The sequence below is a fragment of the Zingiber officinale genome, chromosome 5B, assembly GCF_018446385.1.
Source record: "Zingiber officinale cultivar Zhangliang chromosome 5B, Zo_v1.1, whole genome shotgun sequence".
Lineage (NCBI taxonomy): Eukaryota > Viridiplantae > Streptophyta > Magnoliopsida > Zingiberales > Zingiberaceae > Zingiber > Zingiber officinale.
Genome location: NC_055995.1, coordinates 105567111 through 105639199, shown reverse-complemented (window position 1 = coordinate 105639199; position 72089 = coordinate 105567111). Strand labels below are relative to the sequence as shown.

General features: G+C 36.7%; 1 protein-coding gene and 1 long non-coding RNA gene across 4 annotated transcripts; both read right to left on the bottom strand.

Annotated features, from left to right (window-relative positions):
• Positions 1-14600: 14600 nt before the first annotated feature.
• On the bottom strand, positions 14601-24354 carry LOC121987712. Of its 3 annotated transcripts, none has more exons than XR_006113702.1 (6): positions 23645-24354; positions 23481-23561; positions 23151-23211; positions 15156-15222; positions 14994-15041; positions 14601-14738 (listed from the first exon to the last, which is right to left on the bottom strand). It is a non-coding gene; the product is annotated as an uncharacterized LOC121987712 (long non-coding RNA). The 3 variants fall into 3 exon arrangements; XR_006113701.1 differs by lacking the exon at positions 14601-14738 and adding an exon at positions 14745-14886; XR_006113700.1 differs by lacking the exon at positions 14601-14738 and having other exon boundaries at positions 14990-15041.
• Positions 24355-27481: 3127 nt separating this feature from the next.
• LOC121985272 (caffeoyl-CoA O-methyltransferase-like) lies at positions 27482-38179 on the bottom strand. The gene is made up of 5 exons (XM_042538615.1): positions 38000-38179; positions 37844-37923; positions 28275-28419; positions 28051-28182; positions 27482-27933 (listed from the first exon to the last, which is right to left on the bottom strand). Exons 1-5 carry the CDS (start codon positions 38075-38077, stop codon positions 27640-27642), a joined length of 729 nt encoding a protein of 242 aa, XP_042394549.1. The 5' UTR covers positions 38078-38179; the 3' UTR covers positions 27482-27639.
• Positions 38180-72089: the final 33910 nt, after the last annotated feature.

Sequence of the window (72089 nt, the reverse complement as noted above, 5' to 3'; positions counted from 1 at the left end):
GGTTCTTACCATATTAACAGAAAGTGTAGGCTTTAATATTGTGTAAGGGATTTGGTCTCATTTACATCATGCAAATATTTTATCTACATGATATTACACGCGTGGCATAAATGATGACATGACATGTCACACACATGGCATAAATGATAACATGACACATCGCACGCATGGTATAGCATGACACATCACACATATGGTAAGATCTAATCATATCACATGCATGGCAAAATCTAATCATGTCATAATTAATGCATCTACATGACATACAATATTGTATGGATATAGTATAAATTTACATATATTATAATTCTATTTTAGAAATAAAAATATGTTATAAATCTGATTTTAATAAATCAAGATTTATCAAATCAAATTAGGAAACTAATTTTTAAATTTAATTAACATATTTTTATCAAATCAACCAAGCCGACCCCACCTAGTGGAAAAAGGCTTGGTTATTGTTGTTGTATCTAAAATCTTTTTATCAATCAAGAATCTTTAATTATTTTAAAAATAAATTTCTAATTTAATTTCATAATAAGTTAGAAAATAAATAATTAATATTTCTTAATTTATTACAAAATAATTCAAATCTAGATTTTTTATGCTTTTTCAAATCTTTCCAAATTTGATATTTCTTAACAATTTAGGAAACTTTCTAAAAAAAAAAATATTTTAATAAATCTAAAAATTTCAGAAAAGATTAATTCTATAATTTAATTTAGAATATCTCAAATATAGATTTTTAATAAATTTTTAAATCTTTCCAAATTTGATATTTTCTAACAACTTAAGAAATTTCTAAAAATAGAATATTTTAATAAATTTAAAAATTTCAGAAAGGATTAATTCTATAATTTAATTTCAAATATCTCAGATTTGATTTTTTTTAAAATTTCAGAATCTTTCTATATTTGGTATTAGCTAATAAATTAGGAAATTTTCTAAAAATAGAATATTTCTTAAAATTTTAGAAAATTTCAAATATGATAATTTCTAAATTAATAGAATATTTCTTAATTTAATTTTCTAAAATTATATCAAAAACTTTTTAAAAAATAGAATTTCATAATAATTTAGGAAACTTCCAAAAATAAAAAAATCTTAATAATTCCAAAAAAAATTCTAAGATTAATTACAATACTAATTACAAATCATAAAATAATTTTACACGATTAGGCTCTGATACCACTGTTGGGATATGTCTGATGCAGGTGCATGGTAGAACACATTTTGTAAACATGTGTAGCAAAAATTAAAATAATAATAATTCCTAATTATTACATCACACACACAACACGCATACAAGGATATAACATGCCAAACATGATCGAATAATTAAAATTTTATGGAAAGTAAATTTACATTAGGTATACCTTAACGAGCGAAGAAGACCTGTAACGAGAAGGGCCGAGCTTCTCAAGATAATTTCTTGAGTACAAGTCTCTCATTTGGAAGTTACTGGCCATAAGCGAAGAAGAGGGATTAAGAGGAAGAAGAACAGAAGCACAAAAGGGAGAATATTTCTCCCTTGTGGTGGTCACGACAACAAGAGGGAGAGAGAGGAGAGGGAGAGGAGGATCGGGTTTCCAAAAGTCAATCAACCAAATAATAAAACTTGTATCTAATTCTCTCCCAATTATATCTATATATAATCCTTTTTAATGAGTTAGATTAGAAAGCTCAAATCCTTCCCATTATCTCTTAACCAAAAATTAGTCCATTAACCCCTTAGTTTGGTTCACAACTAAACAAAGTTGGTTCATGACTAATTCATGATTAAACCAAATATGGTTTAATTCTACCATAAGAGATGTAGCTCATCCGCGCTTCCAACATGACAAATATTTCTATATTTGTCTTATGTATGGTCCAACTAAACATTTATCTCTTGATCTAAGAATCCTATTCTTTAACTTGTTTACATCTTTTAAAGACTCGTTTGTGCATGTGACCCAATAGGTTCTCGATTTATCTTAGTCATCCATAAGTAACTGCTTAATTATAGAATAATTATGAGTGACACCTAGTAGTACATCATGATCTCCAATTAGCTAGAAAATCATAGTTGATCTCAGAACTAATTGTAAACCCTTCAGCAACTACAGTGAGTCGTGTCTTGTTCCTTTCACTCGTCTTATACCCACTTGATTCAAGACATGGTCTATGTGTCTGGCCCCACTAGACTGATTACATCACACCTAGCCCAAGTAAAACATTCTCATTCTACAAATTCAAATTACTCATATATGTGTACAAGAGTCTCGTACTCTTAACATGTGATGCTTTGGTCAAAGACTTTGAGTAATAATCCTAACGAGTGGCTATAGGGTATACGTCTCCTCGCAAAGAGCAGTGAATCCTCTATGAGCTATCCAAATATCTTCAAGTATTTTGACTTATATCTAATTATTCCGGGTCCACACCTCAATGAGGTGCTTACTTAAGATGTCAAAATATAAGTCTCCATGACCAAGATGACTTGTATACCTCAAGTCGAAGAAAACTTGCACTCGAACTATAGTGAAAGTTTCACAGACATATCCATATATATAGACAACCATATGAAGTCTTACAATGAGTCACTCCAATGAACTAGTTACCATAACTAGCATCCACGTTTAACTCTCAACATCTCAATGTCTCCAGCCAGTGAGAAAATAGCTACTTGGTGAACCAAGCAGTATAATCCATGCTAGTCATACAGATTTGATGATGTCTGAATGCATCAATTCGATGACTAGGGAAATTCTAATACATTCATAATTGCACATGTAGAGATAATCACTAGTTGTGATCCAATCATAATTTCTCTCATGATATGAATTATATTACGGAAATTCAGTAAATGAGTTTAAGATAATCAAACATATAATATGCACTTAAATAGTGAATCTATATTTAGTAAAAATCATAAGATGGTTGCCTTAGGACATCCCTCAAGATCTATTACATATGTCATGATTAGATGCATTAATTATACCATGTCATATTTATATTATGCCATGTAGATAGTTTTATTATATCCATAGAAAAAGGGGATGAAAACAAAAAACCCTAACAAAATAATTAAAGTCAACCTTCCATTAATATGGTAAGAACTAGAGTTTGATTTCTTGGTTGGATTATTGGACTCACTCCAAGCCCAACCTAAAATTAGATATGTTTGAACCATTAAGATATGATATCATGATTAATGAGTCTGCTCTAGCTTTAACTTGAAGCATTGATTTATTGGACTCACTCTATGGTCAACGTGGATAGAGTTGAAGTTGGATAATATACATATGATGTATACGTATTAATGTGTTAACAATCTGATATTTATGCAAATATTAATTAGTTGATAGCATAATGTGATAGTTATATATATGCGATATATAATTGGTATATATGATACCTACCATTAGAACTAAGAATGACTCATTAGGCCCTTAGAATATAGCCAAGGTGGTTATCACATGATAGGTTTGTAAAATTGAGCAAGTGTTAAATCCCAATAAAGACCGAGGAATTACCCTCTAAGAATGACTTGTTAGACTCACTCTAAAATTGTTCTTATCTATAGTGGATATCAATCAACTTGGAGAAAAACTATAATCTTCTAAATTCAAAGTAAAGGCCTTAATGTAACGCCCCTAGTTTTTTTGTTTACAAATCATATAAATGTAACTGTGGATGTTACTTGTTCATACTTCCATAATGAATTCTCAATTCAATGAAATTACCTAGATGGTTCTTAAAACATAACTTAATGTTGAAACTATTGGATCGATCGCACGTGAAAAGGGGGTGAATCACGTGGTTTTAAAAAACTCATTTTATCGATTTTAAAATTACGAGTACGCAGTGGAAAAGAATAAGAAAACAGACAAACACTAGAGAACACAAGCGGTTTTACTTAGTTTGGAGCCTTTGACGACTCATACTCCAAGCCCAGGTCTCGCAGACCTATCGATGGATAATCCACTAAAAATATCTTCCGATACCTTTGGATGAGGAAACCGATTCTAAGAAGATTAGAACAAGTGCAACATACTACACTTGTCCTTTTATAGTAAATAAGTACACAAATAGTGTCACGCCCTAGAGGAGACCCCGCCAGATGAAAATCCAGCAGTATCTCCCCTGTATCAACGATAATCTGAAGCATACATACATATCCATATAACCATATACATCAACACTCAACATAAGAAAATAATCATCAGCCCACACGGTTGGATTTACACACAACCATGCAGTTTATAAACAGCCCACACGGCTGGAAGTAAAACATAACCACACAGTTTATAAATAGCCCACACGGCTAGAAGTAAACTATTAGAGTATATACTAAAAGCCTAGCTTTTGTAAACATTTATTTTGAAATAAAGAATCACATTGGTCAAAAATGTCTACATTTATATGCTAAGTGTAGTTGTTCAATTAATTTATATTGTAGATAACATGGTGTGTGGTGTCACACACAGAAGATCATGTTATCGGTTCTTTATAAATTATAAACAGTAGCTCACGACTAAGTTAGATAGGAACAAACCATTGGAATAGTCATAGTGTAATTTGGTATTAGTTTATCTTAACTATAAAATTACACTAGTACACTCTGAGTGTATTGAGCAGGACCATTTAAGGTAAGTTCTTTTTATACTGACTTAATAAAAGAACAAGACCTTAGTTATTATAAAAGGGTGTGCTCTTAATCGTAATATAATAACAAGCACATATATTTAGTATTTATTTCTTTGACTTATCAAAGGGTGAGATTTAGCTCGATAAATCAATAGACCCGATAAGTTGGGAAATGATATTACTTATAGTGTGTGTTGTTGATTATAGAAGGAAACTATGTCCTAGTAATCTAGGTTGATAATGTCCCCAAGAGGAGCTCATAAGGATTGTCATGTTAAACCCTGCAGGTGGACTTAGTTCGACATGACGATAAGGTTGAGTGGTACTACTCTTGGACAGAGATATTAATTAAAATGAGTTGTCAGTAACTCAATTAATTAGTGGGCATCCGACATTTTAAACATAGGGAGATTAACACACTCATAATAAGAAGGAGCCCAAAATATAATTTTGGATTGGTGCGGTAGTTCAATAATAATTCTTTAGTGGTATGAATTATTATTGATGAAATTAAGTTGGGTGTTCGGGGCGAACACGGGAAGCTTAATTTCATCGGGAGATCAAAACCAATTGCTGCTCTTGGTCCCTATCGTAGCCTCTTATTTATAAAGTGTTATACCCACCTATACCCACCTTCTTACCCAACCTTAGGTGGCCGGCCAAGCCAAAAGGTTGAGCCAAGATAAGGTGGTTGGCCCTAGCTTGGAGCCCAAGCTTGTTGGGGCCGGCCATGAAAAATTAAAAGGATTTTATTTTTAAAATCTTTCCTTATGTGGAAGCCATGATTTAAAAGAGAGTTTAAAATTAAATATTTTCTTTTATAGCTTTCTACAAAAGATTAAGAGAAAGATTAGATATCTTTCCTTATTTGTAGTTAAAAGGAAGATTTTAATTTTGTAGAAAACTTTCCATTTTGGAAATCATCCACATGTTTTAATAGAGATATTTTAATTTATAAAATTTCCTTTTATAACTAACCATGAAGGAAAAATTATTAGAGAAATTTTTATTTTAAAAATTTCCGGAAACAAATAAGGAAGTTTTAATTTTGTGTTTAAAACTTGCCTTATTTGGAGCATGTGAAGGGGCCGGCCATAGCATGGGTTAAAAGGAATTTTTAATTAAAATTTCCTTATTAACCAAAGGCATGGAATATAAGGGAATTTTAATTATAATTAAATTTCCTTATTTGCCAAGACTTAGGAATATAAAAGAGGGGGTAGAGGTGCCTCACCTTACAACAACTCTCTTCTATTTTCCTCTCTTTTCTTTCTTGGTGGTGGCCGGCCCTATCATCTCTTCCTCTCTTCTTCTAGTGGTCGAACCTATCATCCTCTTGGAGCTTGTTTTGGTGGCCGGATTTGCTTGGTGAAGAAGGAGAGAAAGAAGGCTTTGTTTCCTAGTTTTCCTTGGAGCATGGTTGGTGGCCAAGACTTGCTATCTCTTGGAGAAGGTTGCTTGGTCGAAACTTGGAAGAAGGAAGAAAGAGGATTGGTGGATTCTCATCTCGGTAGATCGTTGCCCACACAACGTCTGAGATAAGAAGAGGAATACGATAGAAGATCAAGAGGTTGTTGCTTATAAAGAAAGGTATAACTAGTAATTATTTTCCGCATCATACTAGTTTTCTTTGTATGAATTCCAAACACAAGAGGCTAGAGATTCTAGGTTTCGAATTTACGTTTCGATTTGTGTTTCTTTTCTTTTTCAATCTTGTGATTTGATTGTTCTTTATGGTTAAACCTAAGGTTACTATAAGGAAATTAAATATCAAATTTTGTTAAGAGGCTGTATCGAGGCAGTGGTGGATGTTCCCATACCCAAGAAGGCCAAGTGTCTCGCCATATTTAACCTGGGAGCCTATTTTTGAAATAGATATTTAATTAAATTTGTAACGTAGGTGGATTTGGATCTATAATGTTAAGTATCGTTTGCGATCCAAGTCTAAACCACTAAGAACAGTTAAGTTAAACTTGGAATCAATAATGTTAAGTTCCGTTTGCGATTCCGAATTTAATTTCTAAAAAACACAATAGGTTGTTAGGAAAGGTTTAGGACTTGTACAAAATTTTTATACAGGGGAACATGTACGATATTCCGAGTAACAATCAACAATTGGTATCAGAGCTAGGGTTTGCCTCTGTGCATTTGGTTTTCAGTTTAATTATGCACATGTCATACATAATTTAGTCAGGATAATAGTAGGATATGCTAACTATGTTGTTGCAGGCTCCAACTATTATGGCTTATGGTTATTGTGTGTGATTAGACCCTTGGACATGTCAAGGGCATTTTATTGTGTGTGCATGATTGTATTTAACTAATACAGTAGGAGTTGTATTAGCCCTAGGATTTTAGATTTATATTCGATCTAGATTTGATGTACATTCCCTTGTGGAATATAGGATCGATGTATGTAAAATTTTATTTTTTCTGTCGCGGATCGTATCCTTGCGAAGCATGGTGCTATTGAAGGACCAGAGGCGCAGTGGAAGAGGAAGCTTGATGGACCTGATGGCATGAACCCTAGGGCTAGCAGCATGCGAAGGACAGTGATGGAAAAGCCATAATAGTTGGAAAAATAATTTTCATATTTATTTCTTTTATTTACTATGATGTGTGTGATGTGTGCTTGCTAGGTTAAAATTCCTCACCTTAAATAACTAAGTGGGAGAGAGATTTTTAAATAAATTCCACGGTCTCCATTATTGGTTTGTAAGTGATGCAAACAAGCTTGCGGGTTGGCTCTGAGTGCCTTCCTCCATATCGGATGAGTTTGTTTGCAGATCACTAGATCAAACTTCCATTTGGATGATTATAGGAAATTAATTAGGAGTGTGTGATCTTCCCCATCAGAAGGGGCACAATCTTATTTAATGGACTAAGTATCAAGTAATTGTATACACTTAGACACATTTAATAGTATCCTCCCCATCGGAGTCACTGCTATTATTTGTGTGACCAAAGGAAAACCAACAATTAATTTTATTTTTCATAAAGTTAGGTTGACAAGAATAAATTAATGGGTAAAACCTCCTCTTACAAATGTTTGATTTTGTATACGTCCACACTATCGTGGCATGCAAAATTCACGGTGATTTAAGGTGTTGGTAAATTTAAAATAGTATTGTTTAAGGAATCAATATTATTCTAAATTTAAAGTCTTGACCAAAGTTTATTTTGTGATTCTTAGGATGACTTTCAACCCACTGGCCATTATACTGAAAGACAACAAACTTACTGGTCCCAATTATATAGATTGGAAAAGAAACCTGGACATTGTCCTAATTGCAAAATGCTATAAGTTTGTATTGTCAGAGATTTACCCTGATGTGCCTAATAGTGATTCTAGTGAAGAGGAGATTGAGTATCATTAGAAATGGGTAAAGGCAGATGAGATGGCGCGGTGTTACATTTTGGCATCAATGTCAAATGTGCTACAACATCAGCATCAAGATTTATCAACTGCTTATGATATAATGAACAATCTCAAGCAACTCTTCGGACACCAGAGTCGGGCTGCTAGGCAAGAGGCATTGAGAAAATTAATGACAGTCACCATGTCAGAGGGGACACCCGTAAGGGATCATATCCTCAAGATGATGGCTTACTTAAATGAGATACAAAGTCCTTAGAGCTGAAATCGATGGGGAAACCCAGGTCCATATTATTCTCTAAACGCTGCCCAAAAGTTTTGAGCATTTTCGCCTGAACTACAATATGAATAAAAGGATGTATTCATTGGCGGAACTACTGACAGAACTTCAAACAGTAGAAGGGCTATTTCATCAAAATTTTCAAGTTCACTTTGCTGAAAATGGTTCTACTTCTAAGTCGAAAGGCAAGAAGAAGAAGAAGAAACAGGCTGTCTCAACAAAGAAGGTGAATAAACCTCTAGGTATAGGACCAAAAGCTGGAATGGAGAAGCCGAAAGGCAAGTGCTTTATCTACAAGTAGGATGGACATTGGAAGGCAGAATGTCCTCGTAGGAAAGAGAACAATAAAGGTATATCTCATTCTCTAGTAGTTGAAACATGTTTAGCGGTGTTATCTACCAGCACCTGGTGTGTAGATACGGGAGCCACTGATCATGTCTGCAACTCTTTGCAAGGGTTCTAGGAAACCCGTCGACTATGTGAAGGAGAGATAATTGTATACATGGACAATGCTACAAAAGTGGCAGCTGTTGTAGTGGGAGACATCTGCTTATCATTCGATAGGAATATAAATTTGATTTTAAGAAATTATCTTTATGTACCCAGTTTCAGAAAGAATTTAATTTCAGTTTCTAAACTGTATTTGGATGGATATTCTGTTTCTTTTAATAACAATGTGGTTATCAAGAGAAATAGGGTTATTATCTGTTCTGGTGCATTGGTTGGTAATTTTTATACTTTAAATCCAATTTCTCTCACAAAGCAACAAATGAAAATTAATAACACATCTTCTAATTCCAATAAGAGAAAGGAACCTTCGGAAATAAACTAAACATATCTTTGGCATCTAAGGCTTGGTCATATTAACTTAAGTAGAATTCAAAGGCTTATATCTGATGGACTCTTGGGTTCATTAGTGGTGGAAAACTTTCTAACCCGTGAATCTTGCTTGGAAGGTAAAATGACCAAGAGACCTTTTAAGGCCAAGGGGTATAAAGCCAAAGATGTGTTAGAACTGGTTCATTCTGATTTGTGTGGTCCTATGTCTATCCAGGCAATAGGTGACTTTGAATACTTTGACTCTTTCATAGATGATTATTCAAGATACGGATACATTTACTTGATGCGCCTCAAGTCTAAGTGATTTGATAAGTTCAAAGAGTACAAGGCTGATGTGGAGAAACGTCAAGGTAAAAGTATCAAGACACTACGGTCTGATCGTGGTGGCAAATACCTCTTAGGAGAGTTTAGGAATTACTTATCAGAGGCCAGGATTCAATCTCAATTGTCCGCACCTGGTACACCCCAATAGAATGGTGTGGCAGAACGAAGGAATAAGACTCTTATGGAAATGGTTAGATCGATGATGAGTTATTCAGAATTACCAAATTCATTTTAGGGATATGCTCTGGAAACGACAGCGCACATTCTGAACTTGGTACCTTCTAAATCAGTACCCTCTACTCCCACAAAATTGTGGAATGGGTGAAAGCCCAGTCTGAGACATATTCGGATTTGGGGTAGTCCAACACATGTGCTGAAAGAAGATGTTGATAAGTTGGAATCTCGTACAGAAGTTCACATGTTTGTGAGTTATCCTAGAGGAACGAAAGGTGGTTTATTTTATAATCCTAAAGATTAGAACGTCATTGTTAGCACCAATGCCCAGTTTTTATAAGAAGACTATATAATAGACCACAAGCCAGAAGTAAAGTTGTTCTAGAAGAAATTAGAGAGGGCACGTCTACTTTAGTACCAACAATACAAGATGAAGTACCACAAGAAACTGCAACACATGTCACAAATGATGCACAGTTACAGACAGTGCCTCGTCGTAGTGGGAGGATTGTTAAGCAACCTGGAAGATTCATGTTCTTAGGAGAGTCTTCAGACTTGATCCCCGTGAACATGAACCCGATCCCCATTATACGACTAAGCACTCCAAGACAAAGACGCAAAGATTGGCAAAGAGCGATGAATTCAAATAGAATATATGTATTCTAATAAGGTCCGGGAGCTCAGAGAATCACCAAATGGTGTAAAAGTCATTGGATGCAAGTGGATCTATAAAAGGAAAAGAGGGATGATGGGAAGGTAGAAACCTTCAAAGTAAGGCTTATCATAAAGGGTATACTCGAAAGAGAGAATCGATATGAGGAGACCTTTTCACCTAGCTATGCTTAAGTATATCCGGATACTCTTATCCATCGCTATATGGATTATGAGGTTTGGCAAATGGATGTCAAGACAGCTTTCCTTAACAGAAGTCTTGAAGAAAACATCCATATGAAGCAACCAGAGGGGTTCATTGAAAAAGGCAAAGAGCATCTAGTATGCAAGCTCAATCGGTCCATTTATGGAATGAAGCAAGCTTCAAGATCTTGGAACATCCGGTTTAATGAAGTAATCCAATCATATGGATTTATTCAGTGTCCGGATGAGTCTTGTGTATACAAGAAGTGTAACAGAAACGTGGTGGTATTTCTTGTACTATACGTAGATGACATTTTATTAATTGGCAACAATGTCAAAGTGTTATCGGGCGTAAGGGTATGGTTATCCAAATAATTCGATATGAAGGACTTAGGAGAATGCACACACATTCTTGGGATCAAAGTCATAAGGGATCGCAAGAAAAGGATATTGTGTATATAGATACAATCCTCGCTCGTTTTAGCATGCAGAACTCCAAGAAAGGTTTCTTACCTTTTCGACATGGAGTAGCTTTATCTAAAGAGATGTCTCCGATGACATCAAAGGAGATAGAGGACATGAAGGTAGTTCCTTATGCTTCAGCTGTGGGAAGTCTAATGTATGCAATGCTGTGTACGAGACCGGATATCTATTTTACCGTGGGCATGATTAGCAGATATCAAAGTAACCCTGGACAAGGACATTGGACTGCTGTAAAGCATATATTGAAGTACCTAAGAAGGACTAGAGATTATATGCTAGTTTACCAAGCAGATGATATGCTTTCTGTGGATTACACGGATTCAGACTTCCAATTAGATAGGGACAATAGTAAGTCTACATCAGGCTATGTGTTTATTTTAGGAGATAGAGCCATTGCATGGAGGAGTGTTAAGCAGAAATGCGTTTCAGACTCAACCATGAAAGCTGAGTATGTGACAGCCTCTGAGGTAGCCAAAGAAGCTGTATGGCTTAGGAACTTCCTAATGGACTTAGATGTGATTCCTGGTTTGCCCAAAATCATCACAATTTATTGTAATAATAGCGGTGCAGTTGCAAACTCGAAGGAACCACGAGCCCATAAGGCAAGTAAACATATAGAGCGCAAGTACCACCTAATACGAGACATCGTAAAACGAGGAGAAGTTGTCGTCGCCAAGATTACATCAGCAGATAACCTGCCAGATCCTTTCACTAAGGTTCTTCCGGCAAAAGCTTTTGATTGGTATGTGGAGGGGATGGGAATCAGATGTATGGTAGCAGATATGGCAGCTTAGTCTTTTAGTATAAGTGGGATATTGTTAGAGTGTATACTAAAAGCCTAGCTTTTGTAAACATTTATTTTGAAATAAAGAATCACATTGGTCAAAAATATCTATATTTATATGCTAAGTGTAGTTGTTCAATTAATTTATATTGTAGATAACATGGTGTGTGGTGTCACACACAGAAGATCATGTTATCGGTTTTTTATAAATTATAAACAGTAGCTCGCAACTAAGATGTATAGGAACAAACCATTGGAATAGTCGTAGTGTAATTTGGTATTACTTTATCTTAACTATAAAATTACACTAGTACACTCTGACTGTATTGAGCAGGACCATTTAAGGTAAGTTCTTTTTATACTGACTTAATAAAAGAACAAGACCTTAGTTATTATAGAAGTGTGTGCTCTTAATCCTAATATAATAACAAGCCCATATATTTAATATTTATTTCTTTGACTTATCAAAGGGTATGATTTAGCTCAATAAATCAATAGGCCTAATAAGTTAGGAAATAATATTACTTATAATGTGTGTTGTTGATTATAGAAGGAAACTATGTCCTAGTAATCTAGGTTGATAATGTCCCCAAGAGGAGCTCATAAGGATTGTCATGTTAAACCCTGCAGGTGGACTTAGTCCGACACGACAATAAGGTTGAGTAGTACTACTCTTGGACTAAGATATTAATTAAAGTGACTTGTCAGTAACTCAATTAATTAGTGGGCATCCGACATCTTAAACACAGGGAGATTAACACACTCATAATAAGAAGGAGCCCAAAATATAATTTGGGATTGGTACGGTAGTTTAATAATAATTCTTTAGTGGTATGAATTATTATTGATGAAATTAAGTTGGGTGTTCGGGGCGAACACGGGAAGCTTAATTTCATCGGGAGACCAAAACCAATTGCTGCTCTTGGTCCCTATCGTAGCCTCTTATTTATAAAGTGTTATACCCACCTATACTCACCTTCTTACCCAACCTTCGGTGGTCGGCCAAGCAAGCTTGGAGTCCAAGCTTGGGTCGGCCAAGCCAAAAGGTTGAGCCAAGATAAGGTGGCCGACCCTAGCTTGGAGCCCAAGCTTGTTGGGGCCGACCATAAAAAAGTAAAAGGATTTTATTTTTTAAACTTTTCCTTATGTGGAAGCCATGATTTAAAAGAGAGTTTAAAAATTAAATATTTCCTTTTATAGCTTTCTACAAAAGATTAAGAGAAAGATTAGATATCTTTCCTTATTTGTAGTTAAAAGGAAGATTTTAATTTTGTAGAAAACTTTCCATTTTGGAAATCATCCACATGTTTTAATAGAGAGATTTTAATTTATAAAATTTCCTTTTATAACCAACCATGAAGGAAAAATTATTAGAGAAATTTTTATTTTAAAAATTTCCGGAAACAAATAAGGAAGTTTTAATTTTGTATTTAAAACTTACCTTATTTGGAGCATGTGAAGGGGCCAGCCATAGCATGGATTAAAAGGAATTTTTAATTAAAATTTCCTTATTAACCAAAGGCAAGGAATATAAGGGAATTTTAATTATAATTAAATTTTCTTATTTGCCAAAACCAAGGATATATAAAAGAAGGGGTAGAGGTGCCTCACCTTATAACAACTCTCTTCTATTTTCCTCTCTTTTCTTCCTTGGTGGTGGTCGGCCCTATCATCTCTTCCTTTCTTCTTCTAGTGGCCGAACCTATCATCCTCTTGGAGCTTGTTTTGGTGGCCGGATTTGCTTGGTGAAGAAGGAGAGAAAGAAGGCTTTGTTTTTAGTTTTCCTTGGAGCTTGGTTGGTGGCCGAGACTTGTTATCTCTTGGAGAAGGTTGCTTGGCCGAAACTTGGAAGAAGGAAGAAAGAGGCTTGGTGGATTCTCATCTCGGTAGATCGTTGCCCACACAATGTCCGAGATAAGAAGAGGAATATGATAGAAGATCAAGAGGTTGTTGCTTACAAAGAAAGGTATAACTAGTAAATGTTTTCCACATCATACTATTTTTCTTTGTATGAATGTCAAACACAAGAGGCTAGAGATTTTAGGTTTCGAATTTACGTTTCGATTTGTGTTTCTTTTCTTTTTCGATCTTGTGATTCGATTGTTCTTTATGGTTAAACCTAAGGTTACTATAAGGAAATTAAATATTGAATTTTGTTAAGAGGCTTTGTCGAAGCAGTGGTGGATGTTCTCATACCCAAGAAGGCCAAGTACCTCGCCATGTTTGACCTGGGAGCTGATTTCCGAAATAGATATTTAATTAAATTTGTAACGTAGGTGGATTTGGATCTATAATATTAAGTATCGTTTGCGATCCAAGTCCAAACCACTAAGAACAGATAAGTTAAATTTGAAATCAATAATGTTAAGTTCCGTTTGCGATTCTGAATTTAATTTCTAAAGAACACAATAGGTTGTTAGAAAAGGTTCAGGACTTGTACAAAAATTTTGTACAGGGGAACCGGTACGATATTCTGAGTATGGTCGAGAGGCCGGATCAGTGACAAACTGTACAATACTCCAGCTACCACTCTCTTGAGTGGCCGAGTGGACAGTTGCATAGTAGCCAACTAGCTACATCTACGACGGGGGTCCCTGCTGCTCGCAACTCCAATTTCCTCTACTTATGAGTGAGCGAGTGGGGGCACGATAGGACAAGCGGCATCTGCTCCAGCTACCACTCTCTTGAGTAGCCGAGCATGCGGCCCTGGTCAACGACTCTCTCGACCGCAAGAGAGAATTTGTCGTTGACATACATGTAATGATATGATGTGCAAAATACAACAGTCATCATATACATATAAACAGGAATCATGTATGTTACATGAAGCCAACATACTCAATACGATATATATCTATACAACAATCAAAGCATACAAGGTCGGCATCCAATCAATCATTGTCTTCAAGTTTGTTTTTCCTTTATGATGTACATGCGCCACAACCAATCATTGTATTCAAGTGAATACTTGGCCAACATCATGTTCCATCCTGAAATAAAATCTTCCTCTTCATCATAATTGTCACGCCCTAGGGAAGTCTCTGCCAAAAGAAATTTCGGCAACATCTCCCATGTATGGGTGATAATTTGAAACTTATCTACATAGCCCTCACGGCTCACAATCATCAGCCAACACGGCTGGAATATATATCATACAAAATGAAACAATCCACGCAGTTATAATATATCAGCCTCCAGCTGTCATCATAATACGAAAAGAAATCGAAAACAACATCCAAACTTACCTCTTCTGTCGTTCAGCAGGCGCGTAGCAAAACATACCAAATAGAAACCTACCAAGCAAGCAAAAGACCAACCATTACAATGTCTTAAGAAAAACCATACAAATCCAGGGTGCAAAACTAATACAAGTCTGAAACACAGCTCTAAGAAAATAAACCAAATACCAAAAGACCAATACGTAAACTCTTGTGACAAGGGGACTGGCAACTGGAACCTCTTGACAGCTTCAACCTGAAATAGGAATAAATCAATGGTGTGAGTTCAACAACTCAGCGGATATTGGATATACATGCATAATAAGATATAACTAACAGTAATAAGCATGCGGTACAGTTTTCTGAACAAAAGTAGGAAATGTAGGCTAAAAAGGATGAAGAAATTGTACTCACCAGAACCTCTTATCCAGAAATAAGGGTTGTTAGACCAAATATAAAATGTCACCTATATGCATGTCAATCATATGCAACCACCAAAATGCAACATACATAATGCAACAAGCACAAACAATAAATGCAATCCATGCATATGATGCAAAAATGACATAGTCACCCCTGACGTCAGTCAGTCATCTCACACGCGATGGTGAGATCGAGTGGGTAGGGCTATGACAACTGTGCACTCTGCCATCACTGCTCCTGAGTGACCGAGTGGATAGGATGCTATTGGAGTACACCTATCCTCCTACCCCAAGCATAGTGGAGGAGCCTAAGCTCTCATCTCCCTGTATCATGGTCAAGAGGAGGGATCCTTGCCCGCTACATGTTGCAGTCATCGCTACCCATGAGCGGACCAGCGGAGCCCTGACAGAACAAACTGCACATACCCTGCCTAATGTACTACTAACTCATGAGTGGTTGTGTGTGCAGATCATATAACTGGAGATGTGCTCAACAATAATGGAGCCGACAATCGCTCAGCATAGAATCATGCAAGATGGTGAATGACACTACAGCATGTAAATCCTGACACCTCCATAATATATACCAGAAAGGCAAATAAATCCATACAATGATCTAGGTAATAATTGTTGGTGCAACATCCCTCAGGTCAAGGTTGACCTGGTTGACCAAGCTGAGTCTTGGTTTGAGTTTAGATGTTTGACAATAAGAAATTGATTGAAGAAGAGTCAAATAGGTTAAAGTTGACCGGATACTTGACTGGGAAGTCCTAACTGGGATGTTAGGTAGAATGGAAGTCCTGGTGAGTGAAGCCAGGCAGAAGGAAAGTCCTAGTGAGTGAAGCTAGGCAGATTGAAAACCCTAGTGAGTGAAGCTAGGTGAAAGTCCTGGTGAGTGAAGCCAGGCAAGGGAAAATCCAGATGGATCAAGGATGATCGGACATCTAGTGTTGGGAAGTCCAAGTAGATCAAAGGATTGATTGGATACTTGGCACAGAAGACTGAATGTCAGGATGACGTACGGAAGTCCAAATAGGTCGAGGAGTGACCGATATTGGCATGAATAGAAAAGTCCAAGTGGGTCAAAGGATCACCGGACACTTGATGAAACCTAGCAGTCAAAGGAGTGACCGGATGCTAGGCGTGATGTACCAACGGTCAAGGTTGACCGGATGTTGGTTTGAGAGGCTCGAACTTGGTTTTGGCAAAATAAGTGTGGATCGATCGCTGATCGATTCAGAGTCGGATCGATCGTGGATCGATCCGGGCCTTTCTAGCCAACAGAGCCTCGATCGATCCGGATCGATCAGATGTCCCAATCGATCGCTGAATCGATCGACGCCGCTTCACGCCGAGAAGCGTTGGATCGATCCGTGGATCGATCTGCATTTTTCCGAGCAGGAGGTGCTCGATCGATCCGTGGATCGATCCAAAGCCTCCCGATCGATCGGGAACATTCGAATCGACGGGATCCGACCGTCAAGCGTCGATAAAGGCCGCAGTACACGATTCCTTCTTGCCTCTTCACCGATTCACCCAGATCTCTCGCCACTCCTCCACAAGATTAAAGCTCGATCGCCAGTTCAAGGATCTGAAGTTCTCCAAGTCAAGAGGCGGATCAAAGCAAAGAAGAGAAGCTAGGGTTAGGGTTCAGACTCATCAGAAGTCAGAAGTCAGATTTCTTGTATCCTTTCCTCTTCGTGTTGAGTCTCAGGGCTTCTCCGCCTTTGTAGTTACCATAAAGGAGTGTTATTCATAGTGGAGGGTGTGTGTGTGTGGATCCTTGTAGTCACCTCTTGTGAGGTGGATACCAAGTAAACCAACCGTGTTAGCGTTGTGTGATTGTTTTTTGTATTTCACCGCACTTTGAAGGAACAAGCAACGCCACCACCGAGCGAACACGACGAGCTATTCACCCCCTCTAGCTACTTTTGTCCTAACAAGTGGTATAGACCGTAAGACTTCAATAATCATCCAAGGGTCAAGCATAACAAGAAAAGCTAGAGGGTGAAGAAGTTGAAGCAAATTCATCAAAAGTCAAAGATTTCAAGAAGCTCAACTTCAAGATGCAATTCCAAGATGGACTTGGATTTGACACAAGGGTGGCTCCACCGTACACTTCCACGAGCTTCGATTCTTGGAAATCAAGAATCGAAAACTTTCTTATGATGGAGATAGAGCAATGGTTTGCTCTAATGGAAGGATTTAAAGCTCCAACAAACTCCAAGGGCAAGCCTCTCAAGAAAAGCAAATGGAGCTCGGAGCAAATTCAAAGGTGCAAGGCAAATGACAAAGTGACGAAGCTTTTGGTCAATTTATTGCCAAGCACCATCCTTTGCAAAATTGGAGAATTTGAAGATGCAAAGGAATTATGGAGCAAATTGGCCAAGCTTCATGAAGAGATCCTCTCCACTGTACAAGAGCAAGAAGTATCCAGAGAGGGTGACTCTTTGGAGCAAGACCAAGAGGAGGACTCCGAGGTTGAGAGATGCTCAACCTCCGAAGAAGAGGAAATCCAAGAAGCTTCATCCTCAAGGGAATGCAACGAAGGAAACAAGGAGGGAGCATACTCCTTGTTTCATATTCAAGATGATGAAGCCTCCACTTCTAGGATTGAGGGAGAGCAATCCTTGGTGACACCGGATCAAGAAGAAGGAGAAGCTTCTACATCCGGGTCGAGAGAAGAAGAGGAGGAAGAAGCAACTACCTCCACAAGTCAAGAAAAATCTAATGGAGGAGAATCAAATTCATACCAAGAGGAAGCTTCTACCTCCGGATCAAAAGGAAAAGATGCCACCCCTACAAGCAAAGGTATAAATATTTCAATTAATAATAAAAATCATATTATATGCTTTGAATGTAGGGAACATGGGCACTACAAGAGCAAGTGCCCCAAATTGGCCAAGAAAAAGGGCCAAATGGCACAAAAAGGCAAGGAGAAGCTCAAGGAGACCATCCCCGGAACAAAGAAGAGCAAGGAGCACATTGTGTGCTTCTTGTGCAACCAAAAGGGGCATTACCGAAGTCAATACCCTAAGGGGAAGAAGGTGGTTAAGGCTCATGGAGGAAGCTCAATTCAAGGGGGAGCCTCCAAGGTAAAAAGAAAGGTAACTTTTATTGAGCCTACCCCTTTAAATTATGGTAAAAAGCATGATAGTTCTAACTTATATCATTTTAATGCTATTTACCATGAAAATAGGAAGCATGATAGCGTTAAGGAAAAACATATAGCTTTTCATGCTAAAACCACTACACCTAGGGCTAGGAATGTGGGTAAAAGTCTAGGCAAGAACTCTAAGGATTCTAGTTACAAGCCTAGAAACAAAAATGCTCATGGATCAAATGGAAAAACAAAAACTAAGGACTTAGTGATGGAAAATCAAGTCTTGAGGTCAAGACTTGACAAATTAGAAAAGACCCTAAAACAAATGGAAAATATCCTAAAAGGGCAAAACGAGCATAACCTAAGTTTAGGGGTACAAAAGTCATCCAATGGCCATAGAAGTTTGGGATACAAACCCAAAGCTAAAAAGGTTGTGCCTAGTTATCATAGGGTTCCATATAGCTATGGAACAAACCCTAAGTCTAGAAGTCAAGTCAAAGATACAAGGGAAGATATCCCTAGAAGTATCTTTGCAACCAAAGTGACTAAGACTTCTAAGAAGTGTAAGAAAGTCACTAACAAAGTCACAAGGGAGGCGATCCCTAGAGTTGACCTAGAAAATGTGACCAAGGCTTCTAAGAAGCCCAACAAGGTCACTAGGAAGGTATCTAGGAAAGTTATCCCTAGTGAGTACCTAGAGCATCCAAGGAGCACCAATAGGTGTTGGGTTCCTAGGAGCATTTTCTCTACCCCATAAATGGGTTAGAGAGTGTCAACTCCGATTAGAAGGGTAGTTAACCCAACTTTGAGGAAATTGACACTCAAGGAGCATTTTCAAGGTTTTGTTAACCTTTGAAAATGAAATGGAATTATTATTTACTCCTTGAAAGAGTAAAATGTGCCTAATGGTGGAAGAATTGATTTTAATCTTAAATGGCACATATTGGAAATTCATAAGAACTACCAAGTTGGGATTTTGGTATGTTCTTAGGAAATTTAAGGCGATCCGGGCCTTAATTTAAAGGTGCTACTCTTGTTGAAAAATGAAATATGCCAACATTTGAGGATATGCTTATTTTCAATTGGCATACATTAATCAAGGGAATTAGAAATGCCAATTTAGGCTTTGGCATTTTCTTGAAGCACTTTAGGGCAATCTAGGTTTAAGTTGTGAGTTTTAGCTAAGATTTTAAGGATACTTAGATAGTTAATCTAGGTATATTTTATTTATGCTAAATCTTGCCATGATTGTTTGCCCATCATATGCCATGACATCATGTCTATTTTTGCATTCATGTTTTATTATGAAAAATCCAAAAATACCATGTCATGACATTCATACATCATGTAGTTATAGGATATTTTCTTTTGAAAATTATTTCTTTTTGATGTATGTCATAACATTATCATGCATTAAGTTTAATTCCTTGTAATTAAGGACAAATGGCATTTAACAACACTTATTAACAAGTGACATCCTAGGTGGATGTCTAATATCTTTAAAATGCCTAGATAGATATGCATGATTCCTAGATTAGGGCAAAACCAAAATCTACATCTCACAAAGACTATAAGGTGACTTGTATGTGCTTTAGTGCACATTAGATACAAGTGAGATGTTAGGATGATGAACAAAGCTCAAGATGTTGATTTAGTGCATTCTTTTGAGTTTTTAGGTTCATCAAAACACATAGTTATGTGTTTTCCCATCATTGGGAAAGCTAATGTACAAGTCATGTGCATTATGCCCAAGGAACATGATGGGATATTGGTTTTGAAAATGTTTTTAAAATGCTTTTGGAAAACCATGGTGAAGGCTATCTTTTGATAGTAATCACCATTGAATAGTTAGACACAAACTTGAAGAAAACGCTAAAGTTTTAGCAAGTTTTCAAGCTTGTGTCAATCTTTGAAAATATGATGTATTTTCATAGAAAACTATTTTTCCATGATTAAGTATGCCCTAAATAATGTCTACACGAAATTTTATGATTTTTGGATTTTTGTAGAATTTTCTAGGGGTTTCTGAAGTTGACTGAAATGGAATTTCAGCAACTATCATAGCTTCGATCGATCCATGGATCGATTGGAGTGCCTGAATCGATTCGTGGATCGATTCGGAATGAGAGCATAGAAGTCATTGGATCGATCAGCCGATCGATCCAGGTAATCTGAATCGATTAGTGGATCGATTCAGAAAGGTTCAATCTATTGGAACCCAACTCCAATCGATCCAAGTTGCTGATTTTGGCTGGGAATGCCTGATTTCAGTATCTTTGAACCTATTTGAGTCTAGGTAACCATTCCAAACCCCCAAAATATATTTGTATACATACAAAGGGTGTTCTCATGTGAAAACAAGGATGGATTGGTTAAGGAAGGCTTCATTGAAGTTTAGGTTGAGGTTTGTTTCAAATTTTGAGTATTTGAACCTCAAAACTTCTAAATCTGGATTTTCTAAAGGTTTAGGGATTCCAAGTCATTGTTGGTGCAATGACAAAAGTTACCACAATGTCTTTAGGGGGAGGGACTCTTTAAAGACATGAAAATTTTATTTTTCATGAACCTTGGAAGGTGGTTAACCTTCTTTAAAGAAAATGCTCATGTATGAGCTTTTGAACTTGAAATGGAGAGTGGATATCCTCATTATTTCAAGTGGGAACTCAAGTGGTTAGAAAATGCTCAAGGTTGGGTATTTGTCTACATTTAGGGAGAAGTTAAGGATAAATGAAGGGTATGGGACCTTCATTATCGTGTTGATCACAACGAGCGATGTTGTGAACAACGTTGAGCAACTCTTCAGGGGGAGAATCGTCAACAAATGGATTTGTTGATGAGTACCCAAAATTGGGGCATGGGTTGATGTGTGCCCAAAGATGGGTTGATGTGTGCCAATAGGGGGAGAATGAAAGGACCTATGATTGGGTGTAAGTTAGGCTTTCATTCTTAGGGGGAGATTGAAGTTCTTAATTTATGCGTTCATTACCTAGTGGCATGAAGATTGAGGCTATAGGATTAGCCTAACTTACATGTGGTATTGTAAGTGTTATTGTGGTATTGTCAAACATCAAAAAGGGAGATTGTTGGCGACATCCCTCGGTCAAGGTTGACCTGGTTGACCAAGCTGAGTCTTGGTTTGAGTTTAGATGTTTGACAATAAGAAATTGATTGAAGAAGAGTCAAGTAGGTCAAGGTTGGCCGATGAAGTCCTAACGGGATGTTAGGTGAATGGAAGTCCTAGTGAGTGAAGCCGGAAGGAAAGTCCTAGTGAGTGAAGCTAGGCGGATTGAAAACCCAGTGAGTGAAGCTAGGTGAAAGTCCCGGTGAGTGAAGCGGGCAGGGAAAATCCGGATGGATCGAGGATGATCGGACATCCGGTGTTGGGAAGTCCAAGTAGGTCAAGGATTGGTTGGATACTTGGCACGAGAAAGATGAGTCGAAGTAGGACATCGATGGAAGTCCAAGTAGGTCGAGGAGACCATACTTGGCATGAATAGAAAGTCCAAGTGGGTCGGATTGACCGACACTGTGGGAAGTCCTAGCAGTCAAAGGAGTGACCGATGTTGGCGTGATGTACCAACAGTCGAGGTTGACCGGATGTTGGTTTGAGAGGCTTGGAACTTGGTTTGGGCAAAAACTGTTGGATCGATCGTGGATCGATTCAGAGCTGGATCGATCGGATCAATCCGGCCTTTTCTAACAGAGCCTCGATCGATCCGTGGATCGATCCGGATGTCCCAATCAATCGCGAATCGATTGACGATGCTGCTTCGCACGATAGCGCCGGATCGATCCGTGGATCGATCCATGCGTTCAGGGCACAGTGCTGATCGATCCGTGGATCGATCCAAAGCCTCCCCGATCGATTGGGAACATTCGAATCGATCGGGATCCCACCGTCAGGCCGATAAAGGCCGCAGCACACGATTCCTTCTGCACTCTTCACCGATTCTCCGGATCTCTCGCCTCCTCCACAAGATTACAAAGCTCGGATCGCCGGCTCAAGGATCTGGAAGTTCTCCAAGTCAAGAGGCGATCAAGCAAAGAAGAGAAGCTAGGGTTAGGGTTTGTACTCATTTAAGCTTGTATTTCTTGTATCCTTTCCCTCTCTTCTTGTGTTGAGTCTTGTAGGGCTTCTCCGCCTTTGGTAGTTACCATAAAGGAGTGTTATTCATAGTGGATGGTGTGTGTGTTGGTGTGGATCCTTAGATTAGTCACCTCTTGTGAGGTGGATACCAAGTAAACCAACCATGTTAGCGTTGTGTGATTGTTTCTTTGTATTTTCGCTGCACATCTTTGAAGGAACAAGCAACGCCGACCACCGAGCGAACGCGACGAGCTATTCCCCCCCCCCCCCCCCCCCCTCTAGCTACTTTTGGTCCTAACAATAATAAACTAGGTACATAAGTCAAACATGTCAAATAACTAGACTACTACATAGTAAGACAATGTATGTCACTATTTCTATAAACAGGAGTAAACATGGCAACAAACAAGAGAATATAAGTATGAATGCATAACAGATGGGAATATAAGCAAACTACAAGAACCAAGAAGTGACATACCAAAGTAGAAGTAAACACAATCATTACTACTAGCTATAAACTACTATCCATATCAAAAATGACCATATCAAGGAGATAAGTGAGAGGTACCCACCTCAAAAAGAAGATCGTATCCAACTAATCTGACGTTGAGATGCTCGTCTCGAATCAGAGTCCTGTAACAACAAGCATATAATTTTAGCTGATTCCAAATGCAACTAGCTAAACTAAATCCTAATTTCATTAGGAACCTCAATTTGGATTGTCCTAAACAATCTAACGAAATTAGCTAACCCAAGTTGAATCCATCACACCCATTTATCAATTCCTCCATATCAATATCCACTACATTGGATTTCGGTATCCCCAAGCCTCACAATAATATTACACCAATTGACGTCATCATATAGGCTAGATAAAACATGATCATGTTCCGAAAACTCACCCGAGTTGATATCCTAGCCTTTGCTTCACAGCTGTAGAAACTTGTCGCCAAAATTTGGTGGCCGAAGTTACAATGAAGTTGCTGTCGGGAATAGGACCAGAACAATTGTGATCAATTAACCCCCTTAGCACAAGAATTGGAAATCAAATCCTTACATGCCTTACCTCAATTCACTTCCTCTCCGACAGTAGGCAACATCAATCGGTTGGTGCCAGGGATTTGTGGCCGACGCCTCCCAAAAGCCACTGTTAGACCTTGTTGCTGGCAGTTTCCTCCCCAACGGAATCCAAGGCTAGCAACGATCAAAGTTGGAAAGGAAGAGAGGGTTGGACTGACAGCTAGGGCATAGAATAATGGACCTGGGGTGCTCGTCTTCTGGCGAGAGGAGAAGTGGGGGCTCAGACGATGAAGGAGATGTGGGAGGAAGAAGGGCTACGACTCCCAGCCAGCGGCGAATTGAGCTTCGATGAGTGGAGGATCGGGTAGAGAGGGGTGTGGCACAAGGGAGAGGAAGGGGACGGTGGTGGCTTCGGTTTTCGGTGAGTGCTTGGCGTTCACAATGAGAAGAGGAGGCGGCGCTACGGCTTCAAGGTTCCAAGGGTGTCGTCGGCTGAGGAGATGATGCAAGGGAGAGGCTATTGGTCGGATCCGCACCAGTGACGCAGAGGAGGGGAAGAGATCGGGCAGTGAGGAGGAAATCGGGGAAGGAGAGGGGTTCGGCGTCGAGTTGGGGAGGAGAGGAAGGAGATGGTGTCGATGTCGGGGAGAAGAGTCGACTAGGGCACGGTGAGGAGAGGTCGGCACGCACGAGGAGTCGGGAGGAGAAAAGAGGAGAAGGAAATAAAAAGAAATTAACTTAGGTTTTGCTTAATCAAACCCTAGGTACATTCCTCAATCAACTCCCACTTATTGGAATTCCAAACAGGCTTTCCCTAAGCCTATAAATTCGTCCCCTTAAACTCGTCATACGAGCTCTGAAAGATTTTCAGAAAATTCCTAAAAATTTCTAAAATTTTCCTTATGGTTATTCGCCTATTAAACCTTATTATTAAATCTTTATTTGGGGGTACCGTATTTTACAAAAAATAATATACACATGAGGTAAAATCTTTAGCAAAGTATCTAAACTGAGAAAAAACTCCACTCAAATGTATGGCGGCATTTTGATAAATTTGCCAAATGCATAAACAATGATGTATTTCATGCCATCTGGAAGCTAATACCTTTGTCATTGTTGCATCTTGATCTGTAAGAATAGTAGTTGATTTTTTCTCACCCATGGCTCTAGTTAATGTATCAAACAACCACTCAAAAGTTAAATTGGTTTCATTATAAAATAAAGTTGCACCAAAAAATATTGATTGTTTATGATGATTAACACCTACAAATAACACAATTGGTTGACCTTCATTGTTCTTTATGTAGGTTATGTTAAAGCAAATAACATCTCCAAAATTAGCATAATCAACTCTCATCTTAGCATCAAACCAAAAAATATTAGTAATTAAATCATCTTCATCAACTTGCATAGCATAAAAAAAAATTGGATCATCAAACTGTATTTTCTGCAATTACTCCAATACACCTCCTATATCCCCAACTCTCATATTTATTGTTCTTTTGAATCATAGGTAGTTTTTGTAATCCTCAAGAATAAATCCTAAATTCTCCCTCCCACCTACTTACCTCACCATAAGATCATGAGATGTGCTTTTGGAGGGATTCCCACATTACTTGCCATCTCAATCTATTTCACTACAGAAGAAGATATATTTCTATGACTTCTATAGATGTGTGTTTTGTTTGGACTTGAGAAATAATGATTATGCTCTTTAACAAATTGCACAACAGTAAGCTTACTTTTTTTTTATTACTAACCTTTATTTTAGCCTCACAACCAAATCTTGTTTCATCACGACTTGCTTTGACATAAAGATCTCGTCGTTTATCTTTTCCTTTTTTACCTTGGGCACAACAATAAAAAAAATCTATTAAGTAATTTACCATATTTATCATTGTGAATTTTACCTCTCCTTACGCCAAATCCAACCTTTTTAGCATATGCCAAATAAAATCGATATGCAACTTCTTCTATCTCAAATTCCAGCCTTATTTGTGGTATAATCAAATTTGTTTCAATGTTAAAGACTATAAAATCAAACAAACAAAGCAAAATGTCTAAAAAGGGAAATTTGATATACTAAAACTCAATACATTCACAATATGAATCTTATTACCTTCATCAATAGCATCAAAGTCACCTTCTCGACTAGCTTCATTTCCTTCAAAATTCAAATGATGACAACTCTTAGATTCACCTTTCATGATAATTACTTTGATCTTGTAGAAAAAAAATAACAAATTTAGAACTAAAAAATAGCGACCATATTAAGTATAAAATTCAGTACCAACCGCTTAGAATTAGCTACGAAGAAGGATCAACAGCACAAAAAAGATTAAATCAGGAACAGCGACTAGGAGGAGATAGAAACCAAGCGGTCGAATGAAAAGGGGAATCAAAATTGTAGCAATAACTGAGAAGTTTTTCAACCATAATTACCTAATTACACTAGCGAAATGGCAGAAGCAACAACCGAAAAGGTCCTCGCTTTCTTCCACATGGTGCCAAGGAGGGAGGCCGATGGAGGCTATGAGAGGGAGGCCACTGGAGGTCGCAAAGGTCACTTGAGGCCGCTGAAGGGAGGTCACAAGAGGGAGGTCGGGGCAGACACTGGAGCCCGCAGGAGGGAGGCGGCGATGCTGGAAGGAGGTCGCTAGAGGGAGTTCATGGGAGGGAGATGAATTTGGAGGGAGCCATAGGAGGTTGTTGGAGGGAGGTCGCGAGAGGGAGGTGACATTGGAGGGAGGCCGTAGGAGGTCGCTGGAGGCCGCGGGAGGGAGGCAATGCTGGAGGGGGGCCATAGGAGGTCGAGAGGTTAGGGTTTTGTGCGTTTGCACGTTTCTGTGCAAACATGCGTGCATGCGTTTTGTACATGAACAAGATTTTATATGAAATATGCGGTCCAGGGGGACCAGGAATAAGCGGTCCAGAAGATCCCTCCCCTTATCTATGGTGTGAAATCAAGGTTGGAGGATATGGTTATACTAAAGAGACTTATAAAAATATATTGGTCCAATTTTTAACTGATTTGAATGTGTAACGTTATTGGTGAGATTTTATCAAAACTTACTAATAAAATTCATTAGTAAAGTTTGGTAAAACTCACTGATAACTTTAGGGTTTATCCAAATCAATTCAAATTAGTACATAGCTTTAGACATATCTAAATCAATTCAAGTGAGTACAAATGCGTTCTTACAAGTCTAACTATGTCTTTTTGACATTTATTTCACACGCTAGATAGATTACTGTAAATTAAAAAAAATACAATTTTATGTAATTTTATCCCAAAGTCAGTAATTGACTTAGTTTATATACACTCAATAATAGCATTATGTATTTTCGAAGATGTCTGTCCTTTGAAAAAAAAATATTCCACTTTCTAATTATTTGATGGTCCTTTAAAAAAAATATTCTAAATTATTTGACGATCGATTATAAATTAATTTTATGATTTATCTTTCTTGATATAATCTAAGACGAGTTATGAGGAACGTATAAAGTGAATATAATCATCTTTGCATATGTATTCCTAAAGCTCTTGTGATTATAATCATGTAAAAATAATAATAATAATAATCTAGATTCTATATAATTATTAGTGAATTTAGATTAAAACTTACTGATAAATTTAGACTTGTCAAATTTAATTTAAATCAGGATTAATACATTCTCGAGGTTCTACTGAATCTTATCCTCCAATCTTTATTTCACACCCTATTTATGAAAATGAAGTGTTTGATTTAGTAAAATACCACCATAAGGTTGTTTTTGCTATATATCTAATAAATTTTTTAATACTTTTACTTTTTTTGAAAAAATATATATATTATACAGCCCCCCTTCTAGCCCAACCCTACAATATTTTATGACATTCTACTTGTAAATCTTATAGTTTAATAAAATTCCACTAGAATAATAGTAATACAAGTTCAGAAATAAATATAGTTGAGCATCCAACTTGCATCGGTAGAAACCAACATAGTTTATTTGCTATCCTTGCACTCTTATTCGCAGCAACCGAAACGCAGCACCACATCAAGACAGGCGGCGGCAGAGTGTGAGGCCATCGGAGATGGAGAGATGGCAGATTTCGACGCGGTGGTCGGCGGCGAGGTACTTGTTGAACTTGATGACGTCATCCCTGAAAGGCATGACATAGCTAGGGGGAGTTTCCTCTGGCAGTGCCACCACAGAACCGTACCAGAGCGTGTTGTCGTAGGCGACGATGCCACCCACCCGCACGAGCTCCACCGCCCGCGAGTGGTAGTTGATGTAGTTATTCTTGTCAGCGTCAACATAGATGAAGTCAAAGGACCCCTTCTTGCCTTCCTGCAGGGCCCAAAATTTAGGGGCAGTTTTATAAGTGCACATATCAATGATCCGTGCATGCCTATTCAAACTGGCGAAGAAATGGATCCAACCAAGTGGCTCGCTCAGATGCCATACCTCCTTCATCAGTTCATCAAGGATGGGTAGAGCCTCGCCCTCTCGGAAGTCAATCTTGTGTGAAACCCCGGCATTTTGGATCACAGGCACCCCAAGCTCATAGAACTCTCGGTTTACATCAATGGCTATTATCTACAAACAAGAGCAACTATGAGAGATATTGAAGCAACGAGAACTGTATACCAAAGCAGAGCATTTGACATATTGTGAGATGTAGGTGATACCTTTCCGTCGTCCGGGAGGGCAAGGGCAGTCGCGAGGAGGGAGTAGCCGGTGAATACACCGATCTCCAGTGTCTTCTTCGCGTTCATCACCTTGAGAAGCATGCTCAAAAATTGAGCCTCATCTGCTGCTGTAGCGATGCCATTCCTACTCATGTTAAATTTATATTTGAATCAGAATAATTAACAGAAAGTCAAACATCATACTCGGCTGCAGGAATCTGTAGGTTTGCTAATTGTGATGTAGAAGCGAGTTTGATTAATGTGGTTAACAACTATTTCCTGAGGGTTGAAACTCCGGGAGGAATTTGCTCGCACAAAGCTTAGCAACAATCTTGCTTCCAACGAGAAAAAGCATAAAAAAGAAACAAAAAAAAAAATTACTTTCCAAGATCCAAGGATGCTACATATCATCAAGCATTAGTCTTTTATCTCCATGTATCACTTCATGAGTTTGGCCCTCTCTTTTCCTCTCCCTCTCTTATTTTTCCACCCAAATCAACTCAGCCATAGTCTCATTCTCACATAAGAAGTTCTTGGAGCGTTGGAAGCATACACAAATGTGGCTTCTACTAGCTAACTATTTTGAGTAAAATTACATTGAGTTGCACCCAAGGCTTAATAAGCTATTTGAGGTCCTTTCTGGTAACCGTATCGATGCCAACTAAATGAAGCTTTTAGATTATTCAAGGATCTACAACTAACACAACTTGTAAGTCTTGAGAGATGTGCTAGAAAAATTTTAGATACGAGTCCATAATTCTAATGAGCATTCTAGATTGTAAGAAACAAAGTAGTCACGGACATTCTAGATTTTGTAAGAATAAAATAGTTAATATAGAATAGACTATGCTGTTACATTTAATTTACTTAAAGAGCAAAGCCAAAAACTGTTGTCTATTTCTATTATTAAGTTCTTTTCATATACTCCAACATTGTGGTATCAAAGCAGGGCTCAAAAGAGCTTCTTGTTAGCGGTGAGGGCATTATTTTATATAAGTTTGTCATTAGCAGTTCAAGCTTGTACTATATATTATGTTGACAATGACGATGTGTGATCTTCAAGTTGTTGGAGGCATAAGAAACTCAACAATCAAAATTACAACGTGTGGGCAGTGTAGGCCAAGATTCTGGGAGGTTGTTGAGCAACCACTAGAAGCAGTGGCTTTGACGAAATGAAATGTTAAAGTTGGTAAGGCTATTTTACCATTAAAACTACAACTGAATAAAACATGTTGGAGCATATAAAAGATGAAAAACCAAAAGAATCGTGGGAGAATTTTACAAAGATCTCAAAGAGGAAGAACACAAGATTGCAGTTCTTTGAAGATGAGTTATTATTGGTAGCCTAACATGACATGGCAAACAAGGTAAAGGCCCTTTGTCAAGAAATCTTTGAATTGGATTTTACTTCTAAAATATAATAATCAAGAATGAGAAGAATTGTTATTGATTAGTTGAGACCCATGTTTTTTGCTGCAATTCAAGGTTGGCCAAATAAATCATCCTTGATTGAACTAAAAAAAATCTGTGTTGATTAACAAGCCTTGGTAAAGCAAATAACTAGGGTCTTAGTAAAGACTGATTAAGAAGCAGTCTATAGTGGCAAAAAGAAAAACTGGCCAATGCAATCATATGAATGATTAAATATAAATAATTTGATAACAAAAAATAGGTATTTTAAGGATAAAGAAGATAGAAAAGGGACCAAAAAAGATAAGCGATTCTATGAATATAATAAAAATAAAAAAATAATATTGGAAGATGCTTAATTGTGGAAGAAGAAGTCATTATGTTAAAAATTATAAATTAAAGATAAAAGTAGAAAGTAATGTAGTTACCCAAGAAAAATACCAAAATGGAGAAGAATGGGATGTAGAAGCATCCATTGCAACTCTATAGCTTGTAAAGAGAACAAATAGAGAAACAACATTGGTGGTAGTTGATCCTGGACATCTCGACTATAACAAAGATTGGATCATCGACTTGGGTTGCTCAATCACATAACTAGTGATAAAGAGAAGCTATAAAATATAATGGAATATATAGAGAAGGCCGAATAGTGGTGGTTGTTGATGATTCCAGACTATCAAATTTCTCATATTGGTATGACAACTATTGTTCCTCGATTTAATTCTAACCAACAACAACTACAACATGTCTTTCATATACTAGGAATGAAGAAGAATATATTGTTGCAAACGTATTCTTCAGAAAATTATGTATTGTTTGGCTCAAAGAACATCAAAATGTATCAAAACTTAAGACTATCAGGTATACTAATAATGGAAGGGCAATGTTTAGACTTTGCCTGTGTTATGTCTACAAAGTCACCTTATGTGGACAAAATGACAAAAATAGGATAGCAAATTTGTGCCCTGTAAGATTTGGACATGGTGGATATAGTAAATTGAAAGTAATGATGAAGAAGTAGATGCAAGGGGGTCTTCCCCAACTCGACATCAAAGAAGACTCACTTTGTGTTGGATGCCAATATGGTAAGGCACACCAACTATCATTCAAAGATTCAAAATTCTCAACAAAAGAACCATTGCACCTTGTTCACTCTCATGTCTTTGGATCCATTAAGTAATCAATCAGAGGAATGTATTATATGTTCGCATTCATTGATAATTTCTCCAGTTATAAATAAGGTTTTCTTTTTGAAAGAAAAATTAAAGAATCTAACAAACACTAAAGAATTTAAAGAAAATATATTAAAAAAACAAAGGCAAAAAGATTCAATGCCTAAGAACATATAATGGAGAAGAATATATCACTGGTGTAAATGGCGGTAGGCGGTGGGGGCGGTCAGTGACCACCTACCACCTTGACTACCTAGATAGTGCCTAAGCGGTTGATTTTTTTTTTACTATTTTTTATATGTAATATTATAAATAGTTAGCATTCTTTATGTAATATATGTAATTAAATTATATTTATGCATAAATAAGCTTCATACAATACAATATATATATAAGGTACAAATAAATATATAAATGCAACTAACAAATAATTAATAAAGATTTATCACCATATTAATACTAAAAAAGTAATATCATAACTTTTACCAATAGCCTAAGTTTAAAATTCAAAGTTTCAATCAAACATAGCAACAAGTGATTGTGAAAGTCCACTTATCAATAGGCCCGAGGTGCTTTGACTTCTTTTTAGAAAAATCTCCCTCCACTTGACAATCATCATCCTCTATATCAACACATATTTACTTCCATCATCTCTTCATTTAGTTTTTCCACCCTTTCTCGCTTCTTATTCTTGCTATTTTCAAGATAAGATCTTACTCTTTTTTTTTGTCTTCGTCGGATGCTCTAGGACATGCTTCAACTTGTCCTACAATACCCGCAATATAATGCTTCATCCAATAAACTCCTCCCTTAATAAGCCTCTTACACAATTTGCATATAATCCAATCTTTTTTTTTTTTGCAATACAACACCCCATAATCCCAAACAATATCATTAGACTTTCAATTCAATTTCATGCCCAATTGTTTCTCATTTTCCATCATTAATCTTCAATAATAAATAAAAGATTAAAAACGGGAATAAGAACTTATTAGAAATATATAAAAGCTAACCTAGTGTGGTGGTGGTCGCAACGAGCGATGGCGGCAGTGGTGGTGCGGCAGCATGACGGTGGTGGGGTGGTTCCAAGCGGAAGGAGGTGAGTTGTGGATGGCTTGGTGAGTTGATGGAGTTATTTATATTTTGGAAGGGAGAGAAAGTGTATTAATATATCTAGGGTTTTTAAAATTTTGTTGGCTTTGACCGCCTCACGTACTACCTTGACTACCTCACCCGCCGCCTCGCAAGCCTCACCGACCTCGCTTCATCTTTGATCGCCTAAAGCACCGCCTAAGGCAAAGAAAGTGCAGTTGATGCCCGCCTCTCATCTACGCAAGTGCCACCTCGGCCGCCATTTAGAATATTGGAATATACTTTGATCAACTTTAATACTTAGTTACAAGAAAATAAAAGAAGATGATGATTAACATGTCCATATCCTATGCATTAAAATGATATTGCAAAAAAAAAAAAAAAAAAAGACATCTTGTAGAAGCATGTTGCAAGCTAATAATGTCCCAAAAAAATTTTAGACTGAATGAGTAGCAAATAGCAAGCCATGTTATGCATAGGCTTCCCCAAGCTAAGTTAGGGTATCTTTATCCTTTGAAAAAATTGTGGAACACTAAACACCATAAGTCATTTTCAAGTCTTTCGTTTTGTGTGTTACATTTATGTCTTCTCCCTTGCACTAAGAACTAAGAGGACAATCCGTTGCATCTTTATTGGGTATGACATCCATGGAAAGGATGAAGATGTTGTGATCTTAACACTTGAAAACATTATACTTCAAGGGATGTACTATTTGATAAACCATCTTCTTGGAGGACATCTCAAAAGGAAGCACTACTAGATTCACAGGAAATAGAACTACAAGAAATGGGAGAGGAATTAAGTGAAAAATATTGAATTCCCAAAACGAAAGGAAAAAGAGATGAAAGAGAAAATGAGCCCATTTAGAATCCTCGACAAACCAAGGAATTAAGTGAGACGAGGTTTCAACAAGATGGAGGATCTAGCTAGCTACTATATACGTCAAGGAGGAAACAAGAGTCAAATCCCAAGTTTACTAATGCAATGTTATCCAAAGAAGACAACCTTAGAGAATCCACTATATATGAGGAAGTATCATTAAGTCCTTAATGGAGGAATACAACATAGGAAGAGATTTCTGCATATATAAAATAAAAAAATTAACTAGATTAGTCAATTAAACAATATAAGGGTCGACTAGTTGCTTAGGATGTTTTTTCAACAATATAGACTAGACTATGATATATGTTTAGTCAAGCTACAAATATCACTATTGTTTGAATCTTACTAGTATTTGTAGTTAGTGAAGATTGGAGAAGTTACGGAAAATAGGCAAAAAGAATGCTTTCTTACATGGAGAATTAGTTCAAGAAATATATCTGAATCAACCAAAAGGATATGAAAGTAAGCCAAAATATCTATGTAAAATGAGGAAGGCAAATTAGTGTTTAAAATAAGCTCGCAAACATAGAGTGACAAAATTACAAAATTTCTAACATAAAATTAATACAAAATGACATAAGCAAACTCTAGCCTATTTGAATTAATCTATGTATGGTGTTAGTATTTGTGGATGGCATAATAATTACAAGTGATCTTGAAGAAAAATTTTACAAATTAAAGAAAATTTATTAGTTTGCTTTCAGATGTTCGAGCTCGGAGAATTAAAACATCTCCTTCGACTAGAGATAGAACACTCAAAGGAAGACTTGTTTCATTGTCAACAATGGTATATCACAAATTTATTAGAAAATGAAAATGTTAGATTGCAAGTGGGATATCAACAACAAAGGAGGTGAATGCAACATTATGTGTACATAAAGGAAAAGACTAGGAGAATGATTCTATATATAACATAATTGGTGGGAAGTATAATTTATTTTACTTTGACAAGATCTCCTTTGCAGTAGGAGTAGAGAGTCAATACATGAAAACCCCGGAGAAGTTGCATCTAGAAATTGTTCAAGGAATACTAAGGTATGTTAGGTGTCATTAATCTTGAAGAAAGGATAAAAGAATGCAATTTACTTGGCTATTATGATGTTGACTATGATGGAGATGATGATACTCGACAATTCACTACTAGATATGTATTTCCATACAACAAAACCAATGGTGTTTTTATAAACAACAAAAGCAGACCAATCAATACACTTAGCAAAGAACCCAACCTTTCATGCAAGAATAGAACATACAAAAGTACATTATCACGTCATTAGAGAGAAAGTCTAACAACAAGAAGTTGAAATGTGATATATGAAGACAAAGGAGCGAACAACAAATCTATTTACTAAAGGACTCACTACAAGTTAGCTTGTCAAGCGACGAGAAATGTTGAGTAAGATAGAGAAACATTAAAGAAAGATAGCATGAGAGGAAGTGTTAACCATGCCAACATTGACTCAAAGGAAGCTTCCAAATTATTCAAGGATATGCTTTCTAAGATAACAAGTACAGAAAAAGATTCTAGATTTTGTAAGAAACAAAGTAGCCAACATAGAATAGTATAAATAACCTATCACATCATGTTTTAGGTACTTGAAGAGCAATACAAAAATTGTTGTCTAATTTTTATTATCAAGTTCTTCTCATATAACTCTGAGTGTATTGATGTGAAAAACCATTGTTAGAAGTACACTACATATATTTTTGAATTGTATTGGAGCACACTCATGCTTAACATTATAAGTTATACATATTACCCCACAAGGTAACTTAGAAATATAGTGTTGGTGTAATCACCACCAAGTAATCGAGCCCGAACATATTGTTTGATGTAGTTAGCAAAAGGTTTAACGTTAAATCAACATTGTAGTAACATTTAGTGCCAAATATACAAGTGTAGAATTGGGCAGCCTGGTGCACGAAGCTCTCGTCATGCGGGGTCCTAGGAAGGATGGATCTATTGTATGCAGCCTTACCCTGCTTTTTGCAAGAAGCTGTTTTCAGGATTCGAACCCGTGACCTTTTGGTCACATGGCAACAACTTTACCATTGCACCAAGGCTGCCCTTCTCACTAATATTATAGGAACAATGGAAAAATCCAACAAGAGTGTTTAGAAGTCCAAGTGAGTTAAGATTAATTGGATATTTGATTAAAAAAAGTCTCAAAAGTATAGGTAGAGTTTGAAATTCCAACAAAGGTTGGTAGATTATAAAGTCTTACTAGATCAAGGTGGACCAAATACCAAGCAAATAAAGGAAGGGCCCAAATGTGAAACCTCTTAGCAGGCGAGAAGTCTTGGTAGGTAAAGAATAACTAGATACTAGGAATTGAAAAAGTCCATGAGACAAACTTTTAGCAGGTGAGATGTGAGATATCTACTTATACTTTGGGTGCAAGTAAATTTCTTACTTATGTGATGGTTTAACCAAGAGGCAAGTGTTTTAGGCTCAAAGACAACATGTTAGTTGACTGATGGTAATTACCATTCGATTATTAAGTCAAAGCTTATCATCAACCGTCAACTAATAAAAAAACCGTTAGATGATCTTGTCACAAGATAAAATTATTTCGGAAACCTAATTAATTAGATGACATGTTCGTGATCCAAAGGATGTCATGATTTTATCTGAGTAATCGACTTATGAAACATAACAATCGACTCAATTGATAACCGTCAATGAAAGATTCAATTTGATAGCATGTCATAGTTGAGTTGACTTAACAAAGAATTATAGTTGACTAAGAATACAAATAAACAACTAACTCACTGAAGACAATAACAGTCACGGTTGATAAGATCCGAGAACAATGAATCAATTAACTATTAAGAATTGATCAATCACTTGATGGTAATCAGTTTTAGTAGGGATATGAGTGAACCAAACGTTTGTGAGCAAACTTGGTATTTAGTCAGTAAGAACTTACTTATATTCATTCAATATACAAATATACAGAAGATTAATTAAATAAAGAAGCTCGAATAACTCATAAAACTAAATAAACAAACTTAAATACATATATATTTAGCTCGTTAATGTTCATGAATAAAAAAAATGGTAGCCCGATGCACGAAGCTCCTGCCATGCGGGGTCCCGGGGAAGGATCCATTGTACGCAGCCTTACCTTGCTTTTTGCAAGAGGCTGTTTTCAGGATTCAAACTCATGACCTTTAGGTCACAAAGCAACAACTTTACTGTAAATTATTCGTGAACATTGTTCACGAACAAGGTTTGTGAAGCATACAAGCTCTCAAATCAAGCAAATAAGCTTGTGATATAAAGTGCACTAACCAACAAAACAAGTTTAAAAATGTAAAAGTTTCAAACTATTAAACAAACTTAAATTAAGAGTTCGATAACATCTAAATAAACCAAGTTCAAACTCATAAACTAAAATCAAGTCATTTCAACGGATTGGTTCATTTTAACCTCTGTTTGGATCGACTTAGCTTAGTTACCTTATCAAAAAAGCTTGAACAACACAATGCTTGGTTCAGCTTTGCTCGTTTATAGCCCTAAGTTCAAGTCTATAAATATCATGCAAAGGCACTTTAACCATACAATCAATCATAGTCACAAGTGCTTCATCTACAACAATCTTCGATGCTCTTCGTTGCAATATTTTCTTTCTTAGTTTTTGATGTTCTCTATTTCACTATTAAGTAGTTTTTTGATATAGTTTTACACATAAGGTTAGGGGTGTAATCGAGCCAAGCCGAGCCGAACTCTTGAATGTTTGAGTTTGGCTCATTTATAATCGAGCCGAGCTCGAGCTTTATTTAATGAATATATTCATGGCTCACGAGCTTATTCGAGCTTTATCGAGTCTAAACGAGTATAATAAATATAAATTATAAATTTAAATATTTATTAAAAACTAAATTATATATTTAGAGAAAATTATAATATTCTTATTAAAATTTATATTTTATTCTAATAAATAAATTTAATAAGTAGAGCGTAAAATCTATAAATTCAATATCAAAATTATTATTTTTTCATTTAAAAGTTGATTCATGAACTTGCTAACAAACATGCTCACGAGCTAACTAGCCGAGTATTGCGAAACTTGAGTTTAGTTTGTTTATCTTAACGAGACTCATTAAACGAGCTCAAACGAGCTTTTATCGAATCAAGCTTCGAATAGCTCATGAACGGCTTACTTCATTTACACCCCTACATAAGGTCTTCACGGTTTCTATTCTTTGTCTTTACTATAAATAATTTTTGTAAAGGTTTCTTTGCCTCCTAAAGCTTTCTAAAAAGGAGAAATTAGTGGATTTGAGAGGGGTGACTCACCTTACCGATCCATAACTCATAGAGTAAGAGTCTTGAAGACTATCAAACTACGTAAAAGACCTTTTACTATTTGCTTTCTTCTTATATTGAAAGTATTATTTCAAATTATTATATTGTTTTTCAATCTTAACCATAATCATTTATTTTGCTATATTAATTATATCTGCTTACATTTTTGCTATACTCACTACATACTTTCCTTCAATTGTTTTTATTATTCCACTATTCACCCCTTTCCATCTCTAGCAGCCACACACAATACAGCATATAACATATAGATTAAGCTCAGTGTTTGTGCAAACAAATGTTTCTTTCTGGGAAAAAAACAAAGAAACAAAGTTGTTTGCTTTATTTGTACTTTTACTTTCATTGAACCTACCAACCAAACGCTGCAGAAAGCTGGTTCCCATAATGCAGTCCCATTTAATAGTTTACCTTGCAATTTACTTATGCTATCCACAAGTAAGCAACGTATGAATATCGCGTGGTATCATGCGCCAAGCATATTCTTATCCAAATTCATATTTCAAAAAAAGGTTAATTATAAATCTAAGGAGAATTTTTTAGATTTATTTTGAACTTTAATGAATACTCGACATACTTTTAAAATTGCAAAAGAATACTGTTAGAAGTTTATGTAGCACAGAAGTCGTCCCTTGTAAAAAGTAATAGCAGAAGTAGTTGATAAGAAAAGGGGATCGGAGATTTACAAGGGATGGTTGACCGTGATGCTGCGGAGCTCCTTCATGGCGTCAGGTTCACGCGGATACACGCTCGTCTCCAGTAAATACTGCACGTATACCAGGCGCTAAGCACAAAATAAATATTCTTTAGCAAAGTGAAGAAAAAGAAGAATGAAGACTGGCCTGGTATAGAGCCACGCTCTTCAGGAGAGTTTTGTGGTCTTGCGACGGGATCACATGATCATCGGACGAGCTCTCCATGTCCGGCGGTGGGGGTCTGGTTCTTATTCCCGTCTCTCTTCCTAGCTCTGATCACTCTAGTTCTTTCCTTTCGCTGTTTCCGCTGTTATGAATATATATATTAATAGCCAGCCAATCGGCAACGAGGGTGGTGGGGATAATGGGAATTGGCCCTGGTCGCAGTGCTTCTCTCTCGGCTCGGCTGGTCTGTGCCCCGAGTCAAAAGCGGCCGTTCCATCACACGTACTGGGTGACAGCATCGACCACGATGCCGCCTCTGGACGTTTCGCCAGATGCTGGTTACAATTTTATATTTTTATATATTTGAATAAAAAAATGAATTTATAATTAAATATTATACAATTTAATAAATTAGTTTATTTATAATTTTTATTAATAAACATTAACTAGTATTTAAATTTATTAATAAATATTAACAAGTATTTAAGACTCTTGATTTTATATATATTTAATATTAAATAAATATTAATGAGTTTTATTGATTTAAATATTAAATTTATACTTGAACCTTCATCTATGGTCCGAATTCAGAAGTGAAATTATTGCCCAGTAGACTTTTCCTTAAGGTTTTATGTCAGATTGAGTGCTAATTTCAGTAAATTAATTGAATAATTTTTTTTTAATGGGAGATTGATTGATAAATATTAGGCTGATGAATTATTCGTTACGCGTATTTTTTAATTTATTTTAATAATTAATAAGAAAATTTATAGATCATCTCTAAATTAATAGTAAATATTCAGTGTCAAAAAAAAAATATTACTGCACTATGTGCCATTACTATAGTACATGAGGATGTCGTACATACTTTCCATTAGAAATTAAATAATAGATAATTTATTGAACTATGTGGTCAGATTTCCATAATACTTAAAATATGCACTTAACTTTTATATTTATTAAAATACATAATAATTTTCCATTATATCTCTCTTTTATTAGCAATTGACGGTCCATAACTCATGAGTTGATTGCTGAAATTTTTGTCCATTATATGCTAAACTTTTTAATGAGCCGATGATAAAATATGTCAAAGTTTTGTCAATTTCAATAACCCACAACTCTTTATCTATGTTATTAAATGCATATCTAGGAACATAGTTACAATCATAGAGATGTGAGGAGTATAATAAATTTGTTTTATAATATTTCTGAGATGTTTAAGAATATTAATGAGTTTTGACCCAAGTTTATTATCTTAGAAATCTTAAAATCACTTCAAACTAAGATTATTATACTATTAGGAGCCTCTTGAGTGTAACCATGTGCTCAAACCTTGATTCCACAACATAAATTGTGAATTTTAAAAATCTTCACAACCTTGATACATTTTGGCATAAGCTCATTAAGGGGCCTAAATCTGTTATACTTACTCATCAATACTATCAAAGGGTTCTTAAGACTCCGCTAGTTCAAATCATATCAAGTTTTTAAAATTTTAGACATTGTAAGACTATCATCGAGTTTTAACTAAAACTCACTAATAGTTTTAAGAACTTTAGAATCACTTCAAATTAGGACCATTATACTCTTGGAAGCTTTCTGAGTGTAACCATGTTCTCGGACCTGAATTCCATAGTCTAGATTAAGAGTTATGGGTTTTTGAAATCTTCATAATCTTGAGACAATTTGACACAAGCTCATTAAAAGGTTTAGACTTGTTATATTTACTTATCAACACCACCAAAGGATTTGTACGATTCTCTTAGTACATATCATGTCAAGATTTTAAAATTTTGGACAATGCAGATCATCAATAAGTTTTGGCCAAAAACTCACGATAGCCTTATGAACCCCATAATCATTCCAAATCATGACAATTACACTCCTTAGAACTTCCTGAGTGTACTATACCCTTAGACATAAATTTCAAAGCCTAGATAGGGAGATGAGGATTTTTAAAATCTTCACAACCCTGAGATAATTTGGCACAAGCTCATTAATGTTAGGACACTCTGGCGAGCTAAAGGAGGGTGATTAACTTCAATCGCTTCTTTAATGATGAGTTGTAGTGGAAAACACTAAAAGTAATGCTGCCACCCGGATTTACTTGGTATCCACCTCAACGAGATGACTAATCCAAGGATCCACACTGAGTACACTCTTCACTATGAAAATACTCCTTCTCGGAAATACTTTGGAGGTAGAGAAACCTCATAGAAGATCACATACAAAAAATATAATGCAAATAAGAAAAAAAATACACAATACAAATGAAATCTTGCTTGCTTTTTTATAGCTTGTAAACACCTCTTGATCTGTTGAAAAGTACAATAAAACTTATTTTCTAAAGCTCAAGGATTGGTGGTGAAGAGTGGAGAAGAAAAAGTTGCATTTGAATTTTCATCGTCGCCTTTATATCCCGCGAATTAGGGCTCCCAATCTATTGGCCTTACCCCCAATCGATTGTCACGTCCGATCCAAGCGCATTCAACCATACAAACCTCTCAAAGGCTTTTTTTTCTTGATCACTTAATCAATTAGCCAATCGATTACAAGCCTTCTTAATCGATCACCCAATCGATTACGAAGCCCCTTTGTTCATTCACAAGCTTCTTCCAATCGATTACCCAATCGATCAAGCAGTTTTATTCAATTACCTGATCGATTCAGAAGCTCACTGTTTGCTCACGACCAAGCTTAATTGATTAGCCAATTGATTAAACGTCTAGTGATATCCTCAATTGATTGGAATGCTTCCCAATCGATTCAGCACAGTGCAATGTACCATGTTTCATGAAAAACTAGCTTCCAATTGATCACTTGATTGATTGGGTTCAGGGTTAAGCAATTACTTGATTGATTCACAATGCACTTCGCAAAGAGATGTGCTCAATCGATCAACTAATCAATTATCACAGGTCTCAATCGATCACCTGATCGATTACCCAACCCTAACTTTCTTAACCCAAGTCTAGAGTTTCCTTGCCTAATCTCCGATCAATCGTGATCTGTTGAGTCTTCTCCACCAAGTGTTCGATCAATCTTTTGACCCACTTAAACTTTGTCAACTTCCAGTTGGATTTCCGATCATCAAGTACAGTCCTTCTTAACCCACTTAGATTTTTTCTCTTGCCTAACCGCAGTTAGGACTTTACCTTGTCAATATAAGGTCCCCCTTGACTCACTAAACTTTCCTTTGCCTAAATACAGTTAGGGTGCGTTTGGTTCAAGTCATCATGTATAACCTTGGTTATGTGATTACCAGGTAATCACATAACCAAGGTTATAGGGAATAAAACATAACAAAATATTGTTTGGTTCAACTTAGGTAATGCAACAAAAACTTGTTTGTTTGAAGGTTTAATGAATACCCTACTTTAATATTTTACCGTATTACCCTCAGTTACAAAACTAACTATACATAATATTATTATTATTATTATTTATTTTTTAATGTTTTTTTACTTTTCTTTTTCTGGTATATTTTTTTATTTTTTATGTGTTTTTTAATTTTTTAATGTTTTTATACTTTTATATTATTTATATTTATATTTTTTATATTTTTTATATTTTTTTAATTTTAATTTTTATTTATTTTATTTTTAAAATTTTTATTTTATTTTTAAAAAAATTTAAATTTTTAAATTTTTTAAAAAATTTAAAAATTTAAATTTTTAAAATTTTTTAAAAATTTCAAATTTTTTTAACATTTTTAAAATTTTTATTTTTAAATTCTTTTTTATTTTTTAAAAAATTATTTATTTTTTAAAAAATTAAAATTTTAAAATTTTTAAAAATTTCAAATTTTTTTAACATTTTTTAAATTTTTTAAAAAATTATTTATTTTTTTTAAAAATAAAATTTTAAAATTTTTAAAACATTTTTTTATTTTTTTACATTTTTTATCTTTTTTTTCATGTTTTTTCTTATCGGAGGGTATTTTTGGTAAAAAAATTTCGTTAACCCCGGAATCAACAAAAACCTTTGTTTTCTGAGGTTTTCCGATTCCGGGCTGCATGACCCTTTTGCTGACGTGTCGGGCATGGAACATTACTTGGGAATCATCGAATACCTAAACCAAACAAGGTTTTTGTTGATAACCTTGGATGGATAACCAAGGTTATCAAGAATAACCCCGAACCAAACGCACCCTTAGGGCTTTCCTTTGCCAACCTGTTATCTTTTTTGACTTTGACTTGCTTGCCTAACCGTAATTAGAACTTTCCTTGCCAACATGTGATCCCCCTTAATCCACTTAAACTTTGCTTGCCAACGTGCAATCCTCCTTGACCCACTTGGACTTTCATTTGCTAATCGTAATTAGGACTTTCCTTTGCCAACGTGCGGTTCTTCTTGACCCACTTGGACTTTCCTTTGCCTAACTGCAGTTAAGACTTTCTTTTACCTAACCGTAGTTAAGACTTTTCGGATTAAGTGCTGGCCCTCCATAACCTACTTAACTTCTCTCACATATGTCTCACAACATATTTTCTAAATATGTTGCCCATAATATATTGTCCAAACATCAAAACTCAAGCTCAACTCCACTCGAACTTAGTCAAACTGGTTAATCTTGACCTGGGGACAATTGTACCAATAATCTTCCAACAATTAAAAGACCTAAACCTATCGTACTTACTCTCCAACATCACCAAAAGATTCCTAAGACTCCTTTAAGATTTTGAAATTCTAGACATTGTAAGGTCGTTATCAAGTTTTATCCAAAATTCGTTGATGATTTTAGGCACCTCAAAAACACTTCAAACTAAGTTCATTGCACTCCTACTATATTATCCTAAGTATAGTCATACCCTTAAAGCTAGATTCTGCAGTCGACACTAAGATGTGAATTTTTGAAATATTCACAATCTTGAGATAAATTTGGTACAAATTCATTAAAGGACCTAAGTCTGCCACACTTACTCTCCAACACCACCAAAAAGATTTCTATAACTCTTTAGTTTTTTTGACACCATATAAGATCATCAGTGAATTTAGCCCAAACTCACTGATAACCTTAAATACCTCAAAAATATTTTAAATCAAGTTCATTATACTTCTTACATCCTAAATGTAATCCTACCCTTAGACCAAAATTCTACATTAAGAAATGTGATTTTTTTAAAAAAAATCTTTGTAACCTCAAGAAAATTTGGCACAAGTTCATTAAATCAAGACAACCAAATAGTTCATAGAACTCTCATAATTCAAACCACGTTAAGATTTTGAAATTCTGGACCATATATGGTCATCAATAAATTTTGACCAAAAATCATTACTAACTTAGATACTTCAAACCAAATTCATTATACTCCTTATATCATCTTGATTATAATTATAGCCTCAGACATGAATTTCATAACCTAGATATAGAGTTGTGTGCTTTTAAAATTAACATAACTTTGAGATCTTTTATCATGAGTTTACTAAAAAATTTAGCATATAACGAGAAGAAAGTTTAACAGCCAATTGACGAGTTATGGACAATCGAGTGATAAAGGAGAGGTATAATCGGCAACAGCTATGCATATTGGTAAATCTAAAAAGTGAGTACGTATTTTAGATATTACGGAAATTTAACTACGTGATTTTATAAAATACTATTAAATAATTTATGATTTATCGAGTCAATGTGTGATAAACAACAAGCAAAAAAAAGATGTTCTAATTAACGTCCAGCACGGTTAATTTATACCGAGCAAAAATTTAAATGACACCTTCATAATCATTTTTGTTAAAAAAGGTTTTTTTTTACAAAAAATCAAAATAGCATCCTAACATATTACTCATCTCAACAATTTTTATACTACATTGAATTAAAATAAATATACTCAACTTAATCAAAATAGCTATAAAAATTATTATATCAAAAATATTTTTATTAAATTAAAATATATCATATTTAAATTATTTTATTTTATCTTGTAATATCTACTTTAACACGTGCTATAATATATAAGAATAAGAATATTTTTAAGATCAAAAATATATTGAGACGTTATCTTAACTTATGTATTTTTAAAATAAATATTTTTGAAAAAAATAATAATAAATGACGTCTTTTAATTTTTTTTTTGCCCATTTTCATATTTCATAATTTAATTTCTTATATCCTGAATGTAGCACTCACAGGACTTCTTTGATCAGCTTTATTACCAAAATATAGTGTTAATTTACAATTTTAACATAATACTAAGTAATGCAAACTTTTCATGTCAAAAAATACTTATGTCTTTTTTTTCAGAAGTATTATAAATTTATGATAATTCGAATATATTATGGCTCGTTTTAATAAATTGTCGGTTATATTTTCTCTCAAATTTAGAAAGCAATGCATGTTGCATTGATATATTCTTCCAAATTTAGATAAGCAGTTTTTGTTGATATGAACCTACAGGCTTTTGTCTTCTATTCATTTTGGTCATTATAAACAAAAAAATTAATTATTTTTCAGCATTCATTTCCTCTATAAACACACAGACAAACAATCCTAATTCCTTTACATATCAACTAAATTTGAAGAAGAATTTAAGATATGAAAGCTACTTAAAACCAATTAATTTTTGAATTAACTTTAATTCTCAATAATGATGTTATTCTTCCAAATTTGGATAAGCAATTTTTGTTGATATGAACCTACAGGCTTTTGTCTTCTATTCATTTTAGTCATTATAAAAAAAATTAATTATTTTTCAGCATTCATTTCCTCTATAGACGCACAGACAAACAATCCTGATTCCATTACATATCAACTAAATTTGAAGAAAAATTTAAGATATGAAAGCTACTTAAAACTAATTAATTTTTCAATTAACTTTTATTCTAAATAATGATTAAAGCCAACTCGTCGAACATGATCTTCTTAAATCTTAGGTAAATAATTTCAAAATGTTAAATGATGAGAAGGTGGCATGCACAAATGCGCTCACGTTGCACATGTCCAAACATTTAGAACTTAGAAGCATGTATTTAGAAGAATTATTTTCAACTATGAAATTGTATAGTCTAGATATGTAAGTGTGGAAGAAGAAAAAAATTAAAGGCAAGATGACTCGCTTATGCATTTAGCAAACAAGAAGGATAGAAGAAGCGTCACATCCTCCTTAGAATCATCAAAAGAATTGGAGGGATCCTCCACATCCAATGGAGAAGATAAAGCGGATTTAGCAAGAAAATAGGCAAGACATTTAAAATTTTAAATAATGATGCCAAACGATCTTCAGAAGTCAAGGGGAAAAAGAGGTATAATGCTAGCTTCAGATACAACAAGGAGGAATGTTGGGTCTCAATCAACATATAATAAGGCTTTTGGGACGTCATCCATAACAAGAGCGACACTAGTGGATTTTAGGGAGAGTGTTGTTGTATTCCAAGGCCTTTGTGAGTAATCCATAGCAACAAAGCAAGTAAGAGATTTCATAAGTTGTAATCTTCATTATTATATTATTTCATATTTGCTTGTATTTTTGTATTCCTTGTATTTGTTGTGAGAACAAATTATGTAAGAGATTTCTTGGAAGTTTTCCGAAGAGGAGAAAGGATAACGAGATTCTAGGAGTGATCCATTGAGGGATAACTCATTATCCACTTCATCTGATCCAATAGATAAAACAACATAGCATAAGCCCTTTGAATAGTACATTTCGTAGCCTTTAAACTCATATTTATAGCCCTTGATCAAGTCTTCATTCAACTTGTTGAGTGGTGGTGCAATATGAGTCAGACAGAATGACGATGTAACACTGCTTTAGCTAAGTTGAGACTATAGTTGAACTATATCTCTTTAAGATGAATTTACCTCGTACATAATACTCACGGAATACAGCAATCGTCTCCCAAGATACGACTTTATCTTGTGATAGCAGCATTGCAAATCACAAGACCTCTGAACCGAAGAAACTTTTCAAACTCTCCAAATGTAAATATGGAATGCAATGTTTGCTTTGCTTTGAATTGGAATGAAAAATGAGAATATGGGGATCTTATTTATACCAAATGTAAGGATATAAGAACATCTTGGTTCAATTATATTTCATCCATCCAATTTGAATTAGATGATCTAGATTGCATCCCTTCCTAAGAGACACAATATCTCTTCATTTGAATGTCACCCTTTTGAAATCAATGGTTGAGATTACGCCATTGGAAAGGGCACTTATGCCATCTTAGATCGACAATCTAGATTAAGTCATGCCACCAATCTATGTGATTTCTCATTCACACACACTAATTGGTTCAAAACTAATTTTTCAACAATCCTCCACATGAATGAAATTAATGATGCATGTATGTTGACATCTGATCCTGTCCGGAATCTGAGTCAGACAAAGGTCGGATGAGCTGTTGCTGGCGTTCACAAAGAGGCGACTAGGACACCCTTCTTGTGTGTGTCCACCAGAACGGACCTCCACGTGGCACTGGCAAACGACGATGACTGAGCCGATGGTACTTGAGCTCTGCGCACACTCAAACAAGCACATGGAACGTCAGAGGGCAGAAATCAGGGGAAATGCCCCCGGAGCAGGCCCTCCGACGCTCAAGTCAGGTACTTTTTCCCAGAAGAACAGTGTACGAAGGAGAAAGAAAAGTAGAAGACAAGTGCGAATGTGCGAGAGAGTGTATCTGCGCAAGGGAGAGGACCTCCCTTTTTATATGATAGTACATACCTCTGGAGTCTGACTGATGTCAGGGAATGCCGGGTGTCAGGACCTGTCTGGTGATGGAGGGCGCGTGGCACCCTCTTATGGACTGGAAGAAGGTTCCATTCACAGATGACTACAGACCATTGGAATATTCCCTAACATACAACAGTTATTCCCTTATGGATAGTTATGATTCCATGACCTTGTTGTCGTGTAGCGCCTTCTGTTCTGCTCGGGTATGACTAGGGCAGCTCGAGATGATCTATCAGGTATAACACCTGGCCTAAGTCTTGAGGGGCAGGGAGAGTTGTGATGAGATCGCTCAAGAGCTGATCGGGAGTTGGCCTACTGAGAGAACCAGGTATGGGAATGACCAAGCTGTGAAAACCCAGCCAGTCGAAGCGGGTCAGGCATCACCTCGATTGCACATTCTGATTCAGATCTGGGCTCCTGATATGTAAGCACCCGACAGGGCATCCTACGTCTGACGACACCAGGCGGTCCTACCTCTTCTTTCCCTAGTTGCTGACTGTCACATCCTCCTGATTATAGATTGTCACGTCCTCCTGACCATTGGCCGCCACGTCCTCCTGACTATTGACTGCCACATCCCCTTGACTTCTGACTGCTACGTCTCCTTAATTGGTGACTGTCACATTCCCTTGACTTCTGACTGTCACGTCTCCTTGACTATTGATTATCACATCCCCTTGACTTCTGACTGCCACATCTCCTTAACTCCCAATGACCAGACCCTACCATTATGCACCGTATCAACATCAAAGGAGAGTTCAATCGAAAGATTATTGCATTAGAAGAGGTAGTTTATGACTTTGAACCTTCCATAGTAGAGTACTATCAAATTTACTAGGTTGCTTAGTGAACGCGATGTTTTGAACTACTCAGTCATTCGTGTAAACTAAGACAATGGTACTTACATAATAACATTTCTCACTCTTTATAGTTCTCAGTATTTTATCGATTTTGGCCATGGACAACATCTTGGATTCATAAGTATTTTATTGAAGTGACCTCCTATAAAGAGTATCCTATCGTACTCTACTTTTTTAAGTATAGGAGTCATTAAAAGTTTACAACTTAACCTCACTAAATATCATAGGTAACACTTTTCCATCCTAGGAATGAGAGGGGAACTAGTCCAAGTGATCACACAAACTTTTATAATTTCATTGTCCCATTGAACTAAGATCTTAGGATCTTTAATCAACAAGATTGGGTTAACACTATGAATGCTCTTGTTTGTAGATTTTTAATCTTATTTCTCTTGAGGTGTAGTATATTTGATCTCTATTTAAACATTTTGTAAACAGATTTGCCAAGTTATCTTTTAATTTGACTTAATCGACAGAGATAACTCCGTTAGAGATCAATTGCCTAATAGTATTGTGTCATCGATGAATATATCGTGACTCACCATTATACATGTCATTTTGTGCCCTTGTAATTATTGATTGATTATCACAATATGTCATTATGGCAGGCACTAGTTTTTCCCAATATGGGATATCTTTTAAGAGGTTATTGTTAGAGTGTATACTAAAAGTCTAGCTTTTTGTATAAACATTTATTTTGAAATAAGAATCACATTGGTCAAATGTCTACATTTATATGTTAAGTGTAGTTGTTTATTTAATTTATATTGAAGATAACATGGTGTGTGGTATCACATAGAAGATCATGTTATCAGATCCTTATAAATTATAAATAGTTGCTCACAACCAAGATGGAATGCGGCAAACCATTGGAATGGTTGTAGTGTAATTTGGTATTAGTTTATCTTGACTATAAAATTATACTAGTACACTCTGAGTGTATTGAGCAAGACCATTTGAGGCTGTTCTTTTTATACTGACTGTTAAAAAGAACAAGACCCCTGTTATTATGGAAGTGTGTACTGTTAATCATGATATAATAACAAACACGTAAACTTAATATTTATTTCTTTAATTTATCAAAGGATGTGATTTAGTTCGTTAAATCAATAGACCCGATAAGTTGGGAAATGATATTATTTATATAGTGTGTTATTGATTATATAATGAAACTGTATCCTAATAATCTAGGTTGATGATGCCCCCTTGAAGAGCTCATAAGGATTGTCATGTAAACCCTGCAGGTGGACTTAGTCCGACATGACAATAAGATTGAGTGGTACTACTCTTGGAGCTAGATATTAATTAAGTGAGTTGTCAGTAACTCATTTAATTAGTGGGCATTCGATATCTTAAACACAGGGAGACTAACACACTCATGATAAGAAGGAGCCCATATTATAATATGGTATTGGTGCGGTAGTGTAATAATAACTCTTTAGTGGAATGAGATATTATTGATGAACTTGAGTTAGGTGTTCGGGGCGAACATGGGAAGCTCAAGCTCATCGGGAGACCAAAACCAATTCCTCCTCTCGGTCTCTATTGTAGCCTCTTATTTATAAAGTCTTATATCCACCTAAAGCCCAACTTCTTACCCATCTTGAAGTGGTCGGCCAAGCCAAACTTGGAGCCCAAGCTAGGGTCGGCCAAACCAAGCTAAGATGGAAGCCAAGTTGTGGCCGGCCTAAGCTTGGAGCCCAAGCTAGGTGGCCGATCACATTAAGATTAAAAGGAGTTTTAAATTTTAAATCTTTCCTTATGTGGAAGCCATGGTTTTAAAAGAGAGTTTAAAATTTTAAAATCTTTCCTTTTATAGGTTTCTACAAAAAGATTAAAAAAGAGATTTGATATCTTTACTTATTTGTAGTTAAAAGGAAGATTTTAATTTTTAGATAAAACTTTCCTTTTTTGTAACCATCCACATGTTTTAAAAGAGATATTTTAATTTTCCTTTTATAACCAACCATGAAGGGATTTAAATAGAGAAATTTTATTTTAAAAATTTTCGGAAACAAATAAGGAAATTTTAATATTTTTTTTTAAACTTTCCTTGTTTGGGACACATGAGGGTGGTCGGCCAAGGCTTCATTAAAAGGAAGTTTTAATTTTTGTTTTAAAACTTTCCTTTTTAGTCATGAGCAAGGAAAATAAGGTAGTTTTAATTATGTTTAAAACTTTCTTTTTTTTTACCATGACCAAGGAATATAAAAGAGAATGAGGGGGTGGCTCATGAATAAGAGTTAATCTTCTATTCCTCCCCTCTTATTCCTTGTGGTCGGCCCTTCCTCTTGCCCTATTCTTCTTCTTTGTGGCCGGCGTCATCAACTTCTTGGAGAGACTTTGGTGGCCGGATTTTGCTTGGAGAAGAAGGAGAGAAAGGAGGCATTGTTTCCTAGCATCCCTTGGAAATTGGCTGGTGGTCAAAACTCATCATCCTTTGGAGGTTGGTGGTGGCTGAAACTTAGAAGCAAGAAGAGAAGGCTTGGGTGGATTTCATCTTGGTAGATCGTCGCCCACATGACGTCCAAGAGAAGGAGAGGAATACAATAGAAGATCAAGAGGTCTATAAGCTAAAAAAGGTATAACTACTTTGGTTTAAACGTTTAAAAAGAAAAGAGTTTTTAAAAATCAATATTCACCCCCCCCCCCCCTCTATCGCACTTTCTCTATCCTTCAATTGGTATCAAAGTCTAGTAGCTCTGAAATTACTTAACCATTTTTCGAGCAATTTTTTTAAAAAAAATCTTTTTCTTTAAAAGTTTTTTTCTCTAATTCTTAAGTAATATTTTTATTCTTTATCGTGCACTACTAATCCCAAGATGAAAGTCTTGGAAACTTGTTTTCTATCTTTTTCTTGCAAGAATGTCGACTTCCTATCTAGAAGGGAGAAGCATCTATGACCCTCCATCGTACGATCAAGTCAATTTCAATTCTTGGAGGCGAATGATGGAATGTTTTGTAGGAAGCAATAATTTCGACAACTAGATTGCACTGAGACAACCTTCTCGAAACTCAGAAGCAAACACAAAGGTAATAAATATATTAATAAATATTTTGCCTAATGAAATTGTGTTTCAACTAGAAAATTAAAAGAACGCATTTGAGTTATGGACCAAATTGATCGAGCTTCACGAGACTCCGTCGAGGCTAGAAGATCAAGGTAAAATGAGTTCGAATCCGAGTCTGAATTCGGAGAGCTATCCTCAGAGATAGATTTAGAAGATCAAGACCAAATCAACTTCATGGCACTAATCGTCGAGTAGGAGACAGATGGATCCGAACCCAAGTCTAACCAAACACTCGAGCTTGAATCCGAAACGACAATGGTCAAGGGGGAGAATCCTAATGAGATTCAAAAGTTAATATTATAAATACAAAATTTAAAGAACACATAACATGTTTTAATTGCAATGAAAAGGGGCACTATAAATATAAATATCTAAAGAATCAATCTACTCAATCGGAGGTAAAGGAGGAACCGATGCCCAAAGTCCGGATAAGGAAGGACTAGATAGAATGCTTCAAATGCAAAAGAATGAGTCATTACAAATCTTAATGCCTGGAAAGAAAATCCAATGATCCAGGGAGAGCAATTAAGGTAAATAAATTTAAATTACATGAAAATTTGTATACTTTAGATTTTTCTTGTTTAAATTGTATTATGAATTTAAAAAAAAGCATGAAAATGTAAAATATCAAAAAAATGGCGAATAATAATAAGGAAATTTTTTGGAATTTTTAAAAATTTTTATGAAATTTTTCGGAGATCGTATGGCTCAGGTTACGGGGATAAAAATAGAACCCGAGAAAGCCTGTTTAGGCTATCCCACTGAACGAGGAAAAGTTTCTTTTTCTTTTCCTATTTCCTTTTCTTTTTCTTTTTCCACCCGTTACTGTGCCGTGCATTTCCCTTCAATTCCTCCTTGCGTGCCCGACACCTCGCCCCGCCTTCTTCCCCTCGCGGTCGATTTGCCCTAACCGCAAGCAAACAACTTCCTTCTTCCTCGCGTGCACACCCTCCTCTCCTCTGCCCGACACCGACGACGCCAGGGAACAGAGAGTCGGCGAGTGAGCATCTTCTCTCTCCCTCTTCCTTTCTTCTTCCCAGTCTTCGCCTCTTTTTCTTTCTCTCGGCAAAGTCACAGATTTGTCGATTTTCCCCTTCCCTTCTCCTCTACGTGCCGACACCGACCCAGCGCCACCTTGCTCCGCCACTTCGCTGAGCCGCGCGCCGATCTCCGACCACTGTTTTATCTTTCCCGAAGCCCTAGCATTGTTTCCTTGCCGTGGAGATCTCCAAACACGCCGAACAGCATCGCTGCCTCCCAAATCCAGAGTCGTGCGCTAATCTTCTACTCTCCTCTAGCACCCTCTTCTTGTCCTCTGCACTGTGCGCCGCCACCCCTGTTGACATGGTGCCCTAGATCGTCGGAAATCGAGAGTTGGAGAAGGCGATAGTGAGCGGCAGTAATCCGACAGCGGGATTGATGGTGATGGTTTAGGGTTTAGTTTTCGATTTTGTGCTCTGTTTCGTGTCCTGCCATGAGCAGCATTGTGTTGGGTGGAATGGTTGTGCTAATTGAGGATGGTGGTCTCTAGTTGTAGAGTCATTGTGTCGGCGGTGTTCTGGTCTCCAGCAGCAGCTAATCCTTTCCGGAGCAAACTTCCTTGGCTGTGGATTAACAGGAGCGGCTAAGAAGTAAGGTAATGTGTAGAGCATTTGATATATGCTATAGGTCATGATTTTGATTCGATTATTTTAGATAGATAATCATGTGTAGATTAATTCTTGTGGGAAGAATGATGGTAATATGATTAGGGTTTTTCCCTAATTTAAGATTAGAGATTTTATTTAGCTATTTAGAAGAATTGTAGCTAAATAAAATATATTTCTATTCATGACACAGGACTTTGACGCGAGACGAGTATCTTGACGTCGTATTTGGACCGGATTGGACTTTTCGATTGGAGGTAGGTACCTTGACTTATCTTTGATAATGTCATGTTGATATGTTTAGTAGGTTATAACCTTTAGTAATGATTATGTTCGTCTTTGCTTCGGTTGGTCACTACCCGATACTTGTTATATGCTTGTTTTGTTTACCTATTATACACTTCATGTTAGTACCTACCTGATTATACGACACAACCATGTGTTTATTATGTTCAGGATCTAGGTTTTTATACCTTATCTGGTCTGTATACCTTTAATTTGGTTTATTGTCCTATGGTACACATTTCATATATATATGGACATTGCTATGCTGTTCAGGATTCTGTCATGCTTAGTGTCATGCATCATTTGCATGATTACATGCTGTGCGATAGTCTGCTCCATTATTGTTGAGCACATCGCCAGTTTCATCTTTGTCGGTGCTCCGCTGGTCCGTTCATGGATAGCGTGACATAGCGTGGTAACACTTCAGTTTGGCTCTATCGGTGCTCCGTTGGTTCACTCATGGGTAGTGTGATACAGCGTTGTAGCACGTCAGGGATCCCTCCCCGTCATCGTGTACCAGGAGATGAGAGCATTGAGCTCCCCCACTTATGATTTGGGGTAGGTGTACTCCGACAGCATCCCGTCCACTCGGTCACTCATCAGGAGCAGCGACGACAGAGTGCACGGTTGTCACAGCCCTACCCACTCGGTCTCACCATCGTGTGTGAGATGGCTGACTGGCGTCAGGGGTGACCATGTCATTGGCATCATATGCATTTATGCATTTACTGATTGTGTTTGTTGCATTTATATGCTGCATTTGGATGGATGCATATGTTTGACATGCATACAGGATTTATGATACTCTCGGTCTGACGACCTGACTATTCTGATAGGAGGCCTTGGTGAGTACAGTTCTCTTCATCCTTTTCTATTGTGCATTTCCAACTTTTGTCCAGGAGACTGTACTCCATAGTTATTACTATTTGTTATAGTTTACTATACATGTCAACTAGGTATCCGCTGATTTGTTGAACTCACCCCCGTGGACACTATCTTTTTCAGGTACCAGGTTGTTTATGGAGTCGCTTGGAGTATCCTGCCTGCCGGTCCCCACGTCACATCAGAAGACCTGTCTCCGCTTTTGTTTATTTGTATTTTGGTATATGGATTTATGTATTTAGCTTTGTGTTCCGGCTTTGTTCCTGGAGTGTTGTTTTGTTGTGTGGTGTAAGGCTAGCCAGCTAGCAGTCTTCGTTTTTAATTTGTATGTGTGTTCATTGTATTTCTGATGTGTTTGGTTCTGGTACAGCCGAGTGGGCTGTTAGATTTACATATAACTGCGTGGTTGTGTTTTTTATTATATCAGTCGAGTAGACTGCATATAAACTGCGTGGTTGTGTATATAATCCAGCCACCTGTGGCTGAGGTATATTGTGCATTGTAGAAATGATTCAGATTGTCACCCGTACAGGGGAGATGATGCTAGAATTTTCTCTGGCAGGGACTCCTCTGGGGCATGACAATTTAGTGGTATCAGAGCTAAGTTGGTGATACTTGTTTGTATATCGTGTTACGGATTTCGAGATTTATCTTATACAAATTTATTGGTATCAAAGCACGGTTTACGAGTCTTATATCCCATGTTTCGGATTTCGTATTTTAGTTTTCTCGATGTGACTTTTCGGGTTTTGGGACCTGGCAGCGGCAAGACATCTCCAAGCTATAGGAGGTATGTTGGTATATTGTTATCATATATTTCCGTTAGTGTATGCATTCACTACAAGAATTCGGACTTTTAGTGACGCATAGCACGGTCAACGTCGCAAAATATGACCTTTTGGTGATGCGTGGAATGTTTTGCGTCGCTAAAAGATAGAACATTAGGAGGGAATTTTTCCACATTTATTTTGTATCATTTAGCGACGCATTAAACAATATGCGTCGTCAAATGAAGGCCTTTGGCGACACGCACATCACTCCACGTCGCTAAAAGATAGCGCAAATTTTACCTGAATCATTTGGCGACACGACATAGAAATCACGTCGTCAAATGTGACACTATGGCGATGCATTCTACACTCAACGTCACTAATAGTAGTGGAAAATTTTCCCACCTCAAATTGTGGTTATTTGGCGACGTAGATACATTAACCGTGCTAAAATAAAATTCGAGATTAAAAATTTTCCAAAAAATTTATAAATTATAAATAAAAATAAATATCATAAATTAACTGCTCGTATTCTCTTTTAACAAAATTATAAATCAAAATAAATATTATTTAAAAACAAATCAAACAAATTATTAAATAATTAATCTTTTAATTTATTTTAATAAATTAACGGTTCGTATTCTCTTTTAACAAAATTATCAATCAAAATAAATATCATTTAAAAATAAATCAAATAAATTATTAAATAATTCTTATTTTATTTTATTTTAATGCATTAAAACCCTACCCTGTTCGTTCACGCTAAACCCGATTTCACCAAAAAGCCTTCTCGCCTGTCGATTTCTTCGTTCGTGCTTCTCACTATTGTCGATTTTTCTCTCCTGTGCATCTTGCTCGCCGAAGATCTCTTGCCCTCTCTCAACAGGTAAGCCTTCTCGCCTGCCGATTTCTTTGTTATTCCTTCTCACCATTGCCACGATTTCTTCTCTCCTGTTCATGATACTCCATAGCGTCCCTAGCTTCTCTATAATTCTAAGACATCCATGTCATCATCAAGCAAGCTCAGACCTATGCTCCATTTATTCTTGTCCTTTATTTTCTTTTGCTTTTAATCAATGTCTGAATAGTGATTCTAAAGTTCTTCAATGAACTGGGGAACAATGACAAAGAAAAACTAAGAGAATTGCCTAAATTCTAATCTATTGTTGTTTTCAACTAGAAAACAATATGCGTCTGTTCTGATCCTTTACGCTTTTATAGATTTAAACTTAAATGGCTAATTTGTCAACCTATCTGGAAGCTGAGTCAACCGATCCTTTAAGCTTTTCATTATGTTTGATATTATTTTATCAAAAATTGTTCATAGAAAGTAATTTTCTTTTATAGGATTTTCTCTTTAATAAATTTCATTTTATTTTATCCTTTAATAAACATGTTTGTGTACAGATTAAATGTTACCTGCATCTTATAACATTTTTCAATTTTTTTATATATTTTGAATTGGTTCCAGTTTCACAAAATGATGATTGACAAAAGTTAGATGAGTTTGACGAATCGAATCTCTCGTGAATATAAAAATGGTGTTAAGACAAATGGTTAGTAATAGTTAAATTTAGTTGATAAATATTTTTTTATTGTTACTTGCACTAATATTATTTTTTTTTATAGGATATATCTGAAAAGAATACTAATAATCGGTTTAATAGGTCACTTGAAGGTGCACATGGATCGAAAACTTTGGTTCAACATTATCACACAACTGTAAGTTTTATTTGAAAATAAAATTTCTTATCACAATTTATATGATAATAAATTGTTTCATTTTTTAAGGTTGATCCTGTGATGGGAGAGCTTCCGAGTGTGATCGACACCTTCGAGAAATTTTTTCACAAAGGAGGACAATGAAAGAATGATTGGGCTGCACAAAAACATGTAAGTATTTAATACCTTCGAGAATATAATGGAGACAAAGGTCAACCCAACCAGCATTTAACCTTGAGGTTGTACCACTGATCACCTCATCTACCGGTATTATAACAATTGAGTGAAACATATATAGTATTGTAGAATATCTTTGATTTGAAGAATTTTATTGTTGAAAGTTACATATTCAAGCAAACCTTTCTTATATCTTTAACTACGTACATATATAGTAATGTAGAATAAGAGAAGTTGATGGATAATAATAATCTTTAACTACACTTTGAGACAATGAGACATTCCTTCACCACACACCACCCTTACATTAGAATTACTGAACCTAGTTGAAGCTATATTTAGATATCCTCTCTGATTATTATTATTACTTAGTGCAACTCAAGTAGATGAGACATTGCAATTAACACATATACTGAAGGACAAAATGACAAAATCTACCCTTATTAAATAACATATAAAGATATTTTGAAAAAAAAACTCTAGGACAGGTACTTTGGATTCCATTATTCGCAAGCATTTCCAGCATATATTGTCCTCAGTAAAAAAGAATTTGACTCTGATGAGTACAAACTAGCTATCTAATTGTTAATGTCAATAACATCTTCAAGAGACACATTGATGTTTACTTCTCATTTGGCTATATCTTTCAATAAACAAAATAATAAAGTAATTTCCTGAAGTAGAATAGACCATCCGTGTATTTAAGCATAATTTCATTCAGAAAAGGTCATAACATAGCTCAAGCATCGTTGATACAAGAATCAAAGATGGAACATCCCTTACGTTGTGTTTCATTTGAAAGAAAGGAGAGAAAGAAAAAAAACAGAGATCAAGTATCTCATATACTTACTCTGAAGTACAAATTTTCAATATAATATACTCACCCATTTTAAAGTCACTCATAGAAAATAAGTTTATTTCACTGTTAACTAATTAATTACGTTAACAATGCTTGCATGTTTCTTAATATTTTGTTTTAAGAATTCTATTTAATGAATATTTATACATAATAGTTGCTACTTGATCCAATTGTATTTTGATTGTGTTGTCTGCATATATAGTTGATATGTACTTCACATAATTCCTTCTGCTTCATCGAATTAATGTAAAATGAAATAGCATTTGGTTATTTATTTGTATATTTGATGATTAATTTGTTAATAATTTTTTTTTACATATTGTTGATGTATTTATTCATAAAATTTAAATTCATTAATCCATTATTTTTCATACTACTATTTTTTTTTAGGTTGAAATGGTAGATCTTCGATTGACTCAATCAGAAAGTGAAGAGTTCACCTCTACGGTTGATAATGTACGCCAGCCAAAGGATGTCAATATCATGACGCAAGTCTTAGGCTCACGGTCTCGTTACGTGAAGGGTTTAGGTCCATTACCTAAACTATCTGTAGTGGATGGTTCTAAAGCCACAAACATCAGTTCAAAACATCATGATGATTATGAAAAATTTGCAACTATGTAGAAAACAATCGATGAACAGAATCTAACTATACGTGAACATCATCAAAAATTTGAAGCATTATTGCACCAACTTCAACAGGTCATTCCTGGCTTCTCATTCCAGCCTCCACCAACATGCTCTTCAATTCGACCTCCTCCACCACCTCCCCCGCCTCCATCATCGACTATGTAGTTTTTAATTTTGCAACATTATATAATGCGCATTTCACTACTTATATGTTCTTTTGGATAATATTTGACTAGTTGTGTTCATGTTTTAAAAATATTTGACTAATTAATAGTAAATTGCACTTTTATGATGTATTTTAGACACATTATAATGTTGTGATTGAATGAGCAATATATTTTGTAATGCATAGACTGCGTCAGAAATAATTATAAAAGAAAAAAAATATAGCAAAAATACATTTCGCGACGCATTTCATGTGTCGTGACATGTTAAAACCTATTCGCGACGCATAAAAGAAGGTGTCGCCAATATTAGCGTTGCAAAATGATATCACCTTTGGCGACGTAATAAAAGAAGGTGTCGCCAATACTTGCGTCACGAAATGTTGTAACCTTTGGCGACGCGTACCTTAATGTGTCGCCAAAGATCATATTGACATTTGCATATGAACCAATTGTGACGCATGCTGGCGACGTATGTTTACGCCACAAAATGTTCTACGACGCATTTTACGTACATATGGCGACGCTAAAATGTGTAGTTAAAAGTCCGAATTCTTGTAGTGATTGTTGACTATGATAGTTATGACATGTATTAGCACTTTTTATTTAGTACTTGTCTGGTTGTTGTAGCATCTATTACATGTGATGGGTTAACCACTGATCATGGTCAACCTTAATAGAGATCAAGGATTATAATCTCTGGTGATTTTTCATATCATACCACCAGTAGTTTTAGCTTCTGTTACTACTAGTTGGTTAGGAGATGGAGGCACATACCAACCTCTGCTATTATTAGCTGGGTAGTGGATAGTATCTACATATTCATGTTGACTTAGCCAGTAGAATACCATGTTATCTTAGTTAATTTCGTCAGTAGATAATTGATTTACTCTTGTTAGATCGGTCAGTAGAAGTCTGATTTACACTTGTTGATTTGGGTAGTCGTGGATCGATATACCTTAGTTGCTTATGGAGGATTAATGTATTCTTGATTAGTTAGTAGATGACCAATTTAGTTTTGTTGGTCCGATCAGTAGGGGACCATTATACTATATTTTTAGAGGTTTGAATCTTTGGGTTATTTGTGCTTAGTTAGGTATCTAGAGCACATTTGAGTACATGGCTTGTACTGACGTGGAAAAGACTGAATTAGCCGTATACCATTGTCGGCTTGGTCAGTCTATAGAGGATCGATGTATCCTATTCCTTGGGTACTTTAGTCTTAGACTGTATGTACCTAGTTGATAACTTAGAAGGTAGCATAGGGAATGTCAGGTTGATTGGGTTAAATATATTGATTATTCATAACTATGTTGTGTGTACATATGATTGTTATGTGTTGTAGGAGTCCTGTGGTAGACTGTCCATTTGCAAGTAGTGTTTGTATATATGTTCTGATATGGTTATTGTGGGTTCCTTGTGGATGATAGCTATGTAGTTAGGTATACGTGTCTGATTGTATTATTGAAGTATCACGTCGATTAAATCTGTGTTATGGTATGTGGACATGTGTTTGGTGTATTATGGGAGGTATCTTATTAATTATATTTGTTCTGTATGTACACTCGTGTCTATTATGATTGGTTGGAAGTATTACGTTAATTATACTCTTGGCATAGGTGTGTATATATGTTAGGTGAGTATTGTTTGAGGTGTATTGTCGATTATGCCTACGTTGATATATGCACACGGGTTCGGAATGTATTTTTGGAGGTATCACGCTGATTTATATCTGTGTTATGAGTATGTTTGGTGTGTACTAATTAGAGGATTATGTCGATCATACCTATGTTATGTGTGCACATGTGCCAGGTGTATAGTTGTAGCATCATGATGATTCTACTTATGTGGAGTGTCTACATTATGTCATTTATTGTATTGCCTTGCCAACTAATTTTCCTATTAGTGGGTGACCCACTACGATGTTGATAGAGTTGACGATGGATTTGATTTGCTTACTGGATTGTGATACCCTTGGTTACTCACAGTGATTTGTGGTAGAGTGATTCGTGCAGACACTAGTTGGATAGTAAGATATCTTGGTCACATATTTTGGATTGTTTGTGGTGGAGCGTTGCTCCCACATATTTTAGATGGTTGTGGTGGAGCGTTGCTGTCACATGTTATGGATTATTTGTGGTGGAGCGTTGCTCCTGTTAGTTAAAGTCCTAGAGCCAATCATTTGATGATTGTTGTATGTGTTGGTGCAACCTTAGGTCAAGGTTGACCTGGTTGACCCGACTCGAGGTGACTTGACTCGAGTTATATTTTGATGTTTGACTTGGGAAGATTGTCGGTGCAACCTTAGGTCAAGGTTGACCTAGTTGAGTTGCATGTTGATGTTTGACACTCGTGAGAGAGTTCTATTCTTGATGTGAGACAAGAATAGATGGTTGGGAGATTATTGGGGCAACCCTAGGTCAAGGTTGACCTGGTTGACCTGAAAAGTCCAAGTATGGAGACTTGGCACTGGAAAAGTCCAAGCAGGGAGCTTGGCACGCGAAAAGTCCAAGTATGGAGACTTGGCACTGGAGAAGTCCAAGCAGGGAGCTTGGCACGGGAAAAGTCCAAGCAGGGAGCTTGGCACGAGGGAAAGTCCTAACTGGGATGTTAGGCAGGTGGAAAGTCCTGGTGAGTGAAGCCAGGCAGTGGGAAAGTCCTAACTGGGATGTTAGGCAGTGTGGAAAGTCCTGGTGAGTGAAGCCAGGCAGTGGGAAAGTCCTAGCTGGATGTTGGGGTGGAAAGTCTGGTGAGTGAAGTCGAGGGAAAGTCGTAACTGGGATGTTAGGGGGTGGGGAAAGGCCTGGTGAGGGAGGCCAGGCAGTGGGAAAGTCCTAACTGGGATGTTAGGCAGTTGGAAAGTTCTGGTGAGTGAAGCCAGACAGTGAGAAAGTCCTAACTAGGATGTTAGGCAGTGTGAAAACCCTAGTGAGTGAAGCTAGGTGAAAGTCCTGGTGAGTGAAGCCGGGCAAGGGAAAATCCAGATGGATCAAGGGTGATCGGACATCTGGTGATGGGAAGTCCAAGTAGGTCATAGGAGTGACCGGATACTTGGCACGAAGAGGAAAGTCCAAGTGGGTCAAAGGGATTGACCGGACACTTGGTGGGGAGTCTTAGCAGGTCAAGGGAGTGACCGGATGCTAAGCATGATGTACCAATAGGTCAAGGTTGACCGGATATTGGTTTGGAAGGTTTGGGACTTGGTTTGGGCAAAACCAAGCTCCGGATCGGTTTGCGGACCGATCCGATCGTTATGTATCGATCGATCCGGTGACCGATCGGATGACAAAGAAGGTGATCATGGTTACGTGGGCTTCGATCGGCGGGGACCGATCATCTTGAAACTGATCGGTCCGGGACCGATCGAGGGCGTGGGATCGGTCGGACCGATCATATTCCACACAGAGAGTTGGGCAACTCTGTGAAGCTTCGATCGGTCCGGGACCGATCGGCACAGGGCCTGATCGGTCCCCACGACCGATCGGAGGTTCTGATCGGTCCATGGACCGATCGGGGAACAAGCGAGCTTCTTCCTGATCGGTAGGTGACTCGGGTTCTAGCCGTTACGACGCAACGGCTAGTTTCTTCGCTGTCTTCTTCGCAGGTATAAAGGGGTCAAGGGCTGCTGCTGCAGAAGGACTTCTTCTCTTTTCCTAGAACTTTTGTTCTTCTGCTGCTAAAGCTTCTGCTTCAACTGAGCTTTGATTGAGCTCGCCTCCGAAGCTTCGCGTGAGCTTCCAGTCGTTGACCAGCTGCTGCGTTTGGGTTGTGAAGTTGCCGCTTCACCTCCAGTCGACAAGAAAGCAAGCAATTGGTAGAGTGCTATTGTATTCATATTGTATTGCTTTTCTTACTGTTCTTGTACTCTTTGTTTGCTGTTGCAAACGTTTGTGGCGAGGTTTCTCCACCCACAAGGAGTATATTGTATTAGCCGGTTCTCCGGGAACTCATCCACCGACGGATTGACTGGACTCGTCCACCTTACGGACACGCCGAGGAGTAGGAGCCCTAATCTCCGAACCTCGTTACATCCTTGTGTTAAGGTTTGGTTTTCTTCTCTTTCGTTTCTTTGTATTTTCCGCTGCGCTAACACGTTTTGTAGAAAGAAACGACGATTTGGGGTCGGCTATTCACACCCCCCCTCTCTAGCCGAGTACGAACGATCCTAACAGTATGGACTCATTGTATCATATTCTTGTATATAAATAAAGGCATTTGTTTTGGTTATTATACTTACTTTTATTAGTGCCAAATAACTAAGTATAATAGCGTCCTTGAGTAGAGGTTTCTTACCTATATCAATCGGTTAGTTGAACCGATAGTGAGATAATATAGGGAACACTACTCTTAATCATTCCTAGTCGAGTATTAACATTCAGGGACAATGTTAATGCGACGAGACTAGCATGTAGGTCAACTCGATGACTTGATCTCACAAGTCATGAATATAGAGATATCAAGTTGACACATGGGTATGCATTAGAGAATGTATACTAAATGACCCGCCATGAGAAAGTATCATGGATCGTTATATGAGTGTCATATACTTTTTCATGTGACTATTAGTATGACTACTAGTCCTTGGACCTGAAGTCACCATGGTTCCCTACATAAGGAGTTACATACTTTGGCTTCGTCAAACGTCATCCGTAACTGGGTGGACTATAAAGGCGATTACTGGGTATGTAACAAATTATGCAAAGGGATGTGATTGATGTAGATGGGATCTATCCCTCCTATATGACAGGAGAGACATCGATATTCTTGATAGAGTGAGACCACTAAGTGCATGGTCATGCCCAAATGAGTCAATATAAGATATTGAGCTCATTTGATCGAGTGAGTCTACTTGAAGTTCAAGATTTAGATTGATTAGAGGATGACACGGTCTATGCCTCATATTGATCAATCTAGATGTCTAGGATAGAAGGACAATGTCATATATTGTGAAGAGTCACAATTAGTAGTCACAAGGTGATGTTGGATCTCAACATTCTTGTAACTTGGGTAGTAATGATGTGTTGCTAGATACCGCTCATTACTTATGCTCGTAAATGAGTTTAGGAGCATTGCCAACGTTACAAGAACATATAGAGTCATACACAAAGGATAATTAGATGGAGATTAGGCTCATTTGATGAACCTAAAGGATTAGGTTCATATGATGAACCAAATTGGATTAAGAGTAATCCAAATTGAGCTAATTGAGTTGGACTCAAGTTGGTTCATGTGTTAAGTGAGTCTAATTTAGACTTAGACTCATTTAATTAATTTAATTCAATGAATAGAGATTCATTAAATTAAAATTGACTTGAACCAATGGTTAGATTAGATCAACCAAGGGAGAGAAGTTGTCAAGTTTGACTTGACTTGAGAGGAAGATGAAAGGTCAAGTTTGACTTGACCATTTGCCACCTCATTGGTGAGTTGGCATTAAGTGGCTAATGGTGATGTGTCACATCATCAAGGCTAGCACATGTGTGTGCCACCTCATGAGGGAGATCAAGAGTTTTTGACTCTTGAAATTCCATGGAGTATATAACCTCTCATGAAAAGTGGCCAGCCACTTTTAGTGCTTGTGGAGTTTCAATTTTGTTTTTGTAACTCCATCTTCTTCCTCCTCTCAAGCTCTCATCTTCTTCTCCCTCTCCTCCACCTCCTTGGCCGAAACTTCTAAGGGTGCTAGTACACCTTTTAGTTGTTTTCTCCATCATTTGTTCGTGTGGATACACTTAGAGAAGTATCTACTTTGATACTTTCGAGATCCGGCGAACATTGGACGAGCGGGATTACACGAAGGGCTTCGCATCAAGGGTAAACTCTTCTCCTTTGTAGATCTAGTGTAGATCTAGGTTAGAAAACTCGTACGTGAAAGTTTTACATAATTTTATTTATTCCCACGGATCGGTAGCATGGGGGTTTCGGAGTTTCCGCAACTCAAAAAGCGATTTTTGCGGTCTGAAAAACCCAACAGCTCCCACATATTATGGGTTGTTTGTGGTGGAGCGTTGCTCCCACATATTATAGATTGTTGGTGGTAGAGCGTTGCTCCCACATATTATAGATTGTTGGTGGTAGAGCGTTGCTCCCACATATGTAGTATTTCTTGTGATGGAGCGTAGCTCTCACATTAGATGATCTATTCTTTGGTGATTTTTAGTTAGTGATCAGATTTCGGACTTGTTATCGGGGACCTCTGATTGAGAATGTCTGTTGTACATACATTATGAGTTTTTGGTAATACCATTTGGGCTTATTGATGCTCCAGCGATATTTATGGAATTGATGAACCGCATATTTATGGACTATCTAGATCAGTTCGTTGTTGTTTTCATCGACGAAATATTGATCTATTTGCGTTCCGAGGAGGAATATGCACAGCATCTTCGCATAGCCTAGGAGACTCTTCGACGACATCATCTATACACGAAGTTCAACCAGTGTGCCTTCTGGCTATCTTTAGTTGGTTTTCTGGGTCATGTGGTCTCTAGCCAAGGTATTTCAGTAGACCCACAGAAGATCGAGGCTGTCACCAATTGGGAGCAACCGAAATTAGTGCAGGAGATCCGCAGTTCTTGGGACTGGCAGGATATTACAGACATTTCGTCAAGAGTTTCTTCCGTCTAGCTATGCCACTGACACGCCGACCAGAAAAGGGGTGAAGTTCACTTGGTCAGAAGCCTGTGAGACCAGCTTTCAGAAGCTGAAGCGGAGATTAGTGTCGGCTCCAGTTTTGGTTTTGCCTTCTAGAGAGAATGGATTTGTACTCTACACCGACGCTTCTCTACAGGGTTTGGGCACTGTTTTGATGCAGCACAGCCAGGTAGTCTCCTATGCTTCTCGGCAGTTGAAGGAGCATGAGAAGAACTACCCAGTACATGATTGGAGCTAGCCGCCATCATTTTTGCTTTGAAGATTTGGTGGCATCATCTGTACGGTATTGTATTTGAGATTCACACTGACCATAAGAGTCTCAAATATCTATTTACTCAGAAGGAGCTAAATCTCCGACAGAGGAGATGGATGGAGTTCCTGAAGGATTTTGACTGTACCATTAGCTACCATCTGGGGAAAGCTAATGTGGTTGCCGAGGCACTCAGCAGGAAGTCTAGAGGGACTTTGGCTTGCCACCGAGTTTCAGTCACAGACTTGGTTCAGGGTTTCTCCGAGTTAGGCCCTCAGGAACAGGGACAGACAGAGTAGGGTATTCTGGTTACCATGGTTGCTCAATCGTAGATCAGGATGAAGATCCGAGAGGCCCAAGCTGGTGATCATCATTTGTAGTTCATTGGCAGCCAGATCGCCTCCGGGCAGCAGACCGAGTTCACACGAGATGAGAAGGGTGTTATATACTTTCGAGGCAGATTATGCGTACCTCAATCTCACCCGATCTTACAGGAGCTACTTCAGGATGCTCATCGCTCTCGATTTACGATCCATCCAGGTGGGATCCGCATGTATCGAGATTTGAGGTATTCCTATTGGTGGAACGGTATAAAGAAAGACATCGCGGAATTTGTAGCGAGATGTCTGGTCTGTCAGCAGGTGAAGGCCGAGCACCATAGACCCACCGACTTACTTTAGCGGATTCTTATTCCCGAGTGGAAATGAGAACACATTTCAATGGACTTTGTGGTGGGTTTGCCGAGGACACGACGAGGCCATGACGTGATTTGGGTAATCGTTGAACGATTAACCAAATTCGCGCACTTTTTAGTGATCCGGAAGACTGATTCCCTGGATCGATTGGCAGATCTGTATTGCCGGGAGATCATCAGATTACACAGTGTCCCTTTGACTATTATTTCGGATAGAGACCCCCGGTTCACATCTCGTTTCTGGCAGAGTCTGCAGCAGGCCTTGGGCACTCAGCTCCGTTTCAGTACAGCTTTCCATCCGCAGACAGATGGACAGTCAGAGCGGATCATTCAGACTCTAGAGGACTTGCTGAGGTCTTATGTATTGGATTTTGGAGGCAGTTGGGAGGACCATTTGCCATTGGTAGAATTTGCCTACAACAACAGCTTTCATTCGGTTATCCAGATAGTACCGTTTGAAGCGTTGTATGGTATGCCTTGTCGGACACCCACCCTCTGGGATGAGGTTGGGGAGGCCCAGTTGTTGGGACCTCATAGAGCTCAGCAGGAGGCAGAGTTGGTCCGTACTATCAGACGGAGGATGTCAGAGGCACAAGATCGCCAGACGAGTTATGCAGATCGGAGACGGAGACCCCTGGAGTTCTCTATTGGCGACCATGTTTTTCTGCGAGTCTCACCCACGAAAGGGGTGAAGAGATTTGGCCTCAGAGGTAAGCTAGCTCCGCGATTTATTGGACCTTTCCAGATTTTGAAGAGGATTGGAGCGGTAGCTTACTACTGTTTGGCATTACCACCATCCCTGGCAGGTGTGCACGACATATTTCATGTATATATGCTGAGGAGATACGTACCCGACCTGACACATGTGCAGATAGATATCTCAGTTCCCGTTTAGCCTGACGCCACTTATAAGGAAGTTCCAGTACGAATTCTGGACCGGAATGAGCGTCAGTTGCGGAATAAGACTATCCGACTAGTTAAAGTCGGATGGTAGCATCATTCCGACGAGGAGGCTACCTGGGAGCTCGAGGATACGATCCGAGCTCGATACTCCCATCTTTTCACTTGAGGTATGTAATTTAATTTATCGTCCAGCATTTATACTATTTACCTGTTGTTAGTATTTGCTGATAGTAGATAATGAAATTTGGGGATCAAATTTTTATTAGTGGGGGAGAATGTAAAATATCGAAAAAATGGCGAATAATAATAAGGAAATTTTTCGGAATTTTTAGAAATTTTTCTGAAATTTTTCGGAGATCGTATAGCTCAGGTTACGGGGATAAAAATGGGGCCCGTGAAAGCCTGTTTAGGCTACCTCACTGAACGAGGAAAAGTTTATTTTTCTTTTCCTATTTCCTTTTCTTTTTCCTCCCGTTACTGTGCCATGCATTTCCCTTCGATTCCTCCTCGCGTGCCTGACTCCTCGCCGCGCCTTCTTCCCCTCGTGGCCGATTTGCCCTAACCGCAAGCGGGCAGTTTCCTTCTTCCTCGCGTGCACACCCTCCTCTCCTCTGCCCGACGCCGACAACGCCAGGGTACAGAGAGCCGGCGACTGAGCATCTTCTCTCTCCCTCTTCCTTTCTTCTTCCCAGTCTTCGCCTCTTTTTCTTTCTCTCGGTAAAGTCACAGATTTGTCGATTTTCCCCTTCCCTTCTCCTCTACGCGTCGACACCGACTCAGCGCCACCTTGCTCCGCCACTTCGCTGAGCCGCGCGCCGATCTCCGGCCACTGTTTTGTCTTTCCCGAAGCCCTAGCATTGTTTCCTTGCCGTGGAGATCTCCAAACACGCCGAACAGCATCGACGCCTCCCAAATCCAGGTGCTAACCTTCTACTCTCCTCTGTCGCCCTCTTCTTGTCCTCTGCACTGTGCACCGCCGCCCCTGTTGACATGGTGCCCTAGATCGTCGGAAACCGAGAGTTGGAGAAGGCGACAGCGAGCGACAGTAATCCGACAGTGGGATTGAAGGTGATGGTTTAGGGTTTAGTTTTCAATTTTGTGCTCTGTTTCTTGTCCTTCCATGAGTAGCACTGTGTTGGGTGGAATGGTTGTGCTAATTGAGGATGGTGGTCTCTGGTTGTAGAGTCATTGTGCCGACGGGGTTCTAGTCTCCAGTAGCAGCTAATCCTTTCCGGAGCAAACTTCCTTGGCTATGGATTAACAGGAACGACTAAGAAGTAAAGTAAGGTGTAGAGCATTTGATATATGCTATAGGTCATGATTTTGATTCGATTATTTTAGATAGATGATCATGTGTAGATTAATTCTTGTGGGAAGAATGATGGTAATATGATTAGGGGTTTTTCCTAATTTAGGATTAGAGATTTTATTTAGCTATTTAGAAGAATTGTAGCTAAATAAAATATATTTCTATTCGTGACACAGGACTTTGACACGAGACGAATATCTCGACGTCGTATTTGGACTAGATTGGACTTTTCGATTGGAGGCGGGTACCTTGACTTATCTTTGATAATGTCATGTTGATATATTTAGTATGTTATAACTTTTAGTAATGATTATGTTCGTCTTTGCTTCGGTTGGTCACTACCCGATACCTGTTACATTCTTGTTTTGTTTACCTATTATGCACTTCATGTTAGTACCTACCTGATTATACATGCTTAGAGGGGTAGTGACACAACCATGTGTTTATTATGTTCAGGATCTAGGTTTTTATACCTTATCTGGTCTGTGTACCTTTGATTTGGTTTATTGTCATATGGTACACATTTTATATATATATGGACATTGCTATGTTGTTCAGGATTCTGTCATGCTTAGTGTCATGCATCATTCGCATGATTGCATGCTGTGCGATAGTTTGCTCCATTATTTTTGAGCACATCGTCAGTTTCATCTCTATCGGTGCTCCGCTGGTCCGCTCTTGGGTAGCGTGATGCAGCGTGGTAGCACGTCAGTTTGGCTCTGTCGGTGCTCCGTTGGTCCACTCATGGGTAGTGTGATACAGCGTGGTAGCACGTCAGAGATCCCTCCCCGTCATCATGTACCGGGAGATGAGAGCATTGAGCTCCCCCACTTATGATTTGGGGTAGGAGGATATGTGTACTCCGACATCATCCCGTCCACTCGGTCACTCATCAGGAGCAGTGATGGCAGAGTGCACGGTTGTCACAGCCCTACCCACTCAGTCTCACCATCGTGTGTGAGATGGCTGACTGGTGTTAGGGGTGACCATGTCATTGGCATCATATGCATTTATGCATTTACTGATTGTGTTTGTTGCATTTATATGCTGCATTTGGATGGATGTATATGTTTGACATGCATATAGGATTTATGATACTCTCGGTCTGACGACCTGACTATTCTGATAGGAGGCCCTGGTGAGTACAGTTCTCTTCAGCCTTTTCTATTGTGCATTTCCAGCTTTTGTCCAGGAGACTGTACTCCATAGTTATTACTATTTGTTATAGTTTACTATACATGTCAACTAGGTATCCGCTGATTTGTTGAACTCACCCCCGTGGACACTATCTTTTTCAGGTACCAGGTTGTTTATGGAGTCGCTTGGAGTATCCTTCCTGCCGGTCCCCACGTCACATCAGAAGACCTGTCTCCGCTTTTGTTTATTTGTATTTTGGTATATGGATTTGTGTATTTAGCTTTGTGTTCCGACTTTGTTCCTAGAGTGCTGTTTTGTTGTGTGGTGTAAGTCTAGCCGGCTAGCAGTCTTCGTTTTTAATTTGTATGTGTGTCCATTGTATTTTCGATGTGTTTGGTTCTGGTACAGCCGAGTGGGCTGTTAGTTTTACATATAACTGCGTGGTTGTGTTTTTTATTGTATCAGCCGAGTAGGCTGCATATAAACTGCGTGGTTGTGTGTATATTCTAGCCGTCTGTGGTTGAGGTATATTGTGCATTGTAGAAATGATTCAGATTGTCACCCGTACAGGGGAGATGTTGCCGGAATTTCCTCTGACAGGAACTCCTCCGGGGCGTGACAATTTTGCCACTCACTTGGCTACCAGGATTCATAAACTCTAGTACTTAGCCTGTAGGTCTAGAGTTCGAATCCTGGGGAAGGAAAAAATCCACTGGCCAGGGGTGGGAAGTCATAGTGAGTAACGGCACGGCCGAAGAGTCGTCGGTTGACGACATAAGGGGTCGCCAGTTGGGCCACCATTGTGGCCGCCCAAGGGACCAAGGTTGGGTCGCCATTTGGGCCGCTAGTATGGCCGCCCAAGGGGCCGGGTCATTACAGAAAAATCTTACATTAAGATTACCTAACAAAAATAATTTAATTAATAAAAATTTAACTAATTTAACTGTAACTAAAATTGATCAAATTGACCCAAACCTTAATCAAGACCTAAATCTAGTTAATCAAAATTTATTTATTCAAGATAATTTGAATTTAAATCAAAATTATCTAAAATTAATTAACAATAAACATAATCTAGCTAAAAATTTAGAAAATAAAAATAAGAAACTAAGCTATAAATTAAATAAAATCAAATTTTAGAAAACTAGAAAAATAAAATAATATTTTAAAAATAAAATTGATAAATTAGAAAACATTATTAATAATTTTATCAACTCACAAAATCTATATTTAAGTTATAAATCTAAAACAAAACTTCCACAAACCTAATTATAATCATGTGTCCTTTAATTATGAAACTAATCGGTAGTAATAATAACAATAACAATAATAATAATAATAATAATAATAATAATAATAATAATAATAATAACAATAACAAAATATCAATATTAATAATAACAATAACAAAATATCAATATTAATAATAACAATAATGATAATAACAATAACAATAAAATAATTAATAATAATAATAATAATACAACAATAATATGAATTGTTTGAATTGATTAACTTGCTATGATCATGCATACTTACTTGTTATATACCATATCATGCATCTTCTCTTTATGCTGTGAGTTTAAAACTGTTAGTTATAAAAGGTTTACCAAACCCTAACAACATAGCATTGGAATGGATTAGGATGATGTACACCAAGAAAACTTTGTGGAAGACATGTCTAGGTTGAATCTTGTGCATTCTACCCGGTGCACTAGACTCAGTGAATCTGACCGAAGCTAACCCAGTTAAACATGGGCTAGTTAGACCAAAACTTAGTATTAAGTTATTTAGGCAGGACTATTTTGGAAAGTATTTAGCAAGTAGTCTACCGTTGATACACAAGAAAGTTATATTTCTCGTCACTGAACTGAAAACTTATCCTTAGGAAGCTTGCATGATTAACTCAAAGCTAAGTTTAAATTTAACATGGGTTCAACAACCTTTTTCAAAATATTTATTCAATTAAATTAAAACTTAATTAAAATTATTTTAAATTAAAACTTAGTTAAAATTATTTTTTAAAAATTAATTAAAATTATTTTAAAAACTTAATTAAAATTAATTTAATTCAAACTTCATTAAAACTCAACTTAATTTAATTGGAATTTAAATAAATTAAAAATGAAAAACTTAAAATTAAAACATAACTTAGCTAATTAATTAAAACTTAAAGTAGGTTAAAGGCGAACTAAATCAACTTTGAATTAAAATTAATCCAATAATCAAATCAAACTTCATCAATAATTAATAAGTTTAAGTTAAATAAAATACTTTAACCTTAACCAATATTTAATTAATTATGAAACTTTAATTGACAATTAAAATAATAATCAACCTTAATTGAAATTAATCTAACAATTATAAAGTAAATTTTTAATCATTAATTAAAAATAAATAAAAATAATCAAATTTAACTCAAAATAATATTTAATCTATTGAAACTAAATTTAAATTATTCCAAATTAAGTTTAACTCAAATCTAAAAATCAACCTATATAAATTTACCATCACGATTAAAATTACTTTACAATTAAGTCTTAACCCAATTAATAATCATTAAATAAGCATACTTAACCTTAAATTAATCCTTAATTAATTAATTTTTCTTTAACAATTGACCTTAAAATTTATACACTTAAATTACTAAATTAATAAAGAATATATTTTTAAAAAATATATTAATAATGTTACCATTAATATTAACTTAATTAATCTTAATTTTAATTAACTCAAGTTCAACTAAAATTTAAATTCAATTCAAATTACAACAAATTCAAAATTAATAAAGTCATCTCACACAATTATAGAATTACCATATTTTAAAATTTAGAATTGGTGAGATGCTAAGAAAATTAAAATTTAAAATATTTGTTTAAATGTTTTGAAAACTTATAAATCTATTTTCTCAAGAATATTTTCAAAATTTTGATTGATGATTGATTGAGTGTATTATATATATAAATTTTTATTGTTCACCACCTAAGTTTTTAGATTTTTTCAACCATGCCCCTTAGACATCTATAGGAATGTCTTCCGTATGGGTAATAAGGATATCCAAAAGCGTGTCTGGTTAAGGGGGAGAGACTATATTGAAATACATATTAAAAACAAAAATACAAAATGAAATATTTTTGAAAAAAATCATTTTAAAAAGAGTTTTGAAAAGTTTTGACTTCAAAATATTCTTTTTTAAACATAGTTCAAGCATTATCTTTTCAAAATCATATTCTTCAAACTCATACTTTTTTGAAATTATTTTTAAAAAATTAGACTTTGAAAATTCCTTCAAAAATTTTTCATACTTCAAAAAACTCTTTGCAAATCTTTTTAAAAATATTTTTATGGAACCCTTATTCCTTGACAAATATTTTTGAAAAT

Bases quoted from the DNA above. Each gene is read 5' to 3' on its own strand.
- LOC121985272 (XM_042538615.1), bottom strand. From the start codon at position 38,077: ATGGAGAGCTCGTCCGATGATCATGTGATCCCGTCGCAAGACCACAAA. The intron at 37,924-37,999 runs GCCAGTCTTCAT...GTATACGTGCAG, and splicing joins AGAGCGTGGCTCTATACCAG to TATTTACTGGAGACGAGCGT. The intron at 28,420-37,843 runs GTAAATCTCCGA...TAACATGAGTAG, and splicing joins ATCACGGTCAACCATCCCTT to GAATGGCATCGCTACAGCAG.